Raw genomic sequence first — 72089 nt, 5'->3', positions numbered from 1 at the left:
CAGTTACAAAGAAATCAGCTCTTTGGTGCAGCAACACCCGAACTGATCCTTAGGGCTTTTTACTGCTGCACTTCACAGTAGATTCTTTCTAGAAAGGACTAGAAGGCAGCTGGGGTGCTGGTAGATCTGCCAATGTCATGCAAAATATGCTTCTGCAGAAGGTGATGTGAAACAAAAACATTTGCTCAGAGGAGTTGTATTTCAGTTTTCTGTGTTTCTAGCTCCAAAAGGTGAGCAAACATATTGCAGGCCTTTGATTGGGTCTAATCTCAGGCAGGTGGAGGCTGTGAGATGATTCTCTGGTTGAGTCACAGCATTCTTCCATATGAGCAAGATATTGCAGTGCCAGGAGGCTGGCTACAGTATGCCAATGTTTGAGATTTCATTTTCTTTAAAGACTGAATTAAGGGAAATACAAGCTCTTTCATTCTCTCAGTGACTCACCTGTTGGTTTTTTTAAGAATATAAAAAAATAGAAGCATTGCAATGTCATAGTGTTAAAATATTTGCCTTTTTCTCTCATTTTCTTGAAACTTTCCCTTTGCCATATCTGTGCCGTTTTATTAACGTCCCCTTTACTTCCTAATTTTGTTTCATGAGTTCTTCCTCTTTTCTTTCTCCCTTTGTTTCTTGTCCCTGACAGATAACCTTTCTATCTTCCTTTTCCTTGTAATTTATGAAATTCTAATTTTCCATAAGATTTCTCATATTATGGGAGTACTATCTAAAAGCAAACAAATATTTACAGGCAAACACAAGAAGTGATGTACTTCATCATTGAAGTGTGTATTCAGCTGCAAGATAGCTTCAACATTAAGACAATAGCAGATAACAAAACGCCTAATAATAATCCTTGGTAACTTTTTTTATTTTTTAATTTTAATCCGAAAAAAAGTTTTCCTTTGAATATTTCTTATGAGTTGTCTTTTTTCTTATTGATTATGGGCATATACTTGGAAATGACATCATATGTATTCAAAAAGTGTCCAATGATATAACAGTAAAATACAAATCGTGCACCTGGAAAACCTCACTCTGTCAGTACATTTAGAGTGCTAAAACTACCACTGTCTACTCCTCTACACAACCTTTGGGTCAGGGATTTATTCATATCACGTGTTTGTGAAACATATTCAAAACAATAACATCATCGTTAGGCCTTTATACCAGAATTCAAAGAGAATTAAAATTAAACTCTTCCCTATAATTTTAATTTGGCTAAAATCAGAGGTAATTGCAGAGCTGAAGGAGGTTTTTTGGTTTAGATGAACTGTTTGATAATATCATATGAGATAAGTTGATACAAAGATATTTCCAGCACAGAACTGCTAGTGACAGTGATAGGCACCTGGAATTACCTATGATAGATGGACAGATAGGTAGGATAAGCAGTTTTAAGTCAGTTTTTCTTGAAAATGAGATTTTCTACTCCTAAGATCTCCAGAGTAGTTTAATTTAGTTTCCACCAGGACAGCAACTCATCTATAACAGCACCCTTTTATCCATTGGGCAGCCAGAATTTTCAGGGGAAGGAGTGACTCCCTTACCACTTGCGTTTGCAGAAACCCTCTGACACCCAGCTCTGCTCCCTTCGGCTCTCACTCCATGCCCACCCGGCAGCCAGGACCACTGAGGCTCAGAAGCACACTGCTCCTGCTGCCCCATGGTACCTTCCCACCTTGCTGTCACCTGATGACAAACTGTGTACAGTTCCCTTCAGGCAGAGTCATCCCTTTCGGGTATTCGCAGGTGCTGCTGAGTGGCTTCCCAGGCTGAGGTGGGACTACAGGAGTGTCTGTGCCAGTGCAAACACCAGTCTGTGCCAGAAAAGGCACAACCTGACCCAAGGGCTTTCTGCACTATAACTATAGCAGGGCTCCAAAATTTCAGTGGGTAAATTAGCGATGATTGTTCCTAAAGGGACAAATCTCCCGTTTTTCACTCCACCTTTGTCTGATGGACTTACTTTCTTTCACATGAGTACTTCACACTGTTTCTATTCGCACATTCCTGTGAGTCTGGAAAGTGTGATGATTCCGTTTCAAAGATAATGATACCAAGGCAAAGGTGCACCTTCTCAAAGACAGCTGTGCTAAAGTTAGCTATCTTGTCCGATGGTCCCTTGGCCATAGGCTAAGTGACAGACTGATTGTACATTTCATAGTGCTCATGTTTAGCTCCCTCTAAAACAGACTGGTTGCATCCACATTGACTAACCAATGACCCTGTGTACCCTTTTGGCTCCAAGTGGTGGCCTTAATGCATACATCTTTTCTTATTGTGTTTTACACTTAAAAATGCCTAAATCTGAGAACTGTCACAGCTAAGTAGTGATGTTTCTGGCATGACCCCAAGGGTTCTGTTCCAGACATGAAATAAAAGTTAATTATGGCCTTAGATTTATTGCCTTGAGTATTTTATACAGATATATTTGAAGGGTCTTATAAAAAAGGATGAGCCAAGTGTGATAGTGTTGTCTACACTGCCTGCAGTTAACTGCCACTTGAGGGAAGCTCCCCTACATTTCACCCAAATTAGATCTTGGAGAGAGCAAATTGAGTTAGTCCCAAGGAGTAATCCAAGGGCAAAATAACACACACATGCAGTATTGATGATCAGTGGACCAGGACCTGCGAGTGAACTGGAAAGTCAAGTCATTTGAAAGTGTAGCTGCACTGCAGGTATTAAGACACTTTATTTCCATCATTCTCAATGGAGACCTAAATCCACGTAAGGGCATTGATCTAACTTGTCTGAAACTGTGGACAAGTTAACACACTCTCAGTCTCAGAATATGACTTAAAGTCACTAGTTAGCTGAAAATCAGTTTTATGCTTGTACTCTATTTCATTGGAAATACTGAATCAAAGCTCAAGTTCAAAGTCCTGGTGTTCTGCATGATGCTTTGCTACCTTAAAGCTAGATAAAACTGAAGGTGAGCCAAAACATCATTGGAGTACACTGTACTCACATGAAAGATGAAAATAACAGTCTCACTTCCATTTCTCATGGACAACAAGTGCTTGCAAGGGACTTTTTCTTTGCCCTTCCTCTTTTTCTCTTCTTACTCTGTCTATGAAGAGGAGATAGGCCAGGGCAAAGACAGCAAGTTAACACTGGAGTACTGCCTGTCATCTTCCTAGACAGACTATTGGGAGTATTGTCTTGGACCTTCCACTTGTGATGCTTTGTCCCACACCAAGGTAGGCTTTAAGTTAATTCTCTGAAAGAAATGTTCTCAGAAAACTAAATTTTAGTTCAGTTGAAACAGGGAGCCTGTGGTGCACTTAAACATTTGCCCTGTGTAACCCACCCTACCATTACAGTTCCTACAGATTTAAAGTGTATTGGAGGGAAAAACAAACTTCCAGTCTAGTCTTACTTTGCCAGTTTGTCACTCTAAGAATATATCATCAATATATGTGCTTGAATTATGGTCACAAAGTGTTGGAGCACTTTACCCAGCTATGGACAGGGTGGAAGTTAACACTTTTGTATTTTTAGCAGATTCTAAGTCAATAAAAAGTAGTAGAAAAAGTACATGCATAAGTGAAAAACCAAACATAAGTGGGCTGGCCTCAGGATATCGTTATTTATTGAAACATATTGTTCTTAAATGGCAGGTGCAAACAAAGAATAAAATTAGCCATAATTAGTTATGCAGACTATTTTGAATCACACAGCTGAGATCTAGATAAATAATTCAGATTTTATTCAGCAAATCTATAACCAAAGTCCATTTATAAAGTGAGAATGCTCATTAATCTGTAGCACTCCGGTTAGCAGTTTGTGTCGATTACCCAAGTACTCTTTGAAGGTAACCTTACTCATAGGCCGTGTTTCCGTTCTTCAGTACAACAGTAGAGGTAAGAATTCACAATTTCTCTGTTTCATGCTGGTCATCTTCTTTATTAGAATATTTGTGAAAAGGAGAAGCTGAGAAGTTGACACAAATTTCCTCTTAAGGTCAGCATATTTTCAGAATTGGTCACCTGATGCCTGTGCTGCTTTTGTGGCTAACCAGCGCCTTCCCAAATGCTGCCTCAGACTCAGTTCTCATCATTTCAGCAAACTTCTAGCTTAATTTTTGGCAAGTTCTCAGGGTTTAAATCCCTAAAATGCTTAGAGGTGTGGGGTCTCTGTTGTCTCTGCTGAGTCAACCTGAAGGTCTTTGGAGACCATTGTGAGCATCTAATACAGGTATTCTGGACTGGAGAGGCATACTTTAACAGTGAAATGATATATTAGGGGTGGGAAGTCCTGTGCTGGGCTCAGCAGCTTTTTCCACCTCATTGTAATACATTCCTCCTTCAGAGGTGGTGAGATTATGGGATGGGGATATATACAGGTCAAGTAGAATAAACTATGGGAGCAGAGACACAGACATATCCAAAGCTGCTCATGATCCTTCCTGCACAGGTTTAGAGAGGACCACAGCTTTGGAGCAGGATACTTGGTCCCACTATCTACTCTCAGCACTTGAAAACTTCTCCTCTTCCCAGCTGCATATCCAGGGACTTTCCCCAGCTTCTGATGCCTTGACATAGATCAGGTTAAGCCTCACAGACAGGTTGCATTTTCTCAGCAAAACACATCTCTTCAGTCATCTTGCAGACTCAGTATACAAGCCGCATTGTCCCCATGCACCTTAACAAACCAGCTCTTTGTTCTTCCACTGCCACTCAGTATATAGCCAGAAGTTCCCAATTGACCTAACTACTTTCTTACCCTGCTGGGAAGGTAATGGGAATTATCCTATTAAGCCATGCCTCACAAAAAAATATGGACTGGAGAAAGCATTGTTTAAGGTTACTCAGAATATTATATTTTCATCTAAAAGCATAGTTACTCATGTTGGTTTACCTGAGTAATTACAATTACAATACCTGAGTACAATTAGGTGATTTGCTAAGCTATTTAAAGTACCAAAATGAGTTGCTGAGCTTAGAAAAAGCAAGTCAGTTACAGCTTAGGCTGCTGGCATAACCAGACAGCTGTATGCTACATACAGTAAGCAGTAACTAATAATAATTTGTGAAAATAGATTTATATGTGAACAATTTTTCTTGGTAACTTCTGTGTGGAACCTGTAACTTCTTTTTCAATATATCTTTTACCAAGAATTTTGCTTTTGGCTCTAAGACTTCAAGTGAGTGAAATTCCAACAACTGGAAAATTATTTCACAGCCCAATAAGCCTTGTGGCTAAAAAAGCATGCAGCACCTCTGAATCCCTCTCACTGCCTGTTGTAATCAGTGCCCCTTTGCACGACATTTTCTGCTCCATATCAGAAAAACTCTTCTCATTGTAAGTATTTGTGGAACACAATTAAGTCACCTGTTCACCTGAATGTAGCAAATGAACCAAGCTTTCGTGGTTCTTTTTTTTTCTTTGGTTTCTTGGTGCTTTTTTTTTAACCTTGTGTAATGTATCAGTCTCTGTCTCAGCCTCTTTGTTCTCTTTCAAGTCTGGGTCTTGATACCAAAATATTCACAGTAACAGGATGAGTAAGGAAGGATACATTCACTAGCAATAGCACTTCATATTATGAGCTGCTTTTACCCTGCTCATCTACCTAAAACCCACATTCACATTCCCATACCTTCACCATCAAACCATCACCTGGAAATTTCACCGCTAAAGATATACTACCAACTGCAGGTAATTGATAAACATAAAAAAGAGCACTAGGACAAATATGGGAATGGTCTTTAAATGTGTGTGTCTTTAAATTCGTATATATCTAAAGATGTTCTGGGTGTTTGGGGGAATAATAGGCTAGAAAGCCTTATGGGTGAACGTAATGAATTAGTTGAAATAATAATTTAAAACAAAGTAGCAAACCATTTGGGAGACCATGGCCAAATAGGGGCCAATCAGCACAGTTCCTGAAGAGGGAAATATTGTTGTGTTAATCTCCTAGAACTCCTTGAATATGTTAATAAAGAAGAGCAGCTGCCGTAATTTATTCTAACCTCTCTGGGCCACTGACAAAATTCTTTGCAAGAAGCTACAGAGGAAGCTAAGTAGTGAAGGATCAAGAAGTGGTAGAGGGGAAGGAGGTGAAGGGCAGGATTAAATGGTCAACTTCATCATGTCAAAGGATAACAGCGGTGAGCCCCAAGGTTTCTGCTCATCTACTTACTTATTAATCATCTAGGAAACACGAAATGCTGTGAGGCAGCAAAATTTCCAAGGGGTAAAAAATAGTTCATCTTAAGTTCATGGGTGATTGTGTGCAACTTCTGAAACAAACAAAGCTGTGTGACCTACTCACTCTGACAAATGAATTATCAACAAAAGCAAAGTAAGGTACACCGGGTGGAAAAAATATGAATTACTCAACACCTCACAGAGCTCTAAATTAGCGTACTGACTTTAGAAAGGGACCTAGTTATCCTTGTAAATTACTTCAGTAAAGACTTCTGCTTAATGTGCAGCTGAACCAGATAAGCAAACATATTAAGATGCATAAAGAATGGGAACTAATAGAGAAAGGATTAAACTGCCAATGCTATAGTCTGATCTGAAATACTGTGTGCAGTACCAGTGACTCCATCTTATAAACAATAATGCTGATTTAGAGAGGGTTCAGCGAAGGACAATGGGAATGATCAAGAGCATTAAAGAATTCTCTCATGAAAAAAGATCGAAGACACTGGGGCTGTTGACCATAAACAAAGGGATGTCAAATTTACCAACTATAATGAGGGCTAAAGTGAAGGTATGTCTTATAACACACACACACAAACAGAGAAGCAAAGCAATTAGAGTAAAATGGAAAAAGAGATGTTTTTATCATATAATTTGCAGATACATTCTGAAACTGAGGAAATCACTGGGGCCAAGAGTTGAAGAGGATTCACAGAGACTTCTAGACAGGCATAGGGGTAACCAGAATTTCCAGAGGGAACAACTGATAGAAACAGCTCTTATTTGAACCAAACTGAGTTAGAAAGTGTACTGTGTCACAAATTATCCCACATCCCTACCCTTAGGTTTCTCTGAGCACCTTCCCCTGAATCATCTTAAATGCTGTAGAAGACAAAGTATTAGATAAGACCGATTTGAGACAATTCCTACAGTTTCTATGAATCCATTACAAATGCCTTCATTTTATATTGGATCCCACAATTCCTAATTGTGCTTTATTCGTTAGCAGATTTTTAACCTATTTCATTAATTTTCTACACTGTACAGTGCTATTTTTTAAAACTGTAATGTAAAAGTGGTAGAATTAATCACAGAAATCTATATTATGTCAACACTTTATCACACAGACTTGATAATCTCACAAAAAATGATAGCAAATCTTCCTGATAAGATCTATTTTCCATAAAACCACATTAACCACATTATTTATGCTAAAATCTCAACTTTTTCATTGATTGTGTCCCATACAAGTCTTTCCATGGTTTTAAAAGAAGCTGATATCAGACTGAATAGCCTGGAACTATTTGTATCATCTCATTTCACTCTTTTTAAAATAGTAACACTCTTTAATAGTTCTCTGGAACTTTCTTTTTTCCCCACAAATCAAGATGTGTTCAAAATCAACATTAATATTCAGAGAGCTCCTAAGCCAGCTCTGTAATGCTACTGGGTGCGAGTTATTGGGCAGAGTACATTCTAAAATGTTTAATGGTTTTTGTTTCACACCCTCCCCAGTTACTAATGGAATAGAAAGTATTTAATTAATCACTCTAAGAGACGAATACATTGTGCTAATGATGAATTCTTCTGTTTTTCCTGCATAGTGATTGACAATTTTGCAATCCTGGTCAAGTTCTGGATCTATGCCATTTGAAAGATTTCATTTGTTTCTGATTTAGTTAAAACATTATTTCTCAACCCCATCAGTCAGAAATTCCTCTTGCATGCCTTTTAGCTTTCCTTGTTGTTTGCCTGCTTTTTCTGACTACTGGCTTGGGCTCACTGTAAGGAGCTTCCCTGTGTTTTCCTCCTTCTGCATGTGTTACTGTTCTTGTGGCAGCTGCTTTCATCTTTTCTGAAATTAAATGCACTCTTTCATTATATCCACAGAGTTCTGTCATCTTCTGGCTATATCAAGGGGACAAGTAGACTGATGCAACTAGAGCAGACCTATGAAGAGAAGCTACAGACACTTGAGTATCTGGGTTCACACTGCATTTCTCAAGGGTCTTTCCTTAGGACTAACACCAGCCAGGGCTCCTTGACTGAATGGGACATAGCTGGGTTTGGTGCATGGGGACCAACAAAAGGTTCATTCCACGAGCCCTGCTGACCTGAGCTGACATACTGATAAAGATGCACCTTGTAATTAATAAAATCTTGACTGGATTTTTACAGGATCTATCTGATTTTCAGTTATCAAATAACCATTAAAAAGAGAAATCATTTTTTCCTAATTGCCTGACTCATCAAATAACCACATACGATATAAGTATTTTACTATTTCTTCTTAAGAAAGAAGAAATATTCGGTCAATTGCTGAGGTGAGCAGCTCGAGAGAGGACGCCTTCAACACCGGAGCGAGGGGAGATCAGCGTCCAGGAGCCCCAACTCAGAGCGGCCAGAGCTACCGAGGGAGCCTCAAGTCCTCGACAGGACCAGCCCAGGAGCCGGCAGCTCCGCGGACGCGAGCAGGGACTCACAGGGGGCGGAGCCAGGAGCAGCGGCACCAGCCCTGAGTGGTTAAAACCGTGACCCAGGGAGCGCGGCGAGGCAGTTTGTGTGGGCAGGTGAGCCCCCGTCGTATGCCCAGGGCCCGGTCTGGGAGCTCTGCTCTGGCTGCCCGGCGGTGGCCAGCGTAGGCACCCAGACAGAGCCGATGAGAGGGGAGGCTGCAGTGCAGAGCTCGGAGTGTAGAGGGTGCCTGCACTGGTCTTGTGAGGGAAAGGAGCACGACGGGCAGGGCTGTGCCCGGTGCTACCTGGTGGAGGTCCTGCTGCAGCAGGTGGCTGAGCTGTGGGGTGCTAGCAATCGGCTGCAAGATGTCAGGGTAGCTGAGAGGAGGCAGGGCTGCTTGCTCCAGGCCCAAACTGTGCAGGGGCCTCAAGCTTCCCCTCCAGCTCATGAAGGAAAGAAGGAGGCCGTTACCCCGGGAAGCTGGGAATTAGTGACACAAAAAAAAAAAAAAAAAAAAAAGGAGGAAAGGGACAACTAAAGGCAAGGGGCTTCCTCCTAAGTCTGTTGTCCCCACGCAGAACCGCTTTGCTGTCCTGCAGGAGGCTAATGAGGAAACGCACCTGCACCACAAACAGCCGGCTGATGCATAGGTAAAAATCTCTACTGGCGCCGCCAAGAAAAAGCGGCAGGTTGTAGTAGTAGGGGACTGTACTGTGAAAGGGATAGAAGCACTCGTCTGTCAGCCTGACCCCGTCTCAAGGGAGGTGTGTTGCCTACCAGGGCCACAGATCAGGGGTGTTACAGAGAGGCTGCCTGCTCTAGTAAGTCCCACGGACTATTACCCACTCCTAGTGATCCATGTGGGTGCTAGGGATATAGATAGTAGTAGCCCGGGGAACATTAAGAAGGACTACAGAGCCCTGGGAGAGGTGGTTAGGGGCTCTGGAGCTCAGATTGTCTTTTCATCAATTCTCCAGGACACAGGGGAGGACCTAAAAAAAGCTAGGAGGATTGTCCAGGTTAATAAATGGTTAAAAGGGTGGTGTCATAGTCAGGGGTTTGGGTGTCTAGAACATGGGACTCAGTTTAGTAGGCCAGGTCAGCTGGGGCTGGTGGAGCTGGTCTAACAAAGAAGGGGAAGAGCAGTTTTGGTAGGAGGCTTGCCAGACTGGTCAAGGAGGCTTTAAACTAGATGTGCTGGGGGAGGGGGGCATCATTCCATTCCAACACACCCAGTCAGTTGCCAACACCTATAATAAATGCTCAGAGCAATGTACATACATTCCAGCCGCACCAGCCAACGAGCCGGCTTCAATTGGAGCTCGGCTCTGATGCCTCTATACAAACGCCCGTAGCATGGGGAACAAAAAAGAGGAATTAGAAATATATGCACGTCTATGGGGGTGTGATATAATAGGCATCACAGTAACATGGTGGGATGGCTGCTATGACTGGGGTGTTGGAATGGAAGGTTACAGACTCTTTAGAAAAGACAGGCCCGGCAGGTGGGAAGGAGGAGTTGCTATTTATGTTAGGGATAGGCTGGAGAGTATGAAACTCTGTCTGGGGACAGGTGAGCAGTTAACAGAGAGTTTGTGGGTCAGGGTTAAAGGGAAAACAGCAATGGGAGACATTACTGTGGGGATCTGCTACAGACCGGCTGATCAAGGAGAACCTGTGGATGAAGCAGTCTATAGACAGACAGGAAAAGTCTCACGCTCACAGGCCCTTGTTCTCATGGGTGACTTCAGCTAACCTTATATCTGTTGGAGGGAGGGTATGGCCCAGCACAAGCAATCCAGGAGGTTCCTCGGTTGTGTGGAAGACAACTTCCTTCTGCAGGTAATAGAGGAGCTGACAAGGAGAGGTGCCATGCTTGACCTTGTGCTCACCAACAGGGAAGGGCTCGTTGAGAATCTGATGCTCCAGGGCAACCTTGGATGCAGTGATCACGAGATGGTCGAGTATGAGATCCTCAGGACAGTGAGAAGAGCGTGCAGCAAGATCACTGCCCTGGACTTCAAAAGAGCAGACTTTGGCCTCTTCAGGAACCTGCTCAGTAAGGTTCCATGGGATATAGCCCTAGAGGGCAGGGGGGCCCAAGACTCTTGGTTGATATTCAAGGATCACCTGCTACAAGCTCAGGAGTGCTGCATCTCAACTAGAAGAAAGCACAGCAGGAGGGCCAGGAGACCTCCTTGGATGGATAAGGAGCTGCTGAGGAAAATTCAAATGAAAAAAGAGGCTTATAAAAGGTGGAAGGAAGGACAGGTGGCCTGGGTAGAGTACAGGGAAGTTGTCCGGGAAGCTAGGGTCCAGGTTAGGAAAGCTAAGGCCCAGTTAGAATTAAATTTGGCCAGGGATGTTAAGGACTGGAGCACCTCCCAGATGAAGATAGGCTGAGGAAGTTAGAATAGTTAGGGTTGGAAAGGACCTCAAGATCATCTAGTTCCAACCCCCCTGCCATGGACAGGGACACCTCACACTAAACCATCCCACACAAGGCTTCATCCAACCTGGCCTTAAACACCGCCATTGATGGAGCACTCACAACCTCCCTGGGCAACCCATTCCAGTGCCTCACCACCCTAACAGGTGAGGTCTCACCTGTTTCCAATTTAAACTTCCCCTGTTTAAGTTTGAACCCATTACCCCTTGTCCTGTCACTACAGTCCCTGACTAAGAGTCCCTCCCCAGCATCCCTATAGGCCCCCTTCAGGTACTTGGAAGGCTGCTATTAGGTCCCCACGCAGCCTTCTCTTCCTCAGCCTGTCTTCATACGGGAGGTGCTCCAGTCCCCTGATCATCCTTGTGGCCCTCCTCTGGACTTGTTCCAGCAGTTCCATGTCCTTTTTATGTTGAGGACACCAGAACTGCACACAATACTCCAGGTGAGGTCTCACAAGAGCAGAGTAGAGGGGCAGGATCACCTCCTTTGACCTGCTGGTCACGCTCCTTTTGATGCAGCCCAGGATACGGTTGGCTTTCTGGGCTGTGAGCACACACTGCCGGCTCATGTTCATTTTCTCATCGACCAGCACCCCCAAGTCCTTCTCTACAGGGCCGCTCTGAATCTCTTCTTTGCCCAACCTGTAGCTGTGCCTGGGATTGCTCCGACCCAGGTGTAGGACCTTGCACTTGTCGTGGTTGAACTTCATAAGGTTGGCATCAGCCCACCTCACAAGTGTGTCAAGGTCCCTCTGGATGGCATCCCTTCCCTCCAGCATATCAACCAGACCACACAGCTTGGTGTCATCGGCAAACTTGCTGAGGGCGCACTCAATCACACTGTCCTTGTCAGCGACGAAGATGTTAAACAAGACCGGTCCCAACACCGATCCCTGAGGGACACCACTCGTTACTGGTCTCCAGCCAGACATCGAGCCATTGACCACAAGTCTTTGTGTGCAGCCAACCAGCCAGTTCTTTATCCACCGAGTGGTCCATCCATCAAATTGATATCTCTCCAATTTAGAGAGAAGGATGTCGTGTGGGACAGTGGCAAACACTTTGCACAAGTCCAGCCTGGAGAAGAAAAGGCTGTGTGGAGACCTCATAGCAGCCTTTCAGTATCTGAAGCGGGGCTATAGGGATGCTGGGGAGGGACTATTCATTAGGGACAGTAGTGACACGACAAGGGATAACGGGTTACAACTTAAACAGGGGAAGTTTAGACTGGATATAAGGAGGAAGTTCTTTCCTGTTAGGGTGGTGAGGCCCTGGAATGGGTTTCCCAAGGTAGTTGTTAATGCTCCATCCCTGGTGGCGCTCAAGGCCAGGTTGGACAGAGCTTTGTGTGACATGGTTTAGTGTGAGGTGTCCCTGCCCATGCAGGGGTGTTGGAACTTAAGGTCCTTTCGAACCCTATATATTCTATGATTCTATTCTATGATTCTAAGAATCATGTCTTGCAGAATGGGCCTCTTAACCACCTCTTCTTCTACTGAATCCAACAGAACACAAAAGCATTTTCAGAAATAAATGGACAAGAATATGCCCGACAACAGTCTGCAGGAAAAATGTAATATTCTTTCAAAATTGCAGGTTTGGGTTTGTTTTTTTGTGGGTTTTTGTTTGTTTTTTTTTTTTATTATTTGATTTCCAGTTAAAAAGCTGAGAATTATCAAATGAATCTAAGTACATAAAAAGTCTTAAGAGGTTATAATAAGCAGCTTTTGAGTTAGAGGTAGCAAAACATTAAACAAGTAAATTTCTGATCAGGGTAATTTTTAGATGACCTCTAAATCAAAAATAGTTTGATTATACTCTGTTTGAAGAAATTAATTATCCTTCTTTTCCTTCAAAGTATGGAAATTTTTAGGCCAAACCAATTTCCAAGCCAAAGTTAAAGAAGGGCAAAAATAGGACTTTAAAAGCTAGTTGCAACCTTAACAACAGGGAGAGTACTGCTTTTCCATAATAAAGAGAAGATAGACGTGACAAAACTGCCTGAGAGGGTTACAGATTTGATAATAAGAGGGGGTGAACCAAATCTTAAAAAAAGAAAACCCAGCACTTACAGTTTAGCTGAAATTTCCTTCATGTGTAGTGTTGAATAGAGTTTGAAGTGGGGCTAGCACAGGGAACAGAGAACTGCTTCTGGGATGCAATTTGTCCACAGAAGGAAACTGCAGTATGCAAATATTAGCTAGGAAAATGGACACCCCAAAACAGGGCATTGTATTTCTTCCTGAGATAATACTCTGTAAGTAGAATGGAAAACTGAATGTTTTCTATTCTTATAAATTCAGCAATGCAGAGCCTGTTTCACACACTGAGAAACTGCTTCTCAGTCCAGCATCAGATTCTTCTGTCAGTTGGTGGTGGACCTGTTAGATAAAGATAAGATGATAAAGATTCATTCAAGGTGAAATAGCATGTTACAGCTTAACTCAGACTTGCTGATACCATCAGGGCTGAACTTGACTGTTGGTTGCACTTTGCTTTCTGGGTGTAGCGATGAAATGCAGTCATTGAATTATCTTGAGTCACCCATTTGCTAGGCAGTTCAGGTTTCTAAAAAACTTGATTATATAGCTGATACTGGAGAAAGTCATATGTCAGCAACACAGTTGAATGAATGATAATTCATTTGTGATGAGGGGCCTTCTGCTGCATTTTCTATTTGTCATTTTCACATGCAATTATTTGATTTTTTTGTTGTTGTTGTTAAGTAATTTCTATAAATATTTTTCAAATGCAGGTTATTGTAAGGCAGTTTAACCAAAGTATCTGATATTAGAAATTCAAAAGGGACTCCTTCAATTGGACATGCTAGTCACATGTTTATTTTCTAATTGGTTGAGGATATCTCTCAAAATCTGCCTGCTAGTAAAAATAATTACAAAAGCGAAGTCATTGCTGCATTGATCATTCCTGCCAATAAACTGATATGTTGGAATATTTGTGAAAAGCAAACATAAAAAGGATATGAATAGTTAATTACAGCTCATTCATTTGAGCAACTGTCTGCAAAAAATGCTTGGGAATATTCCACCAAACAGTAGCCACTGTTGTCTTCTTCCCTCTCCTGTCTTTGAGCCTCTGCATTGAAGGACAGATGCTGGCAGTTGTCTTTTCAGGACTTGTCAAAAAGCCATATGCAGTGTGAAAGCTCAGGTTATAATATCTAAATAGCAGCCTTTAATTTAGGATTCCTTGTCCCCAGTACCATCCAGTGTAGAGTACAGAATAATGGTTTGCATTGCCCTGCATATAGTATCTGCTTATAAAAAAATATTTTAAAAGAATGTAAAATATCTCTTAGCTAACTTTTACAAGCTATAGATATTTAACTCTGGATGGATTTCCCCAAAGTACATCCCTGGTGACTCCTTATATGAATCATAAAAATTGAAGTGTGATTTATAGCAACTGTCTCATAGTTTGGAATTCCCAGCAGAAGACATGTATCGCTTTATTTCAATGCATAGAAATATGGTTCCTCTGATCCTCTTTACAGATGACTTCCAGTTAGCACATGGCCTGATTCAGAGAGTTATTCACTCTGCTTCAGTCATAAAAGTAGAAGTGGAAGAAAAACTAGATCTCCATCTATAGCCAAATGCTTCTGCCTCACCAGCAAGAATTCACTGATTCCTTCCGGATAACTATATTATAGACCTGACTACATTGGGCATCAAAAAAGCTGAAGATACAATCTGCATAAAATTTAAATATATTTGCATATGTATGCCTGTCCAGAAAATATAGCTATTCACATTTCCACATCATAAGAGGGCTAATGGAAGTATTCTGTTCCTTTGGTGTGCCTTTCACCTTTTTCTTTTCTTTTTCAGGCATCTGTTTTACTCACAAACTTTCCAAGCTATCCCCATGCCCCAGCTTTGTTTTTGCTCAACCAAGTTCAGACATGACTCTCTTTCAGTTTTTGTCCTTACCCTGACTCTACCTACTCTACACAACTTTCTCATCCCAGCAGGATTCCTTTAAAACATATTGCTTCACCATTATTAATCTACTTGAAGCTTTTCCACTGATAGCTTGTCTCCTAACTTTGTCTTTCGCCATCGTAGATCTCCTAGGATATCTCCTAGATCTCATAGCACAGAGGTGTGCTTTAAGTTAGGCCAACAACAGCAATATTCTTCAAGGGAATCTGTTTTCTTATTCAGACTTTTAGCTGAGCCTAACTGCCAAAGCTAATCATGTTGTTTTTCCCCTAGAGCCCTGATTCAGTCAATTCAGGGGCAGAGATTTTGTATAGAATTTCTTCCCCAATTAGAGAGATCCACAGAGTGGTTTCAAATAGCTAAAGAGAATGTACAGGGATTATAAAGACACTTTCTTCTGGGTATTTTGGGTTTGATTAATCCTGTTTCCTGACTTCAAAACACTAATATGTATATAATGAAAACTTTCTACTGTTGTCTACATTTTCTTCGGGCTTCAGGTATGAAAAAAGGGGTATAAGAGGAAGTTGATTAGAGCTGGTTTTTACTTTAAACAATTGGGTCGGAGTTAGGAAAATGCTTTTGAAGGGATTTTTCTGCCACTGTTCCCAAACTGCTTGAACTTACAAAATAGCCAATGAAGGGTTAAGAATCTTGTGGCAAATTCTCTGCTAAAAACAGGTTTATATATTCCATTTCTCATTCTGTCACCAAAAGTAAATGTATGTATTCTTGCATTAACAGCTTAAAGGTAGATTGAAGCACAGCTGCAGGATACGCACTTACCAAGGTTGTAGTTAAGTAGTTCATTGCTGCTAGCTGTAGAAACAAGGTTGTGCCTAATGTTTGTTGTGTTTTTATTTAAAAAGCATTTCTTAATGAACTTAGAATATGGACTGTCCTGGGGAAATCTAACAAAAGAATCCTTCATATAACCTTCGTCTAAAGGAGTCAAAACTTGTAAACTTGTTACTATTACTAGAGCAGAACTTCTGAGGGAAAAATTATTGTGAAATAACTGAACGTCTATAATGAGTTAACGGAGTGAACAGAACTATTGAATGACTATCGTATATTATGCTACTGTATCACCAAAGCTTATATCAGTCTAGGAAAAGATTAAAAGATAGATTTTGAGTTCCTATATAAAGGTAGCTCCTTCTTGGGGGTGATTGGCTTCCTTATGGATAATGTAGGAGGAAGTGTGTAGTATTAAAAAAGATGTTTTCTTTTCAGTACATGCATTGGATCCTTCTTTGTATTCTTTTTGCTTTGGAAAAAAAAACACATTATTTATTTGTATGGATATGCTGCTTATGAAGCCAAAATAAGAGAAGGTTTTCTGCCATCTATTCTGCCTGAATTTTTTTCCCACCCAGACCTATACTAATATCAGTTAGTATGTTCTCCCAGTCTCTAGTCAGGACTTTATGAAGGAGGAAAAGGTTGTAAAATGACTAACTAGGTATAGCTGTTAACTTTTGTTCAAGGCTACTGGTTTAGCAGATCTAAGCCTTCAAGAACAACTGTTCTGTTTCTCTGCACATATGCTTCTATTTTTCTCTGTATATTCAGTGCTACAATTATGATCCTCAATTACTGTCATGTTAAAAAATTAGACTGAATCCATGGATTTGCTCCAATTTCTCCAAGTCTGAAACTGTCATCCAGTGCTTAAATTGTAAGCTCTACCTTCAATGAGTGTGCTGTTTTATGAGTTACATTACACAGTGGTTCACATCCACCTTCAGAGAAACAGAATGAGAGACTTTAACTGATTGCAGAGGTTAATTTGGTCCATATACTTTGTCAGTAGCAGGTCTGAGGAAAATCAGCACCAATAGTTATAACACTGGTGTAAGTCATGAATCTTACTAGAGTGGTTTTTAGCAAGTTAAGGACTGAAGGATCATGAATGTCAGGATTTCAGTAATATCCTTGGCTTTTAATAAATGACAGACATTGTTAGAATTTAGGCTGCTTTTCTTGCAAGCTTAATCATGATCTAAGAACATAATGATAATTTTAAAACCAGTGTTACAAAATAAAGAGATTCAAACGAAACTGGACATGGATATTATTAGACTGTATTTGTTATAAAAGGCAAACACTTACTGATTTTCTCTGTTGCATCAATCAAAAATAATTTTCATTTATTTTCCTTTTGAATGTACTGGGTCTGCCTAAGATGGAGTTAATTTTCCCCATAGCAGACCTCATAGTGCTGTGCTTTGTATTGGTAGCTAGAAAGGTGTTGATAACACACCAGTGTGTTGACTACTGCTGAGTAATGATCACACAGCATCAAGGATGTATCTCCAAAATTCCCCCCTCACAAGGAAGCTGGGGGTGGGCAAGGTCTTGGGAGGGGACACAGCCGGGACAGCTGACTCAAAATAACTAAAGGGATATTCCATATAACATCTGCTCAGCAACAAAAGCTAAGAGGAAGAGAAAGAGCATTTATTATTACAACGTTTGTCTTCTGGAGAAACCATTGCATATACTGAAGCCCTGCTTCCTGGGAAGTGGCTGCACGTCACCTGCTGATACGAAGTAGAGAATAAATCTTTTGTTTTCCTTTGTTTCCATGCACAGCCTTTGCTTTTGCTTTCTTAAAGTGCCTTTATCTTCACACTCAATGTTTTTTCCCATTTTATTTTCTCCCCCTGCTGTCCTGCTGATGAAGGGAGTCATAGAGTAGCTTGGTGGGCACCTGGTGTCCAGCCAAGGTCAACCCACAACAATATGCTACCAAGGCACAGTGATTGCTGCTTCTCATAGAAACATAGACATAAGAGTTCTGGATTATTATACCATAACATACAAGTGATAAGTGATTTAACTACCCAAGTTTCTATTGCAAAAGTAGCATGCCAGAACACAAGCTATCCAACAAGTCCATGAATGCATTGGTGAGACAATTTTTTACATGGAAGAATAGGAAAATAAGGGGAAGGATGAGCTTTCTGAAAATGGTTCTAACCAGTAGAGAATTAAGAAAGGACCATTAACATGGAATGGTAGAGTTCAAAATATGTGGGATGGCATAGCACAAATAAAACCAATAGATTTCAAAAAACCCACCATGATGTGTCCAGTGATGCTGGTCTCATTGAATGATGTTCAAGAAGAACCAGCAGATGCTTCAGACATACTGTTACAGCACAAGCATAGAGAAAAGCTAGCAAAACAACAATTTGAAATATAAGTTTGAACATGAGATTTCAAACCTAATCTACAGAAAAATAATTTATTTAGAAAGTAAGCATAAGCATAAAAGTGTGGCACAAGTTTTACGGTAAAAAAAAGAAAAGCACAGAAACAGACTGAAAGGCACTTAATAAGGGACTTGTGTAGAATTCTTCAAGGACCTGAGTATTCAAAGGCAAACCAGGAAAAAAACCAGTCTCCCAATAAGCTTAATATAAAAGCTACTTGTTGGAGATGCCAAGAAGACTGAATGCAGTGTTTCAGCTTTCTTAAGTGGCTCTTCTACTTATTTCCAGTGATAAAGATATTCACAAAATCTAGATAAGATGGATGTTTTCAAGGAAATCTCAATGGCTTATTGCTATATTTGTGTTATATTTCCACAAGAGTTAGTCCTCAGTCCACTACTAGTCAATATTTCTATTACTAGTGACTGGAAGACTAGTAAAATGATTATTATATTTATATTACACCAAGTGGGGAAGGACTTGCAGAATGCTGATGATCTGTTTAGAATCCAGAATAGACTAGTCTAGTCTGAATAGAATGGAAATATTCTAAAATTAATTATTATAATAAATAAAATGTTCTAGATAAATTTGAAACTTCTTTATTAAACAAATTTTCATAAAATTGAGGGGTTGGAGTTGCCAGAACTGTAAATTCTCATTAACAGATTAGACTAACATCTGCCCAAAACAACATACAGGTACCACTGATTCTCCCATCCAGTGGCAAAATAGGCTCATGAAGTATTTTTCAGGTGTGTAATTTGTTTTAGTGCCAATCAAGGATTTATGAATGCATGAATGGAGTAAAGATGTTGAGGTACTCTTCCTGTGCCAGCGGAATCCTTACAGGCTTTGTAGAGCTCTGCTAAACATAACAAACAACTTTAACTTTTCCAGCATCAGTCCTTCAGGCACAAATGGTTCATTAGTATACTCGCGTTTACCTTCATCAGATATCTGTGGAGCCTGCCTCAGCCTCACAGCAGGGCCCTTGCATTTCTTCTACCCTGCCAGGATTTCAATCTGTTAGAGGCTAACAAAACTAATTTATTCTTATTCTGAGTTTCAGGCCTCTATTTCACTGGCTTCTTAGCTTACTGATCCAATTTTTACATGAATTTGCTGCTTCTAAATACACAAGCAACACTATAGTAGACACATATGACTAAAATTTACAGCTACATGTGATGTCAAACACTGGTTTTGATTTGTCCATAACAGATGTATTTCCTAGTTTCATTTTCACAGACAAGATTTACAGTAGTACCTTGCCCTACATATAATTTCGATATTCCTACTATTGTAAGTTTGATTTATTGTTACTCTTGAATTTCTTCTTTCTTTTCTTTTTTAAATATATCAAGTATTTGGCTACACACTGAAGTCAAGAGTTTCTGTCTAATGTTGTCTCATGTGTGATTATGATATATTATAGAATACTTTTCTGGTATACCAAACCTTAAATTTTGGCTCTTGCCTTTAAACACTGCTTGCATTTTCTTAGTCTTATAGGATTTGTGCTTACCCAATCTACACCTGCCCTCCAAGAATTTGTATTTCTTTTATTTCCTAATACAGATTTGATGTTATCTCTAATTTGATCTTGGGCTGACATCATCTTTTCTGAACAGCTGTAGAATATATATACAGTCTTTACAGTTCAGAGCTATTTCTTAGAGGTAAGACATGGAAGTAAGTAAGAAAGTAAGAACATAAAGACATGATCCTCTGACAGTATAAGGTTGCTGTTCTGGATTATTCTGCCAATGACACTGCCATTTAAATTTCCAAAGCTACTTGTTAACGTCTCATACCATGACATCTTAAAAGGCATCATTACAGTTTATCATGTTGTGATTTGTAGAAAAATAGTAGAGACAGACATTTCTATAGAGATCATCATGACCTTAATGTCAATGGGAAAATCACAGACCTTTCATGTGTCTTTCCTCTGGCATAAAAAATCCTTAAGGACAAAATAAAATAGGGAAATCTAAATGATTTAGTGGACTAAGATATAAACCTTCATTCAGATTGATATTTTTTAAATAATATCCTTCTTAGTAGAGAACTCTTTCACATGTGTGTGTGTGTTTTGAAACATCTCGGAGGAACACAGCAAAATGGATCACTTAAATCGGGGTTGAACCAGACCAAATGGATCACTGAACTTGTGCTGTTCCCCTGTCAAGTCACTTGGAAATTCTCTTTATTCTTATTTCATATTCATGCAACCTAAAAGTTGTTTAAGGGCAATTTGACAAGTAACTGGCTTCAGTATTCCCTCTTTTTCAGTTTTAACTCCTGGAGAAGGCTCCTGTACACAGCGCCATCTATGACTTGTGCTGTTGCTCCTGAAGAGGTGCTACAGTAGCATGCCCCCCAACAGGATTGTAGGCATTTGGGGGTAAATACTGAATTAATTGGTTATTTTATGGTTTTATAAATCTATAAAAATTAAGCATTCTGTGGTCCTCTGATGCTTCCAGCTTCACCATGTCCTGCTCTGAGTTCAGTACAGGGAAACACAAAATCTTGTTCACAAACTGCATGTTATAAGCCTGAGACAGCCACTTTAATGAGCATTGACTGCCTTCATTTTGTGTTTTCTGGAGCACTAAACTGGCTTTAGTACCATCTCTTTGGGAATAATTTGTTACACCTAAGCTTTGTCATAAAAATAGATTCACTGCCCTCTTTTGACAGATCTAATATACTTTAAAAATATGTTATGGTCTTTAAGGAGCACCAATAGAACTAAGAAGCATGAATGTCTGATCAAGATGTGCTCTTCAGCCAGCCAACAAAACTGCCTTGGAAACCTATGGACTATTTTACCAGTCAGGTAAAACAAGGCTTTGCGTCTGGAGAAAGATGTGTGTGCCTGTGTTGATACAGGTTTCTCTGGTGTGAGCGAAGTTATCTTCTCTTTTTTGACCTTTTACCTTTCTAGCTAGTGCTGCTAGTGTCTCTAGTTTTACCAAATGCCAAGGAAGATGCTGCAAGACAGAATGAAAAGCATGAGGCAGCAGTTCAAACGCTGAAGGATGTGGGCAAAGCCAGTGGTGGCAGAAAAACAATGGAGGAGTTCCAGGAAGGAACCGCATAAAAGAGCTTTCTGAAAAATAGGCAAGGGGTGTGTGTGCTCTGTGCATAGTTTGCACTTACTTCATTCTGTTCATTTTTATATTTTCTATTTTTCCTATGGAAAAAGTACTCAATGTGTTGCCTCAGACAATAACCTTTGTAAAATAATTAATGCAAAATTCTCCTTTATTATTAAATTCCATTAAATACTTTTTCATTATCTTCCAGTCATTAACTATATGAATCAAAACAATGTACGTAGTAAAATGTAAAGAGGGGATTTTCAGCTCACAGACTGGTTCTAAGGGGCTCAGAAGAACTAACTAAAAAAGGAAAGCTTGTTGCCAAAGGGCTTGAATTTGTCATACAGCAACCCGAACTTGAAAATATTTAGGGATCTGCATGTACAAAAAAAGATGAAAATCATTGATCTAAATGATAACACAAGAAGCATTAGTCTTTTTGCATGGTTAGGGGCATATCCTTTTTACTTATTATTCTAGGTTCTTTTGAAGTGTCAATAGCTGTACTTGGCATTGTATAATATTCATACAGCCTCTAGAGAAAAGAACATGCATTGAAAAGGAGGCAGTTGCAAAATAGACACTGTGCCTTGAGAAGCACAAAGGAAGTTATAAGTAGGAAGGTTGACACTTTTAATCTTATTTTTTCTGGACATCATCAAAAAAGGAGGCCTCTATTTTGAAGATTTACAATAGGGAATTTTAGAATCACTCCATGTCGTGACACTGTGCAAGACAGTCACTAAATTATGGGCCTTTCAGAAAAAACCCGTAGCTCAATTTGCATTGCTAATTATAAATAAACAAACACACAATTGCAGTACATTGTTGATTCCACTAGAGGGGTCAATTGTTCCTGCATGATAAATACTTAGCCAGAGGACTGGTAAATTCGCACCCTTTACAGGATAGGTGCCACTTTTTCCCTATGTCCTTAAACAAACAAACAGTTATTTGCCTTAGTAGCAAATGAACAGACGTCTACGGGACTTGCATACACTGCTTGTTTTACAAAGCCCATAGGAAGTTTCAAAGTCTAATGGCCATTTGGAGGTGGCAACTACAGCTTGTCTTCAGGTTATGCTATAAGCTTAGAGTCGCTTCCTCTTTTGGAGCTGAATTACTTATTACTGGGGTAAACTGGAAGACCTGTGATGTTAAAGGCAGGATTTGGAGGATGCTAATGTAAAGCAGATTTATGTGGGTCTAGAAGCAGCCTTGCAGAAAGCAGAGCAAATGAAGTGAACACAGCCTGGCTGAATATCTGTATGTGCATAGCTACCTGGGACATTGCATTTGGAAACCACTTCTGATCAGTTTTATCTTACACGGTTTTAAGCAGTGTTATTTGCCTTGAGAAAGCTATCAAATAACTCTTAGTTTATAATTAAAGCTTTGCTTTGAGAAGCAGTCAGTAATAAAGCAGTCTGTTAGACAGAGACATGCTAAGACTCCTTGTCTTTGAATTTGGGGAAGAAGTGGATTATGGGCCCAAATTTCCTCTGTTCCCTCTGCATTTCCCAATCTGTTCTTAACTGGGCACCTGCTGCAGAAAAAGAGAAAGCATTGGAGGAAGAGGAAATGGAAAGGCTGCAGTACAAAGTATGGTTAATAATATTTATTAATGCATGCAGAGAACTATTAAATTAAAGAAATTAATGGAGGTCAAAAGCCAGCTTCTAATTCTCTTCAGGCAAAAGAAAGAATTTATTAAAAAGTAGAAAAGGTGTCCACAGAGAAACTTTCCCCATTCACTTTGTGTGCATGAAATATAGACATCATCTTGACATTCAGTTGATGAAAGAGAAGAAAAGAAACTGAAATTAACACTCACACAGTTAACATTAGCCACATTATGTGAGTGGGGGACAAAAACTCAGCACACTGTGTTTGACTCAGGCTGTTCTAGAGAACTGTTAAAAGTTTGCAGAGCTCCATTTCCAAGAAATCTTTTTTACAGAACCAGCTTTCATCATACCATATCTACAGTAGAGATAATCTTGGCATGGCATTATTTTACACACTGCAGCTAGCTGAAAATCTGAAGAAAGGATAGCCAGATCTTCTAGCTGTGTGGATCTGACACAAAAAATTGGAGCATAGAGGAAAAGAGTCAGAAGCATGCATCAAACATGCCTTTTGTCACTGGAGGCATTCTTCTCTGCTGACAAAAATATTTGTTTGAATTTTCACATCACGACAGGATCCAGGTGTAGTTGATCAAATAACCTAAAGCTGCCTGATAGCAAAAATAAATTCCCAGAAAGCACCTCAAGTATTTTTTAATTTTCTGTGTGCTGGAAACACGATTCTCAGTATGGTTCCCCTGCACAATCTGTATGAGGACAGAAAAAGGAAGATGATTTGAACTGGTTGCTACGTTTTGCAGAAAGAGTTTGAGGGGGGAGGATGTTCAAAAAGTGTCACTGTTCTGCTGTCACGGAAGCCAATGGCAAACCTCCATAGTTTTCTCACAGAGACATGCATAAGGAAAAAATAAAGGCTGGGCACTGCTTGGATCTTCCATAAGCTTTTGAAAGAAGGGATTTGTAGAGGCTTTGGGCATGACCCTCTGCACAGAGGTGAATTTCACACTGGCAACAAATAAGGACTCTTACCTCAAACACAGGATTTTTATTATTTTTATTTATGTTTCATTTTTGCATGTAGCCTTCCTGGATTAAACTGTTTGTACTTCAGCAGACTTGTTAAAATCTGACATTATTTCCCCTGATATTAACCCCCAATTTATCATTTAGTCAAGACTGCACAAGGTTTCATCCTGGGAATAGGTTTTTTCCTTTATCCATTTCCTTAAAAACATAATTATCTTTTCGTAGCAGTTTGCTGTGATCAGAGGTATTCCTGGCTTCATGAACACACAGGAAGATGAGGATCTTATATTCTAATCATAATTACAAACAATTAAAAGTGAGACCTGAGAATAGGAGCAGACCTTTAAGAGGCAAGAAACAACACTGGCAAGAAATAGAACGAACTGCAAGGACTGCTCCAAGTTCAGTCATGCATAGAATTTACAACACATCTGAAGGGCAGGTCTCTCATTTTCACTTTCTACTTTGCCTTGTATTATTTAAAAAGTTATGTTTTAAATCCAGAAGGATAAAGTCTGCATTCATTACCTTACAACATCCTTAGTAGGACCTTTTGTTTCAAACTCAGCACTGTGCTAGCACAGTTATGCAATCCCTGCCCTGGAGCTGGCTTCTGCCTTGGCGCTTTGGAGAGTAGAAGGAATATTCCACCACATAGGCATCTCGTATAGATATATGAATTCCCTCCACCTTTTCAGTCTCTGAATAACCTCAGCCAAAAATTCTGAACTGAAGGCTATTATTTAGCTAATCAGCAAATAAAAAGTTTTTCCACAAAAATTATCTGAAGAGGTATTCATAACATGCTCCCTGCAAATATTCTAATCCAATCTGTTGTGTAAATATTACAGCTGGGGCTGAGAGGGAATGTGTGTGCATTGTACGCAATGATAAAGCCAGAGCGTCAGCATGAATGTGCGCAGTTGTACACGCAATGGAAGCCTTGGACAAGGGCAATGGAAAAATGCTAGTGTCACCAATGATGTAATGGGCATTTTAGTGTGTGAGGAAATGATCTAAAATCATGCCTCTATGGCATTCATTAGAAAATGAGTAACCCCTGGGGCTTTTCTGCTCCTCTGGCACTGTGCATCACAACACCTCTAGATTATACTTGATTTTTATGAACCAAGTTCTGTTTCACAAACTAGACCTTTTTGCACCCCCATATTTTATCAGTATTTGGAGATGTAACATCAGGGGATTAACCATGCCAGTCAAGCTGTCTTTATTTCATGTCTGTTTTCCAGTCCCTCATGGTGGCCTGTGTCAAACAGTGAGATGAGTACCATATAACCAAACAGCACAATTCATCAATATGCTGTGAATATTTTGCTTGGATTTCATGCAGTTTCAGAAAGCAATGGCAAAGTCCTGCAACCTGCTTTCCGGGTACACCTTCTTTGCAGGCAGCTCTAGGCTGCAGGAAAAACTAACCCTGCAAGAAGTCAGGCAGCAGAAAACACTATAGCAGAGGAATATACTTTGTAAAGGGACTACTTTTGACCTGCATCCCAGTGAAGAGATACTCTTCCTGACTGCAGCCCACAGACAGGATGCTCCTGCTCCAAAATATTAAGTGTATTTGACCTTCTGTATATGGCACTGGGAGCAAGAGGGGCAGCTGTGTTGTACTCTCAGTGATACACAGAAATATATGAGAAAGGAGCAACCAAATGGGTCACACTGGGGCCTGATGGTGCTGTTGACTTCAGGAGTCCCAGTTCTTTCAATAGGCACATGTGCACAGAGTTAGTGACAAAAGCAAAAATCACATTCTAGCTTTGGGACCTATGAGAATATGAAACCAGAGTTTCACTTCTGAAGGAGGCAAGGATGTCCCTGGTTTGGACAATGTGATACTGAAAATACAGAGAGGAGAGAGACAGAGTAAAATATAGTTGCAAACTAATTATGATTGCATGTATATTGATCTTATACATGTGTGAGTGTGTGTACAAGCTTCTGTGTTAAACTGTAGGCTCCTAAACAACCTCATTTCATTACACTGGGATTTTAAAACACTGTCTTGCTCCAATCTTAAATTGTATAACTCTACTAACCAAAGAAAAGAAAGGCATTAGCTGATAGAAAGTATAAATATAAGAAGGAAACATATTTTGCCATCAAACCCAAGATCTGCAAAAACTATATTATTGTGGAGTTGTTGTTACTGATCCTTCCCTTTCTATTTGTGTGTGGGTTTTCTATTACTGCAGAGGAAAACACATATGGGACATTGTGTCTGCCCTCAGAGCTACCACCACAGTTCATCACCTCCCGCTTTGGCTCTGCACTCTCTCAGCTGGGGCAGGGTGGGAAGAGGGGACTGTTTCTTTGACAGTCTTTTAGCAAGGATCCAAAAGGAATTAGTATGGGAACAATCCTTTAGGTCAGTACTGCACATAAACAGGGATTACTCCAGTGCAAAGCAGCATGTGATAAAACAGAGGACATATTTCAAACCTTTTAATGTGCAAATGCATTAACAGGTCACAGAAAACCCCACACCAAAACTGTAGGTTTAACTATTTGCTTTGTATTCAAGTTTTACAGAAGATTAAAATACCGTAGCAGAGCTGCAGAGTAGGAAGTTGTTGCTGGTTTGGTTTGGGTTTTTTTTAATACAGACTGCTTTAGATCTTTGCCATTCCCCCCATGCTAAAACTGCATTCCTATTAAGGTAAGATGTAAGTCACGTAATTTTAAAAATATTTTTCATTATATTATTATTGTGGTTTAACCCAGCCGGCAACTAAGGCACACACAGCTTCTTGCTCACCACTCCCCTGCTGGGATGGGGGAGAGAACCAGAAGAGTAAAAGTGAGAGAACTCATGGGCTGAGATAAAGACAGATTAACAGGTAAAGCAAAAGCCACAGACACAGGCAAAGCAACACAAGGAATTCGTTCACCACTTCCCATCAGCAGCCAGGTGTTCAGCCATCTACCGGAAAGCAGGGCTGCATCACGTATAACGGTTACTTGGGAAGAAAAACACCATCAGTCCCACATTTTCTGCTTTCTTCCTCCCCAGCTTTCTAAGCTGAGCATGACACCATATGGCCTGGGATATCCCTTGGGTCACCTGGGGTCAGCTGTCCCAGCTGTGTCCCCTCGCAGCTTCTTGCGCAGCCCCAGCCAACTCACTGGTGGGGTGGGGTGAGGAGCAGAAAAGCCCTTGACTGTGTAAGCACTGCTCAGCAACAACTAAAGCATTCTTTTATTATCAACACTGTTTGCAGCACAAACCCAAAATATAGCCCCATACCACCTACTATGGAAAAAATTAACTATATCCCACTCAAAACTAGAACAATTCCCAAGTAATACACATCTAAACCATTGAGTGTTCTAATAATGCTAACGTTTTTCCTCTGTAAAACTGTGTGAAGAAAAAAACTTATTCCTCGTTTTATGTAAGGTGTCAAAAGTGTTTCCCGTTTCATAAATATCTTCCTTTAGTTTTGAGGTTATTCTTGTGAAATATTCTGAGTTACCTCTCAGGAAATTCACTTATTTTGTTTCCAAAGCCCCCAGACTGTAGTTCCATTCTTTCCTCAGCTGAAGCAGCTGCCCATAACATTTCCTTGGCAGTCCCTTCCATCCCAGAGGGCAGGTTCCTCCTGGAGGCACATATTAACAGCCCACAGTCATGAGAGGTCACATTATCAGCCCTCTTCCAGGCTTCAAACACCTTTAAACCACCTATGCTCACTCCACTCTGTCCCTGTTGACCTTTTTTAAATCTGTCTAGTGCTGGCCAGACATGGAAGAGTCTCCCAGTCAGACTAAAAAGTCCTTAATTCTCTACTTCCCACGTAGTTTCTCATTTGATGATACTTTTAGCATAGATATTATATAGTTTTGTAGTCTGACATTCTTAAATATTATGCTTACCACATAATACACACAAGGAATTCCAGTGGTTTTTAATTAGTTCCAAATTAATTATTCTTCCCTGGCTTTCTTTGGGATAGCCATTTATGTGGGGTTCTAAGCTATGCTCAGTTTTTGACTCTATGTCTTTTCACTTCATAATTAATCCCATGTCTCTGAACTCACTGCCCTCACATGCAGACAAACACACTCCCTTTGCTTCAACCATTTCTTCATGTCTTGATTTCCTAGATGGTCTGTTTGGCTTTGTTGATCTTTTTTTTCCCCCACGAGCTACTGGTAAATGAATGTTATTAATGTCAGATCAAATACCTTCCTCTCCCTTTCTAAATTGGATTGCCTATGACAACAGGCTTGTGGAAATTTCATCTGTTTCATTTCTTTTTCATGGTAGAGTCCTTTATTGCATTAGCACCTCTCCATATAGAAGGAATGAGTTACAGGTTAATTAGATATTTTTGCTGCGACAGTTTAGTTGTCTGCATCTGGATTTTGAAATTGCCTAATAAGTGATATGAATTTCCCCCTTTTGTTCCCCCACATTAGACTTCCATGTTATTTACATGTGTCAATTTGTTTTTCATGAACTTGGCAGGTAGGCAGCACCTGAAAAGTGTCCAGAAATAAAGTGGTTTTGTGATATTCTTTAAATCCCTTTGTAAAAATTACTGCCTAGCATTAGTTTACAGCTCTGCGCCCTACTACTTATATAAATGGCCTAATTTTAAAATAGTAATTATTGTTGACTATCTAATATCTCCCAGTAAATGGAATGAACTTAAATTCTCAGATCAAAAAGAATTACGTATAAACTCCAAGGCAAACTCTAGAATATAAACTGAATCTAAGTAGGAATCTCAGATATACCTATAAACTAACATCAGCATAATTGAGTTGTGCTATTTTTACTTCATGTAAAATCCTATTTAGTGAGTAAATTTAAATACATACACCTCAGCGATATGTTAAACTATTGCTAAATAACAGTTAGCAAAATATACGTGTCCATCCCAAATGAATTATAAGATGATGTAGCTTCAACCATGGTCCGTATCCTTTTGCACTGATTTGTAATCGTACTCAGCACATTAAGATTTGTTAAACCAAATTGAAATTATTTCCATTTATAAGAAATAACAAGAGTGTTTCAGCGTGCTTTGTTTTTATTTATTAGGACTGTCTTTAAAGGATAATTTTTCAATTATATTCCTAGCTCTGATTCAGATTTGAAAAAATGCTCAATCAGGAGCACAACTTACCTGATGCACTATAGCAAAAGCAGCAGATACTTCAATATGAGAATACAAATGATGGTGAAAAATAAATGCTAGGATGTTTTCCCTATATACCTGCTTGATGAAGCATTTGTTGAATTATGTTTATTTAGCCTGTTGGATTTGTTTATACATTTTTCCTTCATAGAAAATGGCTAAAATTTCAGTAGAAAAAGTAAGAACAGGGATTTTAATAAATTGCATTGTTCAAATGTAATCTTACAGGCAAAGTCCTCTAAGGTATTTAATAAAGTAGGCCAGAGAACTCTCCTTTGTGGATAAAACTGTTGCAAGTTCCAAGTTGTTGGTGAGATAGATCTATTACATTATTAGCTCTGGGGTAAGGTTTCCCAGTGCTGCTAAAATATGCTCAATTTAAATTCTATATTATATCACCCCTTCTGAATAATTTTATATCTATATTTTACTTTTAAATGCTTCGCTGACTCATGTATTTTAAAGAATTATAAACATCTTTAAAAAAAAGAATATACATCTCTATGTTACCTTTCTTTTTTATTACATTTAACTACAAGAAAAGGAGGATCAAGGCCAAGGTTAAAACCAGAGGTTGCACTATATTTACATATTGTTCAATACCAGCACTTAAGAACATAGGCCAAGCATTTAAAAATAGGCTGAAGGGGATGAAAAGATTTAGAGGGGAATGCCTGGCTGTCTCAGAAACTACCAGGTGAGTCATAGCTCTGCCACTGCAAAGAGCTCTGGGCAGGGAAATCGGTACAATACAGCTCAGGAAAAGGAGGTAGCAAAATACAACAGGCAAAGCAGGGCTGTATTTTGATTGTGTTAAGAAATCCTCCCTGCTCTGAGCTGCAACTATAGAGCCTCCCAGGACCTCTGCAGATCAATACAGGATGCTGGCACCAGCATGCAGATTTCTTTGACAGTACTAGGACTGTCAAGGGCAGAACTGGTCAGTAGCTCAGGACACTGCCTCCAGGTCACCCATCTTCACCTCTTCTGTACCAGAGGGTAGGGACAAGGCAAACTGTTCTGTCCAGCCATGTTCCTATACTCATGCAGACCACTTCATGCTAGTATGTACTCTGAGAAACCACCCAGTAAGCTGTTTATGCTGCTTCTTCCCAAAAAGGTAAGAGGGGAAAACACACATGGTAGTTGTGTCAGAGCCCTGAATCTAAGGCAATCCCGTAAATTCTTACGGTTGGATTTAGTAAATTTTAAAAAATTGAATCTTTTTCTTTGCTTTTCAATAAAGATGGATTTGATGTTGATGGAAGTAGCATTGGTTCTGACAGGGGAAGGTTTTTTCCTTCAGCAGTTTCAGTTTGAAGTATTCCCATGGAGACTATTTTCTTCAGGTAAAATGCCAATCTGTGTAGAGTAAACTAAGCAAACCATGGTACTTCTCATAAGAAAAGGTTATATATAAATTTAGCATCCTGGCCAAGGCTGAGCTCAGGTAAGAGCATTGCTTCCTTACCCAAGCTAACTCTCAGTCTCAAAGAATACACTTCATCTCTTGTTCTGTACTGAATTACCCAAAGATGGCTATGATTCTGCTTAAAGCAATCGAACTAGGAGCTAACAGCTAAAATACCTGTTCAGACTGGGCCAGATAAACAGCATTTGAAACAAAACAAAACAAAACAAAACAAAAAAAAAAAACAGAAAACAAACCCACAAAAAAAAACCCAAGAAAAACCAAAACCAACCCCTCCCAAACTCCACTCCCAAAATCTCAGCATCGTGTTCTATATCTCAGCACCTTGTTAAACAGCCACCTACATCCAGGCTCTTGATGAATGTGAGTTCCTTCAGGATTGGCACTAACCTTCAAGTCCAAAATGCCCCCTGCTTTCTAAGTCTATATCAAATGGAACAAAGGGCATCTTATTCTTAAGTAGAAATGGTATAAGCTCTCTCTGTGCCTTATACTTCATGTTGTTATCACATAATAGTTTTTCACTTCCTGGGGCTGCTAGTGGCTAATTCTAAATGTTTTTCCATCTCTCTGTCTTTTTTCTGCCTTTGTTTCAAGGGGCTCATTCCTCACAGGCAATGCCAGTATTGAGTGAAAGTGTCAATCAAGTCCACAAAGTAAGACATATACAGCTAGGAGGTGGGTCTGATTATCTAATTACCTTTTGACACTTCCATCATCTCCTTTGGCACCTAGGTACAATAAGTTGGGTATTTCAATATCTGCTCATCCTCAATTTAGTTCTGTTTTGAAAATACAAAAGAACCTTAAGTGATCTGTCCACAGCATTGAAATACCAACTTTAGTGGATACTTTGAAAACTCAAAGGCTTTACAAGATGAATAGCAAACTGTGGATGACAGCTCCTGTGGAGCTATTATTGAATTGCTGTGGTGATGGCTGCATTGCTTTGGATTTAGATAAAAGACTCTATACAAGACAAATGGTAGGAGGACATCAAACAAGACTGTGTCCATGCAGTGACAGAAGCAATCCAATTGAAGAAGCTGTTGATTTCCCCAAGGTAACTTACTATTTCTTCGTGAGTAATTTATATTAAGGAACTAAAGATTGTATATTCATCTTCTATTTACACTCTTCTCTAAAAGTATTGCTTCTAGTTGTCAAATATAAGACTTGCTTAAGCTATTTGCAGGAAAGGAAACACCAGTGTCGGAACTTGTTAATTATTTTGCATCTGTGTTTTATTTAGCCACACCATCACTATGTCTAAAGGTTATAGACTCAGAGTTACAATCAATACTGATCAGATAAAGAGATTAGTCAGCAAATCAATAACATACATACCAACAGGAAGCACTGTGCACTCAAAACAACAATGAATACAAAGGGTACAGATAAACATCATCACCTTTATTTAGATGAAAGCTGATTCTAGAGCACTTCCACAATGTCATTAATAATGCACAAACCTTTTGGAGTCTTAGTTTGTTATACAAGCACAATGTAGATCTTGAATAAGTTTCAAGATGTGATATAAAGTAGCTCTGTACAAAACCTTCGGTTTGGGGGTTTACTGACAGATATACAGGCTGTCCATGGAAAGGATACAGAATGTTTAACTTCTTCAGGAAGTCTACATAAGCATTTGAGTCTTACTGTCATTCCCTCTTACAGTGCCTTACTGGTTTACGACATTCAATGGACCTGGTTGCTGAAACCAGCTTTCTTCATAAAAAGCTGAAGAGGGAGAGATATATCCTATAAGCACACATCCCATGTTCCAGCTGGGAATGGCCTTCCAGCCCAGAGGGTTGGAATAGAATTTCTCCTGAGCAGAACTGCCTGAAATGCATACAATGTTGTCAATGGGTCTTTAATACACACTGGTTCACTCTACAAATGTACTTTAACTTGTCCATCATAATTGCTAACAGAGGCAAAGACTTACTCTATTAGAACACAAGCATAGATGAAGGTTAACATTTAGGGTGCTTGGTGACAGCCAGCATGGCTTCACTAAGGGGAAATCCTGCCTGACCAATTTGGTGGCCTTCTATAATGGGGATACAGAATTGATGGATAAGGGTAAAGTAGTTGACGTCATCTACCTGGACTTGTGAAAAGCGTTTGACACTGTTCCACATGACATCCTTCTCTCTAAATTGGAGAGATATCAATTTGATGGATGGACCACTCGGTGGATAAAGAACTGGCTGGATGGCCGCACTCAAAAGAGTTGTGGTCAATGGCTCGATGTCCAGCTGGAGACCGGTAACGAGTGGTGTCCCTCAGGGATTGGTGTTGGGACCGGTCTTGTTGTGGAGTCTCCTACACTGGAGATATTCAAGGCCCGCCTGGACAAGTTCCTGTGTGATGTACTGTAGGTTACCCTGCTCTTGCAGGCGGGTTGGACTAGATGATCTTTTTAGGTCCCTTCCAACCCTTGGGATTCTGTGATTCTGTGATCTTCATCGCTGACATGTACAGTGGGATTGAGTGTGCCCTCAGCAAGTTTGGTGATGACACCAAGCTGTGTGGTCCGGTTGATATGCTGGAGGGAAGGGATGCCATCCAGAGGGACCTTGACACGCTTGTGAGGTGGGCTGATGCCAACCTTATGAAGTTCAACCACGACAAGTGCAAGGTCCTACACCTGGGTCGGAGCAATCCCAGGCACAGCTACAGGTTGGGCAAGGAAGAGATTCAGAGCGGCCCTGCAGAGAAGGACTTGGGGGTGCTGGTCGATGAGAAAATGAACATGAGCCAGCAGTGTGTGCTCGCAGCCCAGAAAGGCAACCGTATCCTGGGCTGCATCAAAAGGAGCGTGACCAGCAGGTCGAAGGAGGTGATCCTGCCCCTCTGCTCTGCTCTTGTGAGACCTCACCTGGAGTATTGTGTGCAGTTCCGGTGTCCTCAATATAAAAAGGACATGGAACTGCTAGAACAAGTCCAGAGGAGGGCCACGAGGATGATCAGGGGGCTGGAGCACCTCCCGTATGAAGACAGGCTGAGGAAGTTGGGGCTGTTCAGCCTGGAGAAGAGAAGGCTGCATGGAGACCTCATAGCGGCCTTCCAGTACCTGAAGGGGGACTATAAGGATTCTGGGGAGGGACTCTTCATCAGGGACTGTAGTGACAGGACAAGGGGTAATGGGTTCAGACTTAAACAGGGGAAGTTTAAATTGGATACAAGGAGGAAATTCTTTCCTGTTAGGGTGGTGAGGCACTGGAATGGGTTGCCCAGGGAGGTTGTGAGTGCTCCATCCCTGGCAGTGTTCAAGGGCCGGTTGGATGAAGCCTTGTGTTGGATGGTTTAGTGTGAGGTGTCCCTGCCCATGGCAGGGGGGTTGGAACTAGATGATCTTGAGGTCCTTTCCAACCCTAACTATTCTACTCTATTCTATTCTATTCTATTATATTCTATTCTATTCTATTCTATATTTTCGTTTTTTGGCTAAATGTGGGCCTTTTATGAATGTGAAGAGATTAAACATATACTCATGCAAGAAGAAAAAGTCTGAATTACCAGAAATTTTATGTCTGCCCTCCTTATATCCTATTTTGTACCACCTCACACTTCTTATGCTTGCTTTCTATTTTGGATCAGCTCTAGCTGTCATCCTCATGTTTTCCACTGTTCCCTAACACATCTCAGCCATTTTTCTCTGTGCCTGCCTTTCTTTTCTCCCCTTCTAATATCTTTTCTTTCCCAGGACCTTCTTTTTAACCTAGAGTAGACTAAATTGAGATTAAAACAAATAACCTGCAAAGAATATGGTCATTTTTCTGATCCTTCTGCATTTCCCTCCCACACAAACTGCCTGACCATGGTCAGCTGTCAAGAAAGATTTTACCTGGGATGCCACCTTGCCAAGAGGCACAGTCCAAAAATCCCTCCTCATCCTGATGCAGCATTTGCTGTTCTTGATGAAACTTTAATCTAAATGCCCAGGGATGTAATTTCCTGAAACCATACCCTGTTTCAAATGACATTAGAGCAGAAGGAATCTTTAGCCTGTCATCCTCTCACAGTGAGAAAAGGACTCCCAAACCCAGAGTTTTGGGGAAAAAACCTGAGCAGCAAATTTTTTGCATAATCAAGAAACAGATCCCTTCCACCCCACATTCAAATGCTTGACTAATTTAATGTATGCGTGTGAGTCTCTGAACTCTTTGCAATGATCTTGGTCCCGGGAGGAATTATTTGCATCTGCTCCTTTCGTTTCAGGATACTAAGAGCAATATACCAGAGAATCTAAAAGCTAAGTTTGTTCTTCATTGAAAAGAACAGGTTTCGATAAACTAAACTTAAAAATAGCTTCAATAGTGTCTAATCTGTGATTCCTGCTTGGCACTGATAATTAGGACTAAAAAAAAAGACAGAAAACTAACATGATTGATCTCAGTGAAAACAGTCTTGTTTTGTTCTCTTGAAGTTACCCTCAGAATTCTACTTTGCATGATTACTTGCAGTATTTTTCCATCTTCCTTTTCACTTTTCAGAATTGATGAGTTTGTCCAAGACCCAAGTGCAATTGCCAGCCCAGGGATGAGATCCAAATGAAATTATTCCCACTTTCTCTTTTTCACCCAGTTCCTAATGGGAGCAAGGCTACCTTTGTCATTGCAGAGTTTTTTACTTATAAGCAGCTCCTTCCTATGGCTGACACAGGCAGTAGTTTGCTCCTGGTTGGGAGGGTGGAACACTCTGTGCCTTCACAGCTCTTTCTTTGGTGAGCCTGTTGGAGAATGAAGAACTGAAATACCTCTCTCTCTGAAAACATAGCATTAGAAGGTGTGGCTCCAATGACTTTGTCTGTTTATGGCTGCTCAGCACCTCAAGAAAGCAGACCACAACAGCAACCTTGCAGTCAAAAACTAAAGACCTTTTGGCTCAAGCTGCTTCCTCACGCTTTAGAAAATTATAGATGCAAAATATCATCTATGGGGAGCCACGTGGTTTTCCTAAACATCCGTATGTGTACTGCTCCTTGAACATGAGGAACCATAAAGAGACTAAAACCAGGTATCTTCTGAATCCTTTTTCAAATTATGATCGGGAAACGGAATTATTTTTATTTCCTACTGCAGAGGAATCCACATTTTTGCCTTTCCCTTTTTATTGCTCATATTGTTGATGAAGATTTTTTTCCCCCTAAAGTAAATTTCTGATGTGGCTTTTGTCTTTGGGTCCTTTCTTCCCCCAGACTCTTACAGGATTAAGTCCTTCCAATCCAAAGAAGTGAATAGAAACTCCCTGATGGTGATAAGCTGCAATTCCTCTGCAGCTTCCGGGGGGGGGGGTTCGGGGGGGGGGGGGGGGGGGGGCGGGGAAGGTGTGGGAAGAGAAGAAAGAAAGGAAATAAAAGTAAATAAATAGATAGATAAATAAAGAAAAGACACAAACCACCTCAAAACCAGTGTCAAATTCAGGTCTCAAGAGCATGTGTTGATTCCGTAGTACAAAGTCACTTTAAATCCCGTAGTTTCTCATTTCTACTCCCCAAGAGGAATCAAACCAAGCAGATAACAGCTTACATTGTCAAGACCTGGGAGCTTGTTGTAAGAATAACTAGTTCTTGACACCTGAAATTACTCCGGTTCAAACATTTTTTGATCTTTCTTATTAGCCCTGTGTCTTGAGAAATAAAAATATGGTAATCTGAAAGTATATAATTGGGTTCAGGGTATTCTGTGGTCACCCTCGCTGGCTCTGGAGATAAAGGCACTTTGAAAGATTACTCACGGATATATGGAATTTATTCTTCACAGTCTGAAATGACAGATCTTTTTTCTTAATTATACCAGCTATCAGTCTAACACCTGTAGTTAACTATTCTGTCCTGAGGAATCTCTTCTGATACATTTTATTGTTCTACCAGACATGCAGCAGCAAAAGGGCATGTGGATGCCAAGATGTTTATTACTGCAGACAAGGAGGCTACCTTGAATCCCCATGATGGCTGTTTACACCACCAAATCTCCACTGCCTCCAGGTTTGGAGGGTCAGTTCGCAGAAGGTTCAGCCACACTCACCAACACATTATGGACTGGAAGCTGCAGTTTTACAAGGTGTTTGGACAGAAATGTGTGTGCATTAGGGCAACCCACACAACCTCTAGTTAGATGTTTATGGGAGCAGCGCTTTGTGCCTGGGCCAGCCCTGTGCATCCCCAGGGGAGCGCTGGCACACAGTTGCTAGCATGGTGGGCTGACAGCAGTCCCCACTACCCAGCCCACCACCCGTTCTTCTTTAAACCTCCACCAGGACCCTTGCTGCAGCAATGGATCATGTGCAGAGGGCTTTCCACAAGCTGAGTTTATTGAGCTGTGTTATAGTAAAATATATCTCAGACAGCCCCAGTGCAGCCAAAACAATCTGTCATTTTTAATTCTTTCTGTCACCTTATTAGGTACATAGCTAGAGTGACAGTAAAAAGAAACAACCAACCAACCAACAATAACAAAAAAAACCCAACAGCAAAACCCAGAACGCAATGTTTCTACATCTCCTGCTCAGACTTTTAACATAAATATCAGGGCACCAGAAGATTCATTGACCAAACATATGTGACTTGGTGCTGTATATAACAAAGTGACATACAGAATGGTCTCAATAGGCATATAAAGTAATTAAAAATAACTATGCTTCAAAACATTGTACTATATAGCATAAAAGGTCATCCCTATAAACATGAAAAAGATGACTGTTTTTTCCTATGGGCACGCAAATACTCAGCTAGAGGTTCCATTCCCAAGAGGCGATCTTTAAAAATCTCTGAAATACGCCACGTCCTGTATCCTTTTCCCTCAGACTATAACTTTTCATCAACAGTTAACATTTTAAGTGAAAACAATAGGAAACATTATCAAGGTTAACTATATGTCAGAAGACAATAGTAACTACAAAAAATTCACCCCATGCATACACGATAGTGAAGGGAACCCTGGGTAACCTTCTGTGAAAATGAAAAGGCTATGTCTTTTTCCTCCTAAACTTTGTTTTCACATTAATAATATGCTTGTTTTCACATTAATGCGTTAAAGTTGTATTCCAATGGAATCTGCAGAGACGTTTTGAGGGGTCTGATAATTTTTGCAGTAACACTGAGTTTGTGATAATAATGTTTATGCACAGATGTAAAGAATGTGCTGACAGATTAAAGAGGAGTCAGCTGGTGTTTGCACACTGTTCATTTTTATTTAAGATAAGGAGAAATAAAAGAAACAAAGCCTAAAAATGAGTACTACACCTGGCTATGAACAAACAGCTTTTACAGCAGTGGAAGTAGCTTGGTGTAATTGCAACTCCTTAACCCCTCCAGATTAATTGAAAAATTCAAGTCATGGGCACATAAGAGAATCACAACCTTTTATTTTTATTGTACTCAAAGGGTTCACTTTACATGAAAGTCCTACTGGTGGTACAAGGAGTCTTAGCCCAGCAATAATTTATTGCAGAGAAGATCCTTGCTATGGAGACCCTTCTTCCTTAGGTACTTAGGCTATACTCATGTTCCAAGTGTACTTGGAATGCTGTAATGCCCCCAGGGGTGTCTTGAAGGGTAGTGAAGATACACATGTAGCATATGGCAATAGGTATTTGCTGTTTCTTAATATATAGTTATGGTATTTTAATGCCAAATGAAGTACTAAAACTTAACGTTTTACACCATCGTAGCAGGAGATTACGGGTAACGTCATTTGCTCTCCAACTGATCAGAGATACTGCCCTGATCAATACCTGCAGAATATGAAGCAGCCACAGTTGGAGGAAACATACTGATTCAGCCAGAAAAAAAACCAAAAAAACACCCAAACAAAACCAAACCACTCAAGAGGGCAAAAGAAGCAGCAAAATATTCAGTTAAAATAGCATTAATTTGGAAAGTTGGCGCATGCAGAAACCTGCAACTTCACAACAAACTCCACTTCTGCAATGGGTAACTCAAGCATGCCTTCCTCTTTTGAAGGATTTGCCTTTCAACCTAATTAGAGCAGGGGCAGAGAGATCAGATATTCCTTGCTCCTTTTGAAAAGCGACTGGGAAAACTCCATGTAATCAGGAGGTATTTATGATTTCCATTGACTTTCAATTTTCTTGGTTCATCTGTTCCTTTTCAGAACATTTGAGGCTAGTCTGTTCTAAACTGTATGTTGAATTCACTTTAATCAGGTGTCTTTGTAACAGGCATTAGGTCATTTACTGTTTGATTTTTTTCTGTGAAAATACAGGTTTTCTTAGTTTCAAAAGTCTCCTTTGAAGAAGTCTGTCATATTATAGGCAGAGGAAAAAAAAAAAAAAAGAAAAGAAAGAGGGAAGGAAGCAGGGAGGAATCCTGGGAGCAAGCTTGTAAATCTGTTTTTATGCCACAACAATGGTGGTGAATTGTGCACTCTGTGAGTGGGAACCTTTGTACCCACCATTCCCCCTCCAAGCTCCTTTCTCCTGTGATCTGGGCTCAATCCCTGAAGTCAATTAGCATAAGCAGAGCTTAATAATCAAGTAGACAATTACATATATCGAGGGATACTAGCTCAACCAAATGCTCTTCCTAGTTTTACACCCCTTACTCTAGAGCCTCCTCATACTTTTGCTGCCCTGGGACTCTCAAGTCCCCTTTCTCCTATGCTGTACCTGCTCCTGGGTTTAGAGACCAAATCATAATGACACCTTACTTCCAACCCAAATTTCAGGTTCTCATCCACCCCCTCTTTTCAGCTGGCCATTGCTGCCATCTGAAACTCCCCTCTCTTGAGCTCCCTCCACAAAACCAAAAATCTTGCTTCTCACAAGGATATTCTAAGTGCTACATTTAATGAAAAGCCACTTAATTAAGGCTTTGTGATAAGGAGCAGAGTTCCACCCAGCCAGTGGGTAAAGGTCAGTTCAGGCAGGCTGAATTTCCCTTTGGAGGGGCAAGTCTTTCTCCATTGCCTGTAGAAGGACCCCAGGGTAAATATGCTCCTTAGCTCCTAACCTAGCAAGCCTCAATGAAGTGACTAAAGTTAAGTCTGTTTATTTAGCTTTAAAGTTTAGCTTTAAAGTGTATATTAAGTTAGAAAAGTTAAGTGCTGTACTTGGCAGTGAGAACTTTCCTGGTAAGTCTGTCAAAGAAAATATAGTCACCTCTAACAGGCATATGTCTGCTTTTTAGAGGGAGCTCTCCCATATATTCAAGATTCAACAATAGTAGTAGGTGCTGAACACCATTGAAAAACAAGCCGTAAACCATCTTGAAAATCTATTTTAACTGTTCCTAATATACATTTTTAAGATTAATATCTCCTTACTTGCATTACGAAGGGGGCTCCTAAAATGGTACTGCTTGGGACATGATATGAATAAATTGAGTAATGCCAACAGAAAAGGTGCTGAGGTAGCTGGTAATTGACAGAGTTAATGAAGTATGTTAAGCAGGTACAATATAGATGAAGTTGTTCCCTGCAGGGTGATTGGCCACAGGGGAAATAATGTGACAGTTGTCTTTGTGTTAAAATAACGTGGTGCTCCTTCTTTGCCAGATCCTATCTGCAAAGAGATGAAAGAGGTCTTGCAAGGATACCTAGGTCTTCCTATAGCAAATGTGCTTGAAAATGGCAGCTAAAGGACAAGATAAAGAAAGGGTAAGGAGTGCAATGGCTATCTGTAAAGCAGTTAGGCTATTTCCTACAACCCACACATGAATTACCCACTATTGAATAGTAGTAATTTGACAGTGTTTTCAATAATCCACTCTCATAGACTACAATACACTGGTACTGCCTGGGTATGAATGAGAATTTGGCCTGCCATTTTTTCTGGAAATTGATTGGTTTTAGATATTGTATTAATAATTAGCTAACTAGCTCCCAAGCAGTACAATGGATTTAGATAGCAAAGATGGTTGTGAGAGTAAGTGGATTTTGTATTATTATCTCAGTCTATTGTATCTGAATATTACCATTGAAACAGCAGGGAAAATATCAAATGGAAATAGAGCTCAGCCTCTCAATTATACCAAACTGTGTGGTCAGCATTGGTTCCAGAAGAGGCATGTAGAGTGTGGAGTAATGAAAAATCAGTTTGGTGTCTCAATAGTCTAATGTGCTATTCTAGCATTGTTATTAAAAACATCTCAGAAGAGTAGTTAGCCTTTCTTGGCCATCAGATCTCAAAATATACTGAAGCTTTCTTGACTATTCCAGGTGCTGACAGTATTTTCATGTCACGGACACAATTATATATTTTTTTAATTATTGAAGTTGTGACTGTTGACATTTTCTTGGTTGATATTTATCTGCCCATAATGATAGTGAGTAAGTTGTTATTGGACCTTTGAGATTTTCAGTGTGGTGTTATCCTCATCAACATCTTAGAAATCTCCCCGCCCCCCCAAAAAAGAAATATCCTTTAAAATGTGTCCTTCAAATAGATGCATCAAGAAGATTAAACAAGAGTTCTTCCTAGGGTTCTAAACAGTACTGATATTTAAAGACATGATTCTTAGCAAACATCTGAGCACATAAACTAAGAATATATTTCTAAGCATCACACAGCAGGCAATGTTTTTAATTTTCAAAACACATTGAATGGGAAAGATTAAATGGAAACACTTGTTCATTGTAGGATTTAGGCTTACAATAATTATGATCTTATGGCTGTGAGATTTGTATAGGCATTTGTTATTATATTGTCAAGGAGAACAACCTGGACATGAGAACAATTTCAACAAAGCTTCTTATTATGGGAATTTGAAAATCACTCTCTTACAGTTTATCATGGACCACAGTTCAAAATATTTTTGTGCCCAAAGAATCTTAGGTGATGCCATTAAGACAGCATAAAATACCACAAAATGCCAGGAGATCAAAACAGCTAGCAATTATCTAAAGCATTTTTCTGATATCTACCCAGATTTGCCTTTTGGGAGTGCTAGCTCAGTAAATAATCACTATACATAAACAAAGTATTGGCTATAACTCTCAAAAGAACTTAAAATCGTCTTCAAAGTGTTTTGTTTTGTTAGACAAAATACTCTTTGGGGTTGTGCTAATGGACAAAGCTAAAGATCCGAAGAAAGGGAACTTGATCCATTTGAAAGACAATAGAAGGCTGAAGGAAGCAAATGTAAAAATATGCTGGTACTAACCCAAAAAGCGCTGACTTCCTCCTGTAGGTCATCTCACAGGCCCGCCTTGTACCACAGAACAGTGTAATTAAAAACTGCTGATGATCTGTGCCAGCAAGAGTTTTCTCTTTTCAACCCTTGTTTAGGACTAACCAAAAAGACAGAATATATTATATGTGGGGTTGTGAATTTGTATCTTACAGACTGCCTTAAAAATAAAATGTATCATAAAACCCCACAAAATCAGATCAACCCAAGCATTCCTAACCTATTAGTAATGATTAATAAACTCTGAAATTATATTTTATATCTCAAAGCTTTGTACAAATATCCACACGATATCACTGTAATTAAGCAGAACTGACACAATTGCAAACTGTATGTGCATGAATGAAATACCCACATGCTCAGACTGACAGTGTATCATATACAATGCATAAAATTGTCCAGTATAATGAACACTTTACAAACTCTAGCTAGAAAAAAGACTAGTCATCTCTTCCTCCCTTTCATCTTGCTAAATACACTACCTTTTCTAAATCACTATGTAAGTATTTGACAGGCAGCAAGTCTGGGCCAGTTGTGAGGAATTAATTGAACATATAACTGGATTGTGCTACTTGTTAAATAGGTAATAGCATTTGGCTGTTGTGAAGGAACCTGTTTGTTCCTTCAAATGGATATTGCTACTTATTTAAAGGATATGGTCTAAGGTCTGGCTAAATGAAAACTCCAAAGTGTGCAGAAATCCAGTATAATAGGAGTGGCTAGATGGCAAAAGACTGCCCTTCCTTCTGGTTCAGATACTCTGATCAATTTCACAGTATTTGAATAAGAAGACATATTTGTTCAGATCTGAAGCACTGCTTGCCACAGATATGCAGAGAAGGAGCCAGCTACATTCAGATGAAAATCTACAACTGTGATACCCTACAAAATCTGAGGAAGATTTAATTTGGTCTGCCATCTGTTTGGATGGTTTGAAAGTGGGGTTTTTTGGGTTTCGTTGTGTCCTGGGTTCAGCAGTAGCAGTAATTTTTCTCCTTCTTAGTAGCTGGTGCAGTGCTGTGTTTTTGACACAGCCCGGGAACAGTGCTGATAACACCAATGGTTTTAGTTGTTGCTTCGTAATGCTTTGACTCTTTACTCTGACCAAGGACTTTCTGAGTCTCATGCTCTGCCAGGGAGGAACGGAAGCTGGGAGGAAGCAGAGACAGGACACCTGACCCAAACTAGTCACAGAATCACAGAATCACAGAATCCCAAGGGTTGGAAGGGACCTAAAAAGATCATCTAGTCCAACCCCCCTGCAAGAGCAGGGTAACCTACAGTACATCACACAGGAACTTGTCCAGGCGGGCCTTGAATATCTCCAGTGTAGGAGACTCCACAACCCCCCTGGGCAGCCTGTTCCAGTGCTCTGTCACTCTTACAGTAAAGAAGTTCTTCCTGATGTTAACGTGGAACTTCCTATGTTCCAGTTTACACCCATTGCCCCTTGTCCTATCACTGGATATCACTGAAAAAAGCCTAGCTCCATCATCCTGACACCTACCCTTCACATATTTGTAAGCATTGATGAGGTCACCCCTCAGTCTCCTCTTTTGCAAGCTAAAGAGACCCAGCTCCCTCAGCCTCTCCTCATAAGGGAGATGTTCCACTCCCTTAATCATCTTTGTGGCTCTGCGCTGGACTCCTTCAAGCAATTCCCTGTCCTTCTTGAACAGAGGGGCCCAGAACTGGACGCAATATTCCAGATGCGGCCTCACCAAGGCTGAGTAGAGGGGGAGGAGAACCTCTCTTGACCTACTAACCACTCCCTTTCTAATGCACCCTAAGATGCCATTTGCCTTCTTGGCCACAAGAGCACATTGCTGGCTCATGGTCATCCTCCTATCCACCAGGACCCCCAGGTCCCTTTCCCCTTCACTACTTTCCAGCAGGTCAACCCCCAACAAAGGGGTATTCCATACCACAGCACGTCATGCCCAGGATGTAGAACTGGGGGCAGTTACCTGGAAGTGCTAGATCACTGCTCTGGTCGGTCTGGGTTTCGGTCGGCTGGTGGTGAGCAGTCGTATTCTCTTCCCTTGTTATTTCCGTTATCATTATTATTATTGGTGGTAGCAGCAGTGGTTTGTGTTATACCTTAGTTACTGGACTGCTCTTATCTCAACCCATGGGAGCTACATTCTTTTGATTCTCCTCCCCATCTCTCTGGGAGTAGGGGAGGGGAAAGGGGGAAGTGAGAGACCGACTATGTGGGTCTGAGTTACTGACTGGACTTAAATCACGACACGGTGTTTTTCTTCTTTTCTTCCTTCTCTTTCTTCAGTTAATAATCTTCCAGATCTCTGCAGGCCCAAGAACAGAGCCATCAAATATACTTCTTAAAAGAATCAACAGCTGCATGCTCCACCAAGAAGGTACATTTTTGTTTGCTCTTCTGTTCCAAATTTTTCCCTTACATCAGTAGCTTCCTTAACAACAGCGATAACTGAGCTTGAAAGGGTTTTGCTCTGAAATGTCAATGTTGTTTACTTCCTCTGCTCTTCATTTCAGCATTTTGGCCTGCATTTTCAGATCGTGATCTGTGGGAGTCATAAATCATGGGGAATAAATACATGAAAACAAAATAGTATGGTCCATCTACTTAGTTTTCAAGGAACTTTGAGTCTATAGCTCCCCAGTTGTCAGCTTTGAACTTTTGTCCAATCAATTTTTATTTTTAAAGGAATCTAGATACCTCCACCTCAAAAAATATCACTGCATTATCTGGTTTTCCCAGAGTTTGAAGAGAATATGTTCAGGTCTGGAGTTCTGCTTAAGAACATGTCTGATTTTAATTAAAGCAAACTATTACAGAATGTGAAGGCTGCATCTTTCAGTTTGATTCTCCTTTGGTACAGACCATCTTATGAATACAATGGCATGTCTCTGAAAGTGAGACAGATTTTCTAACCTATTGCAGGGTTCATAAAATCCTGGACATATGTCATGTGGCTGCCACCTTAGCTTTCCATGGGGCAGAAAGTCCTGGCAGCCACTTCAGAACTTTAAAGACTGGTTTTGTTTTGGTTTTTGTTAAGAGGTTTTATAAAACAAAAACAAAGCTTTACATTATTTAAAGCATCATATGAGATTCTTCTTAAAGGATAAATCCTTTCCTTAGTGATTAGCTCATGGAAACTAAGTAGAAGAAAAGAAAGTAACATTTTCTCTGTAGACTGTAAGAAAGACATTGCTCCTTCTTAAGAAACAACATTGGTTTAGTGGCTTCTGCTCACTCTTCATGTGAAAAAGACCAGGGAACAGTTTTGCAAAGTTATTGGGGCAGTTGAAGAGTTTTTTTCAAATGGAACTGGGAAATACCTTTGCAGAAGATGGAGGCCATTTCTAATATTAGCAGGGGGTTTGCATCCCATAGTGCAATTCTGTAAGCGAGGCTGGCCCTTGGCACTGCGCAGATTTCAGTGAAGCCGTCAGAGCTGCACCCAAGGCCAGGAATCCCTTAGAACTGGTTGCAGGACTGGTGGCTACAGTTTGGCTGGTATTTTTTGCAATGGTCCAACATACTTGCCTGTATGGATTATGGTCATCTTTTATACATCTGCATGTTCAATCAACACAAGAGGAATGGAAAACGAAAATATATCTGTCACATGGAAACAGAGGCAAGCATTGCAAACACAGTGCATTTCAATAAGCCATAATTTTGTATACAGATTCATCAACTAAACTTAGGCATGCAATCAGTAGATTAATTATGCTGTAATTGTAACTGAACACCACAACAGATGACCATGTGCCAGCCTCCACCCCACCTATTTGTCATTGTGCTGTAGCTCCTATGCACAGTCGTATGCCTCTGCTCTTGTGTATAGCCTGTTCAAAACAACAAGGTACCAGATGGGTAAATGTCATCAGTTTCTTGCTTAAGCCACTCTTCCAATTCTGTTTTACAATCAGTTTGCCAGTACGATAGCTGTGACCAAGGCCTTGTGTTGCGATAAGTTTTCTCAGGAGATAGTCAGCCACCAGCCCAAGAGCTTATGGTGTAAGAAGACAAGCTTTGGAGAAGTGCTGTTGTCCTTGTTCCACATATAAGAGCCTGAACTATGAATAGGTAAGAGGTGCGCTGATTTCCACAGATCTCAAGGTGTTTAATTCTTACGCTGGCAGGCTTTGCAACAACAGCTACTAATGACAAGTTTCACCAAACTTGAGATACTTTGTTGAAATGGCCACATTGGTTGTAAGCTCCCAGAATAATCAATGCGCAGAAAGTAAACTCTACCAGACCACTGCACAGAGAGCACAACTGAGCAGAGAGGTGCGCCACTTACCTTCCTGCTGTCAGCTGGGAAAGTCCAGACTTAGTCCTCTAAGTACTTTACCCAAGATCAAATGAATAGTTCATAGAAGAGGAAAGAATCAACCCACACCTTTTTCTTTACTTCCAGCAAATTAGCTCCTTGTGTTGCATAGTTTCTTTGTGCAAGTTTGCCTATAGTTTTCTAAATGTAATGATGCCATCAGCAGTGTCTAAATATCAGTATTTTGATTACTGTTAATATGCATATGTTTCAATAAAATGAATTTAGCTAAGAATAAAAATACCTTTTATACAAGATATAGCAATTTTTGGCAAAGTATTGATTTAATGTACTTAGTTCAGTGAAAAAAACTGTTGTTTTAAGCTATCTGCCATTATTTTCAATTAAAATATATTGATCTGAGTAAATGTTGGTTAGATTAAGTGTTGCCTGACTGTAAAAAAATATTTGCTTAAGCAAAAATTGTATGAGTATTTAGACATGTATTTTAGGTTGGGGACTCTTCTAGCATCAGTAGAACTGTTTAGGTATCAATAAATTTCTTTAACAGAAATGAAAATATCCTGTCTGAAATTAAAAAAGCTGATAATAGTAATATTGGGACTAGCATGCATATTAATTCAAGGAAAATTGGTTTTGAAGGAGTAAGCATGCAGGCAGGAATATTGTAACTTGAAAACTCTGGAAATTCAAGCTGTCTGTGAAGAAAACCAGGCTTTGCCATGGAAAGGTTTTCTTCTTTAACACAAAGCTAACACTTCCTGGTGTCCTCTGAAATGAATTTTTATGAACAATAAAATAATATTGTAGCCTTAGGTAGTAGGACAACACAAATGCAGGCTAGGACATGCAGCTATTTTCAAGTACTATATGTGCATTATTCATGGGATTAATTTTAATTCAAAGCATCAAAAATATATATATGGAAATAAAAAGCATGCAAGCAATAAGGCAGATACACCAGTCATTTATTAGTTCTATAAAGACTGGAAGCCCTTGGGACTCTGTTACACAAGCAACAGAGTACCCTCACTTTGTGATAAAAGATGGACTTACCAGCCTGTCTCTGTCCTTAGCTACTTGCACTTGCACCTAGATGAGAACTCCCCAGCACAGCCTCTGTCCTTAGCTACTTGCACTTGCACTTAGATGAGAACTCCCCAGTACAGCCAGCCAGCAAGCAGGCTGAATCTATCCCCCAGTGGTTTGCTTACAGCCATGAAGCAATTCAGCTCTAGGGTTCAGACTAAAGAATTTAGGGCATCTTACATTTATTCTTCAAAGATACAGATGCTGTCCATTTGTACTGTTTATACTAGAGCTGATTACTTTGGATACATGTTGTTTATTTTAATCTCATGTATTCAGTTTAAAAAAAATAAAGATAAAAATCCCTGTATAGAAAGTAGGGGACTTTTATCCTTGTGGGTTTGCCTGGGAGTAACATGCTGGCCAGCATCCTTCTGTTTCTGTGTGTGGATGTGTACAGAGAAGAAATCTTGCATTCATAGGTTTTTATACCTGGCACCTGTCCTGTATTACAATGACACACTTTGTCTGGTAGAACTACATTGGCTGTGACAGTGCATCTGTATACATAGCCCATTCACAGCACCAGGAGACTGGCAATTAAATGCACCAGCACAGCAGCAAAGCAGTTTCTGGGTGGCACGGGGAGTAGCCAGTGCTGCAGCCGCACGAAGTTGTGATGCAGTGTTCAGGGGATCACAGTTCAAGCAGGCATGCACTATGCAACTCTGGGGAGCCCAAGAGGAACAGACATGTTCAAGAGAACATTTGGGGACACATTTTCAGTACAGTATATGGGAAACATTCAACCTGCACTAGCTTAACGAAGATTCACAAAGCCACATCCCTGCATCTTATACTGCAAATGTCCCCCTGACTGCCAAAAATGTACAATTAAACTCTATCAATAGACAGGTATCAAATTCTGAATTAAAGTAGCAACAAGTAATGATTAAAGTTACAAAGTTGTTCGCAAAATAGGAAGGATTACTAAACCCAACTTCTGAAATTCTTGAGAGGAGGGATAAAAACAAAGAACAACAACAAAAAGATGGCTACTTTCTTTTCTATATTTTATGAATCCCAGGTTTTTAAACTAGCCTTTACCATTGTTTTACAGGATTACCCTAGAACTGCTAAGTTTAGAATTATATTGAATTTTGTAATAGAAGCTGAGATTTTAATGTTTCCAAGGTGTGTGTCTCCAAAAAAGAAAAAGAACCAAATCTTGACATTTCATTATTGTTTTGTGAATACAAACAACAATGCATACCTGCAGTAGCTATTTGTCCAATTAATGACTCAGGCAAATATCAATTTTTAATATTTAGCAGCATGTGATTTCCACTAGAGAAGAAATAGAAGAAGGTGCAACATGTTTTGGGGTCTTTTTTAATATGATAAGAGGTGCAGAGAATCTGCAAAATCCTTTCTTTGAACACAGTATATTTTAAACAGCCATGGGTAAGTTATTTGATTACAGCTCTAGTTTCAGACAGGAGTTTATTGGGCAGCTCTTTTAGCCATTACCCATTTCAAGCTGCCACTGGTTCTACCAGTTGTATGCAAATAGTTCCTGGTTTTGTTGTTTCCTTTGCATATAAAGACAAATACAGTTACTGCTCTCCTTTCTTCAGTCTTTCTGATTGTTAATTGAAGACATGAAAAAAAAAAAAAGTCTCTTTAGCTGCATGGGTCACAGTTGTTCTTTTGCCAGAGGTTCCTACAGTTTTAGCTGTTTCCATATAGATGTGGTTTTAGATGTCTTCAAAATGAAGAACTGTTGACAGCCTTCTACAAGGTTTTGTTTAAACCCTGTAATAACAATAGTTAAATCCCACTAATATTCCCTTGCATAGCAGAAATAGAAATTCATACCTGAAAATGCGATGTATATGAACTTTTCACATTGGGATAGACCTCTCAGGCTGTGTGTCACATAGCAATTATAACTGCCAGTATCATCCAAAAAGAAAAACCATGCAAGTGTGAAAATAAGAGATGAAATCCAGGTGCACAGGAACATATGGATCAGTGAGCAAGACTTGGGGCAAGACAGGGCATGAAAACCAGCCACAGCACTGAGCAGTAAGCATCTTACATAGTACTTGATTATCAGCTGTTTAACAAAAGTAAGCTGTGAGCTTCATAAACAAAGAAAAGCACAGATAAAAGCTGATCTGAGACACCCTGCAACCCATCACCTTTCCTAGGTCTGGGGCATTAATACAACTCCTTCCCGATTTCCTTCAGCTCTAATTTGGAGGAATCAGCACAGAGTGGAAAAGAGAAGGAAGAATCATTTCTCTTCCCTGATGTTCATGTTTGCTTTCATTTATTAATGTTCTTACACATTTCAAGTCTCGCTAAACTGGCAATGGGATTTATAGCATCAGAACAAATCTCTCCTGGCTTTTTAATCCCAAAATATTAAGAGATTGCTTCGTTCCCATCCAAAGCAAGTATTTAACCAGAGTCACTTAACACTGCAAAAACCAGAAAACTATTTCTCGAACAGGCATTTCCAATATAAAATATACAGGGACTTTTTCCCCTCCTCCCCTCATTCACCTCAGTGGCAGTTTCTGACTGAATAATTAAAAACAAAGCTATCTTCACAAATTGAAGAATTAAGTCTGCTTTTGAAGCACTGAGATAATGGGTACCAAAGAACTCAGAGAAAGATGTTGCTTACAGCATGATCCCAGTCACTTAGGGGATAATTCTCAGAGAAACAGAAGCTCCCTTAACCAAAGCCAGCCCCAGTAACCAAAATCCCAGCAAAACACAGATTACAGGGAAGAATACAAAGGCAAGAACACTTACATTATAAGACTTACTTTAATCCGTATCATAAAACTAGGTCAGATGACTATCTAAGCAGGTAAGGATTAAATGAAGAACAGTAAATGCAACAAACAAGAAAGAAAGGAATCAATAAAAGATAAAGTGAAAAAGCAAGGCAAACAAAATATTGTACTAGACCTAAACAGCAAAACACGTGCAAATTGCTGCTGGAAGTTCAATATGCTGTATTACACAGTTCAGCATAAACTCAAGGAAAAAAACCTCAGAAGGCAACAGAAATATTTTTAATGTGCAAATTTATTTATTTATTTTTAATCTTAACAATAATAATACTTTGATGCCATCTATACCAGTTTCAGAGCAGGAATACCATATCCCCTGACACTACTCCAAGTATTTCATGGATTGTGTTTCACCTAGCAAGCCAAGGTGATGAAGAGTAACCTAATGTCACACTTGCAGAGTCAAGGTTAGGGCACAGGAGCTCTGCAAGGTGAATCAACTGTGGGATCATCCTGCCTGTGCTCATGAAAGATACGTATTTTACCAGAAAGCCAGACTTTGTTCATTTGCACATGTTCTTTTATCTTTCCTAAAATTCCAAATTTCAGGAAAGTTTTTCCAAAGATGAAGAGCCCAGAGAGTAGACAAACATTCATGAGAAAGGAGAAAAGTTATTTACAGTGAAACTGAACTCAGTCAGATAAGTGACTATTCTAATAAATGTTTGAGTTTTCTCCCCCACATTCTGAGGAGAGATTCAGGCTTAAGAAATAAAGTGACTGAATTAAGAAGCTTAATAATTTCTGCATTTAAGCTGACTCGGTGGCTTTGCAAAAGTGCTTGAGGTTTATGCTAGAAATTCCCTTGCATCCCAGGGATCAGGAGTGGAAGCCAATAAGATAACTTGCGGCACGGGAGCAGCATGTCTCACTCCACTGGCTCTGTCTTCAGAGACCATTATTAGCTGGCATGAGGATGAGCCTAGCTCTCTTTCTAAAGCATAAAAGAAGCAAGTGCAGATAGTTACAGTATACTGCCTATAGTTACTACCACACATTCCCCTAAGAACAGGAACTAATTTTCATTACTTCAAATGCATTTTTCAGATTTCTTCGCTGTGCTAGACTCATTGGCAGGCAAAGGAAAGGGAAGGAAACACTTTGTCTTAATTAGTATCAAGCATCAAACAGGAACATACCTGTAACGGAATCACAGATCCCACACTGAGAACTAGAAAGGACCTGCTAGAGGGGGTGTAAATACATGTGGGTGTAAATACATGTTTGGTCTTCCTGGTCTTCTCTGCTCACTCCCACCAACTAGATGGAAGTGACCAGGAGGCAATAATAATTGCTTCAAAGCAGTCTCACTGTGATGAAAGTAAGGAAGTGGGATTATCCTTTTGCTGTGCAAACCCCAGCCCCAACCTAAGAACCAGCCCTAATGAAAAGACCTTTTCTAAAGCCAAAATTCAACTCTTCTGAGATGATCTCTTGGTATGACACTCTTTCATTTACATAGTATAACAACATTGACTTGCATTATTCTTATAATTCATTATAACCCCTAAATCCTTTCTCAAAAGGTAGACAAACATGGAACTCCCAGAACAGTATTCCATATTTAGGGAGATTTTTGCTGCAGATGGGGAGAAGAGGAACAGGAGATTTCAGAAACTCCTTGTGCATGTTGGGCCACTCCGCATTGCACCTGTGAAGCTTCTTTTCATACAGCCTCTCTGCACACTTGTGGAAGCAATGTGGTTCAGTACAAAACTGCAATGTGTATTGTACACCTCAGTTACTTAGATACTGCATTTAACTAGAAACTCTTAGTCCCACCAATTAAGGGCTAGCCAGTGTGACTGAACACTGCAAAATACTCTCTGTGTTTGTTTCAATTCCTACTCAAATTTGTGTGCAACCACATTCCACCTGCCTACACTTCTCACAAATGGGCTATTCATTAGTTTTATGCTAGTTTTATACTCAAAGGTATCTGAGGCCATCCAGGATGTTCCAGGTTTAAGGCAAATGCTTGAAGTTTTAGGGTGAACCACAGGCATACCAAAAAGGATGGACAGAAATTATGTTTCCTACTGTCTTCCATCCTCCTCTGTCTTCAGACTGTGTTTCACGACATGATTGTACATATGCACATTTCCAGATAAAAGCAGCAGATACAGGCAAAAATTATAATGCGGATGCAAAGAATTGGTCAAAATGATTGAACAAATGGAGTTATGAATGTATTTTTACCTTCAGATTACTCATAAAATGTCTGGGAAGGAGCTCTGAGCATTGTGTCAGGGCGGGTTGTAACCAAAACTTACCTTAATAGTTGGAGGATGTGACAAGAAGAAATGAAGGAGGGTTTGGCAGCAGCCTAAGGGTTGAGGCAGCAGGAAAAAACAGACAGAAAGTCAGTAACAAAGCAAACACCTACTCAGCAGAGTGTTTAATGCCAAAGATCAAGTTATGGCATGTAGGTGGTAATATTGCTGAGGTCAAGAGGCTGCAAACCTTTTTATGATGGTTATCTCTGTCTCCCAGCTTCCCATATTTTGACTTTACACTCCATTTTTCTTTCACATGCCCTCATGGTAAATGCCTGGTTGGTGGCTATTCTGTTCAGCCTTTAAAAAAGAAGGGTAAGCCCCAGCCAACATCTCTATGGTTTCTGTTTCCTGTGTCAGCAAATAACTCTGAGTAACAAGTGCATTCAAGAAAATCAGGGTCTGTTCATGGACAATTTGCAAACGAGAAGATTCAAAAAATCAATTAATAACTGGCTTGTTATAAATTATTATCTCCAGCTCTTCTGTGTGCAGCTAAGTGTCTGTGTGTGGCCAGTCAAAGTAACACACACCCCAAGAACATGAGACAAATCACTTCTGACCTTGTTCTTCCTGTGACCTTCTAGCACTGGCTTGCAGAAAGAACATGAGTATATAGATATCTTGGCATAACTTCAAGAGTGGTTCAGTAAGTAGTTCATAAATGCTGACCATCTGGCTGTTAGATCTAAGAAGGATCTATTAATGTTAGAGATAGAACATTGCCAAACTGCAGCAGAAAACGCATTACAGAAGTGCATACAAGCCTTCTTTAAAACCCTGATAGAAACCATTGCAATTATTTTATACACCCATTTACTCAACTAATGTCATGTTACTTCTGCTGCCATCACATCCAGAGGTACTATCCAGGAAGTAGCTCATTGTTTGATAGTCCGATGATACGCAGTCCCAAACAGTTTTAATCTGAGTTTATGTCTCCATAATATGCTGGAAAAGACAAATTTTGGAGCATCCTCTTGGTCCTTCCTGTCCTTTGAGATGATCAAAATCGGTGGATAACTGTTAACACAGCACCAAACCTCTGTTAGTAGCAATGTAAAATGGGTGTCTGCATTGTAGTATGGTCTTACACTTCTCTTGCTTAGCTCAAAGCCTGATAAGTCAGCATCATCCAGCAGATTACTCCATTGACAGAATACACAGTAAGCAAAGGACAAAGAGGGGAAGATACATGAATGCATACAATTTATGGGTCAATTTATGCAGCACCATGGTGGCTGGTGTACAAAATCTGTACCTGGACATCTCTTCACATTTTTCTTTCTTTGGTGTCATAGAAGAAATGATTCTGAGGGATTTGACAGTATCACCTTGCATGTCAGTTTAGGAAGGTCTTTTTATTCAGTGCAAGCAGCTGTAAAAGTTATGACAATAATAAAAAAATGCATTGTGTTGAAATTGTTACTAATTTTACATCATCATTTTTGAAACAATAAAATGTGATAAATTCTGCATTTTCCCTTTTATTATGGATCATTATAATAATTATATTATTTTCAAAATAATATTTTGAAAACTGTGTGAACACCCATGCTTTCTCTTATAGATTCATTTAAGCTTATCTAGAATATGTATTGACTCTCAGAACCAAAATAAAAATTCATTTCCTAAATATTTTCTTGGGTTTTTTCCCACTGGGCTGATTGGTCTATTTTAAAATACTGCCTCAAAGTACTTTTCCCTCTTATGTATGCTTCCAATGATCAGATCAATCTATGAAATCTAGGGAGTTGAATTGAATTGAACCCAATATAAAAACCTTTTTAGGTGTAAGCCGTCACTGCTTACAATGTTGTTTTGAAAAATAATCTCAAGGTTATTTAATTAATCGTTCATTCTTTTAGTCTCCCAGCCCAGGCAGATTAATACCTACACTGCCCACAGATCAATGAGTTCTGTAGTCTCCTACAGATTAGCACATATGTAGTTTAAATCTATTTTCCATTGGAAGGAGGGAGGAAGGGGAGGGAGGAAGGGAGGGAGGAAGGAAAGAAAGAAGGAACCTTTCAAGGATCAGTTTCTAAGCAAAGGAAAACATTCTATTCTCAGCAACAAAACAGTAATTTTTTTGTCTGCTACAGTGATTAATAACATTCTATAGTTTAAGCCTATTTAAAGGGCTCCATCAATCCGTGTAGGATTGACCCACTTTAAATTCTAAAAATATGGTGAGAATTTCCCCCAGTGTTTGTGGGGTTGGTTTTGGGGTTTTTGTATTTATAGAAGCAAATAGAATCTGTAGAATTTCCACCAACAATTTCCTCCACCAAGAAAACTGAGTATCACTGCACGGAGCACTCAGAAATGGTGCTAGGATTTTTGCAGTACAGCAGCAGTACAGCACTATGAATAAAATCTTAGGGCTTTAAAGAAACCAACTTAAAAATTTCCAAAATGCAGGGTAGATGGGAACAACAAAGTATCATGTTGGGTTTTGTGCATACAACAATTCAGAAGAGGAAGGATCTTTTCTTTCCAGCCAAAATTTCAAAATCCCAAGAGAGGTCTGACTGTTTTCTGGCTTCAAGGACCATAAATACAGACCAAAAGAAAAGTTTTGTCTGGCTGTTTCTGTCTAACAGAGGTAGGTAATAACGTTTTCCTGGAACTGATGAGGTAAGATTGATGTCTATAAGCATTCAGGAGCTCAGAGATTATGTCTTAGATTACAGTTAGTAAAATCAATCCTCAGCCTTGAACCTTCTCTCCTCCACATTAGCAGGAGATGAATATTTGCTGGTCTTCTTGGGCTGTGACTTTGAAAGAGCCAAATCTCTGCAGGTGATGTTTAGTCAGTAGCCCAGACAGTGCTTGTTATCTTTAAAGATCAGACCTTTGAGCTTTTCCCCAGCAAAGCACGTATAGGTACTCAGATGGTAAGTGATCCTGATGATATTCGTAGGTCTACTCAGATACATAAAGTCACACAGGGATATTAGTGTGCAGGGAGCCTTCTAAATAAATAAATTCATAAATTCTCAAAGCACTAGAGGCTGAAAAAATAAATTTTTAAAAATCATCAAAATCCTCAGTCAAAATAGATAAAAATCTCATTTTTCTCATCTAGTGAAAACGCACATTTTATTGAAGACAAAACCTGAATTATTAATATCCAGCCAATAGCCAAACATGAGATAGAGTGTATGCTAATTTCAGAGTTAAAATAGGCATTTATGATCCTAAATTTAGCCTCCCATTATAAAAACTTTGGCCAAGCTGTTTAAAAACACATCAAACCCATTAAGAGTGAAGCACAAAAAGCTAGGGCAGTGCCTTCAGTCTCAGACAATCAGGCAGCAAAAGGGCAGTACCTCACCCATACCAATTACATGGAGAGCATGCAGTAGGAACAGTCAATTGCCAGTCCCATCAGATGTGATTAAAAAAAAGCCCAATAACCTAACCAGTAAAGAGAGCAGGGCTGATGACAAAATTGAATCCTTGATATAATATGGAATGGATAAATGATAACACGAATTACTGGGACCTGAAACTGGAGAAGTAGCTTAAAAATATCCTGACATGAAAAAGGCTGTAAGCTAATGGGTGGGGGAGTACGCCCTAATTCTACAGCATCTGTGCTATAGCTCTTGTTGACAGACTGGGACTGAGGGAGAGCAGCAAGCAAGGCAGCAAACCAAGGTTTCTTCTTTCTGTGCTCCAACATGTCTTGGTCTGGACCCTTTGATTCCTGAGTGTCTCAGATTTGTCTTTTCACAGAATCACAGAATCACAGAATCCCAAGGGTTGGAAGGGACCTCAAAAGATCATCTAGTCCAACCCCCCCGCAAGAGCAGGGTAACCTACAGTACATCACACAGGAACTTGTCCAGGCGGGCCTTGAATATCTCCAGTGTAGGAGACTCCACAACCCCCCTGGGCAACCTGTTCCAGTGCTCTGTCACTCTTACAGTAAAGAAGTTCTTCCTGATGTTAACGTGGAACTTCCTATGCTCCAGTTTACACCCATTGCCCCTTGTCCTATCACTGGATATCACTGAAAAAAGCCTAGCTCCATCATCCTGACACCTACACTTTACATATTTGTAAACATTGATGAGGTCACCCCTCAGTCTCCTCTTCTCCAAGCTAAAGAGACCCAGCTCCCTCAGCCTCTCCTCCTAAGGGAGATGTTCCACTCCCTTAATCATCTTTGTGGCTCTGCGCTGGACTCCTTCAAGCAATTCCCTGTCCTTCTTGAACAGAGGGGCCCAGAACTGGACGCAATATTCCATGCTTTGGCCCCTTTCTCATGGGAAACTCATGCAGTGCTGTAGGATTCTGTCTTCAAAGGATGTGGGGCAGTTTACAGGATCTGTATATCAGCCCCACAGCACTTAAAAATCGGGAAGTTTAGGTTTATATGATCTTAAAGTGCTCCCCAGATCTGGTCCTACACTGGGTTAATGTTATCTGCCTGTAGTATATAATGAAATTCACACTTGAATGGCAAGTACTTTAAGTGCTTTTTTGTAGTATATCACCAATGTATTTTCTCACTCTAGTTATTACTTATTTCTAAAACCATTACAGAAGCAGTTAAAAAATAACTTTCTCCTTTTAAAATGTTGATTTGTTTTTCTTGCAGAGAATGTGCTATGAAATTTTGAGGTGAGCATTAGTTAAAGGGCTACTACCCCAAGCCTGCAGGAGTGATTTACTTCTTACGCATATATTCCTGAGCATTATTTTGCTCCCTTTCTTTTTTGAATGGGAAGCACTTCCTTACAGCAGCCAAGTGCTTTCCTCCCTTGTCTCCAGCCCTTTCTTCATCCGCTCAACAGCAGGGTTGTGCTGGGGGCATGACCAGTAGAGGCACATATAGCAGGTCTCTGCATTAATAGATACAGTTGCCCCAAATAAATACAGACTACAGACATCATTTCAGGCTGAAACCCCTATATTTTCTGTGTGTTAAAACTGTTTTAAGCTGTTCAACTGTTTTGTGACTACCAAAGCACTTACCTTGTGAGGTTGTTAATTATCCAGGCATAAAAAGACCAAGTTTTTCTTAAGGAGAGAGCCATTCTTATTTTAAGTTATTCAAGTTTCTTTTACTCATTCCAGCTAAATACATCTTGCCTGGGAAAGAGGAAAAAAATGGGTCTAAATGCAAATTAACGTTACTGTTTAAATATCACAGACCATTTTCTCTGAGCCCAGTTACAATAACTAGTAATTATAAAAATTGCTTGCCTTGGGCTTCTGGCTAAGCCAATGCTAAACTTGTCCTTTTATTAGATCTGTCAGACTGAGTTAATTATCTTTATGATAATAGATGTGCCTTACCTCAAACAAAACAAATACCCTTATAATTAGCTTTTTAGTTAGAATTTTAATTTATTTATAAAGACTGTTTGTTTTGTTTCTTTTTGTGCTTTACAAAGAAGCTTGGGTTTTAACAGGTTACTAGTCAGCTTAGTCATGTTTAAGAGAAAACAGACTCATTAGCTCAGGCCAAAAGCTTTTGTGGTTAACACTGTATCTCATCTAGACACTGTGAAATCTACTTGGCTCTGTAAATGTGCTGGTGTATGTGCGAAAGACAAGGTAGAGGGAGAGAGGAAGAAATAAGTCATGTTCTTTTATTCCAGAAAGTTCTCTCTGAGCTGACATTTAAAACAGCACATTAACTGAATTTAATAGTGAAGCATGCTAGCGAACACTAATCCTGGCTGCATGTTTTCCTTTGACTCCTTTTTCTGAAATCAGAACTGAACTTCCCTTAGACGACTGAAAATAGAAAGCATAGTCTGGTTTAATATATCTCTGTCCCCACAAAATCCGTTTCAATCTCTCTTTTTGTCTTCTTTTTTTTCCTTCTTGCCTTCCTCACATATTCTCTGAACCGATCCTGCAAGACCATCAACAGAGCTCCCAGTAAGAATTGAGGGCTTGCAGAATAGGATCTGTAGTTTATTCAGGATTTAATATGTGTTTCTTCCACTAAATAATAAGATGTGACTTATGCATCAGGACCATCTCTAATTTTCCAAACAGAAAAAAATAAGAGTTTCAAAATCAGGGCTGGTGGAAAATGCAACCTACAGATTAAAGAATTAAAGAACAGGGTTAGGAATAAAGTGCCTTGTGTATTCTTTTAGTTCTATCACAGTGATAGGATCCAGACTGCATTTGTCAGATGAAGCCTGTTTAAATCAGAGTTATGGTGTAAGTTATCCAGATCTGAGTCTTCAAATGAATAAAGCAGTGCTACCTGAAAATATTGTCAAGGTCTCGGTTCATTAATACTTCTACCAGCATTTGAGATCCAAGGATTAGAAGAGGCTAACGAATACTGTTTTATCACCTTATTCCCTCTCACTGAAGTAGGTGAACAAGCTTGGTATGCAACAGATATAAAGGGAACGTGTATAAAAATGTGATAGCAATTACAGGAGGAGGAGACATTACCAATATTTACAAGTTTTTCAATTAATAAAGTAATTTCGAAAGTAAACAGCTTTGCAACCAAATGAACTCAAATGCAGCTGTTTGGTAATGAAAAAAAAATACACATAGTTATGCACCTTGTGTAAGCAAGCAAAAGGAAAAAAGAACCCAGTTGAAATCAACACAGACGTATCTTTCTACTCTCTATATACACAACAACTAAACTTGCAAGCACCTCAGAAGTATAGGAAATAATACTTAACAATTAAAGTCTACTACTAAATAAAAATAGTAGTGATAGCTAACATTGAAACCAACCCAATACAGACACATTTCTGTTTGCAGTTGAAAATGTCTTCATTTATTTTTCATAACTCAAAGCTCTTTGGTGAAAACAAATATTTCTGTGGCCAACAATTAAAATTAATGTGATAGAAGGTTATATTTTCCTAACTTTGCTGTAAGTCACCGTTAAAGACTGGATGTTTATTCTGTATTTTTGAGAGATGGCAGGAGAAATGGAAAGAGGAGAGAGGAAATCAAAACAGAAATGGAAATGTTTTAAGATGTGAGGAAGAGCAAGTGAAATATAATGGTCCCCCAACACTGCATGTTAGAAGGAATCTTTCACTGCCATCCATATTTGCTTGTAGATTTATAAATGGTGTAAAATCTTTTAATTAGAAAAGACCAAGTTTATAACTTTTGGGGTCCTTCTGTAGTCTTCCTGTAGGACCCTTGTAACTAACATGGCTGTGTCTCTGCTTTATTTTCTGGCTGGGGAGAGAGCTTAGGAGACACCCATGATGCACTCAGCATTTTGTGAAGTTGAAGCCCCTGGAACTGAGTCTGTGCTGAAGCCCCAGGCCAGGTGACAGCCCCCTGGGCAGGGCTTCTGCACACAGGAGGTCCTAGTGATTGCTGATGCAGCAATCCTTCTCAAAACCGAGGATGATTTGTTTGCCGCCACATGTACTGCAGCTAGAAAAAGTTATTTAGAATGATATCCTCTCCCCCGAATCCCCCAAACACACCTCAACTTGGCATTTCGCTCTAGCCCACAGAAGAAAAAGATTCTGAGTTGATGCTTCTGGAGGCTCAGAAAGCCCTTTGCTGCTGAAAACAGAAAGCCAGTCTCAATTTTTCTTAACAAGTCACTGTGCAATACCACAACAGTATTAGCCAAACTAAGGTGATGCATCTTCACTCGTTCAGAGTTTTCTGGTCCTCTGCATCAGCCCTGGTGTCTGTGATGAGCTGCTTCAGGGAGCTAAACTAGCAGAAACTTATTTTGCTGGGCTAATTTCCTGAGAACGTCACTTTCTGACACACCTCACTGTGGTATCTGGTGAATGCTGATGCCGGCACAGAACAGAATATGAGGCTAGAGGAGAGCTTTTCATCACTTTCAATTGCTGTTGCTCACAGGAGTTCATATTCAGGCATTGGTGCTACACAGCTACAAACCACCTGGGTCTTTTTCAGTGACTGCTGAGATTCTCTATACCTAAGCCATTGTTTTAACTTTCCTGAGTAGTTTCTTAAACAAAAGATTTTGGCCTACTCCATCAAGCAACGTAAATAGAAAAAACCCACAAGATACTCTAGACAGATCCTATCTTTCTACTCCAGACACAGACTTGCCCTGTTTAGATAGGTAGGGGTAATGTAATATATACAGATAAGGAATTTGGGGTTGAATCGCGCTGTTGCCATTATCATTTATGCTTGTATTAGAGTAAAATTCTGGATTTGATGAGGCCATATTTATGCTTTCTTTTACAAAAGTGTACAATAAGAGTTCCTGCTCAGGGAACTTATACAGACTCATAGAATAGTTAGGGTTGGAAAGGACCTTAAGATCACCTAGTTCCAACACCCCTCCATGGGCAGGGACACCTACCACTAAACCATGTCACTCAAGGCTCTGTCCAACCTGGCCTTGAGCACCACCAGGGATGGAGCATTCACAACTTCCTTGGGAAACCCATTCCAGTGCCTCACCACCCTAACAGGAAAGAATTTCCTCCTTATATCCAGTCTAAACTTCCCATTTAAGTTTTAACCCGTTACCCCTTGTCCTATCACTACAGTCCCTAATGAAGAGTCCCTCCCCAGCATCCCTATAGGCCCCCTTCAGATACTGGAAGGCTGCTATGAGGTCTCCACGCAGCCTTCTCTTCTCCAGGCTGAACGCCCCTAACATTCCCAGCCTATCTTCATACGAGAGGTGCTCCAGTCCCCTGATCATCCCAGTGGCCCTGCTCTGGACTTGTTCCAACAGTTCCATGTCTTCTTCACGTCAAGGACACCAGAACTGCACACAATAGACCAAGTGAGGTCTCATGAAAGCAGAGTAGAGGGGAAGGATCACCTCCTTTGACCTGCTGGTCACAGTCGTTTTGATGCTCTCCAGGATACGGTTGGCTTTCTGGGCTGCAAACTCACACCGCCGGCTCATATCCAGTTTCTCATCAACCGACGCCCCCAAGTCCTTCTCCACAGGGCTGCTGTGCCTGGGATTGCTCCGACCCAGGTGCAGGACCTTGCACTTGCCTGGTTAAACTTCCTAAGGTTCGCATCAGCCCACCTCACAAGTGTGTCAAGGTCCCTCTGGATGGCATCCCTTCCCTCCAGCGTATTGACCAAACCACACAGCTTGGTGTCATCGGCAAACTTGCTGAGGGCACACTCAATCCCACTATGTCACCGTCAAGATGTTGAACAAGACCGGTGCCAACACCAGTCCCTGAGGGACACCACTCGTTACAGGTCTCCAGATGGACATTGAGCCATTGATCACAACTCTTTGCGTGCGGCCATCCAGCCAGTTCTTTATCCACCGAGTGGTCCATCCATCAAATTGATGTCTCTCCAATTTAGAAACAAGGATGTCGTGCGGGACAGTGTCGAACGCTTTGCACAGGTCCAGGTAGATGACATCAACTGCTTTACCCTTATCCATCAGTTCCGTAGCCCCATCATAGAAGGCCACCAAATTGGTCAGGCAGGATTTCCCCTTAGTGAAGCCTTGCTTGCTGTCACCAAGCACCTTGTTGTTTTTCACGTGCCTTAGCATGCCTCCCAGGAGAATCTGCTCCAAGATTTTGCCAGGCATGGAGGTGAGACTGACTGGTCTGTAGTTCCCTGGGTCATCCATTTTCCCCTTCTGGAAAATGGGGGTTATATTTCCCTTTTTCCAGTCCTCGGGAACTTCACCTGACTGCCATGATTTTTCAATTATGATGGACAGTGGCTTAGCAACTTCATTTGCCAGCTCCTACAGGACCTGCGGATGGATTTCATCAAGTCCCATGGACTTGTGTACGTTCAGGTTCTTAAGATGGTCTCCAACCAGATCCTCTCCTACAGAGGCCTAGGGTCTTCATTCTCACAGTCCCTGTGTCTGCCTTCCAAGACATGGGTGGTGCAGTCAGAGCATTTGAACACTGAGGCAAAGAAGTCATTCAGAACCTCAGCCTTCTCCGAATCCAGGGTAGCCAGTTCTCCTGATAGCTTCTGAAGGGGGCCTACATTGTCCCTTATCTGGCTTTTATTCGCTACATACCTATAGAATCCCTTCCTGTTAACAACCCTAGCCAAATTTAATTCTAACTGGGCCTTAGCCTTCCTAACCTGGTCCCTAGCTTCCTGGACAACATCCCTGTACTCTACCCAGGCCGCCTGTCCTTGCTTCCACTTTTTATAAGTCTCTTTTGTCATTTGAATTTTCCTCAGCAGCTCCTTATCCATCCAAGGAGGTCTCCTGGCCCTTCTGCCGCACTTTCTTCCAGTTGGGATGCAGCACTCCTGAGCTTGTAGCAGGTGATCCTTGAATATCAACCAAGAGTCTTGGGCCCCCCTGCCCTCTAGGGCTATATCCCATGGAACCTTACTAAGCAGGTTCCTGAAGAGGCCAAAGTCTGCTCTCTTGAGGTCCAGGACAGTGAGCTTGCTGCAGACTCTTCTCATTTTCCTGAGGATCTCAAACTCAACCATCTCATGATCGCTGCAACCAAGGCTGCCCTGGAGCATCACATATCCAACCAGCCCTTCCCTGCTGGTGAGCACAAGGTCAAGCATGGCACCTCTCCTTGTTGGCTCCTCTATTACTTGCAGAAGAAAGTTGTCTTCCACACAATCGAGGAATCTCCTGGATTGCTTGTGCCGGGCTGTACCATCACTCCAACAGATACCAGGGTGTTTGAAGTCTCCCATGAGAACAAGGGCCTGTGAGCGTGAGGCTTTTCCTGTCTGTCTATAGACTGCTTCATCCACAGGTTCTCCTTGATCAGCCGGTCTGTAGCAGATCCCCACAATAATGTCTTCCATGGCTGTTTTCCCTTTAACCCTGACCCACAAACTCTCTATTGACTGCCCACCTGACCCCAGACAGAGTTCTGTACTCTCCAGCCTATCCCTAACATAAATAGCAGCTCCCCCTACCAGCCTGCCAGGCCTGTCTTTTCTAAAGAGCCTGTAACCTTCCATTTCAACACTCCAGTCACAGCAACCATCCCGCTGTGTTTCTGTGATGCCTATTATATCATAGCCCCGTAGATGTGCACACATCTCTAATTCCTCTTGTTTGTTCCCCATGCTACGGGTGTTTGTATAGAGGCATCTGAGCCGAGCTCCAAATGAAGCTGGCTCTTTAGCTGGAGCGGCTGGAATATCTTTACATTGCTCCAGGCATTTATTATAGGTGCTGCAACTGACCAGGTGTGTTGGGATGGAATGATGCCCCCCTCCCCAACACATCCAGTTTAAAGCTTCCTTGGTCAGTCTGGCAAGCCTCCTACCAAAACTGCTCTTCCCCTTCCTTGTTAGACCAGCTCCACCAGCCCCAGCTGACCTGGCCTACTAAACTGAGTCCCATGTTCCCAAACCCCTGACTATGACACCACCCTTTTAACCATTTATTAACCTGGCCAATCCTCCTAGCTTTTTTAGGGTCCTCCCCTGTGTCCTGGAGAATTGATGAAAAGACTATCTGAGCTCCAGAGCCCCTAACCACCTCTCCCAGGGCCCTGTAGTCCTTCTTTATGTTCCCCAGTCTACTACTATCTATATCCCTAGCACCCACATGGATCACTAGAAGTCGGTAATAGTCAGTGGGACTTACTAGAGCAGGCAGCCTCTTTCCAACATCCCTGATCTGTGCCCCAGGTAGGCAACACACCTCCCTTGAGACTGGGTCAGGCTGACACATGGGTGATTCTGTGCCTTTCAAAGTACAGTCCCCTACTACTACGACCCCCTGCTTTTTCCTGGCAGCACCAGTAGAGATCTTCTTTAGCAGTGCACCAGCTGATTGTTTCTGGTGCGAGCGTTTCCTCATTAGCTTCCTGCAGGACAGCAAATCAGTTCTGGGTGGGGACAACAGACTTAAGAGGAAGCCCATTGCTTTTGTCATCATCCTCCTTTTTTTTGTTGTTGTTTTTTTTTTTTGTTTTGTTTTTGTTGTTGTTGTTGTTGTTGCTGCTGCTGTTTTCCAGCTTCCGGGGTAACGGCCTCCTTCTTTCCTCCATGAGCTAGAGGGGAAGCTTGAGGCCCCTGCACAGTATGGGCCTGGAGCAAGCAGCCCCGCTTCCTCTCAGCTACCCTGACATCTTGAAGCCCGCTAATAGCATTCCGTAGCTCAGCCACCTGCTGCAGGACCGAGCACAGCCCTGGCCGTCGTGCACCTTTCCCTCACAAACCCAGTGCCGGCATCCTCTACACTCCGAGCTCTGCCCTGCAGCCTCCCCTCTCATCTGCTCTGTCTGGGTGCCTACGCTGGCCACCGCCGGGCAGCCAGAGCGGGGCAGCCAGAGCGGACCCTGGCCATACGACGGGGGCTCACCATCCCGCTCGCCTGTCCCACCCTGGTCGCTCGCGCTCCCTGGGGCAGGTTTTTAACCAGTCAGGGTTGGTGCTTCTGCTCCTGGCTCCACCCCCTGTGAGTCCCTGCTCGCGTCCGCGGAGCTGCCGGCTCCTGGGCAGGTCCTGTGGAGGACTTGGGGCTCCCTCGGTAGCTCTGGCCGCTCTGAGTTGGGGCTACTGGACGCTGATCTCCCCTCGCTCCGGTGTTGAAAGCGTCCTCTCTCGAGCCGCTCACCTCAGCAATTTAACATGGAGATTCAATACTTCAGTACTGTAGAAATACACCTAAAATGAGGGTATTCTATAGATAGTCCATAAGATTAAGAGATTATGATATGCAGTCTGTTTTTAATAGGTGTAGCAGATTCCGTGTAAATAGAAAGCATGTTATGAACTCTATCAAAGAAAGCAATATCTTCTCCCTCTGTAATTTTTTTCCAAAATTCTCATTAGTCATGATCATGAAACATACAGATAGCAACTGGGGAAAAAAAAACATTAATTTCTCTACAAACTAATGCAAAACACCTTAAAAGCATCTATTCTTATAATTACATGGCCAATTATATAAAACCAGAAAGCTTCTCACCATTGAGAAGACATCTTCAGGAAAGGTCAAAGCTCTGCTTGACTCTGTTCTGCTCTATTAGAGCTCATACAGATCCTATGCTCTGTCACTGTCATCCAAGGACAAATAGACCACAACATGGACAAGGCAGTGTTAGCTCTTAAAAAAAAAAAAAAACACTTTAGAGTAACACGTTCATCTTTTACTATTTCAAAGTGAACTTCAAAATGGGATACAGAGATCAGATGCATATTTGCTTTACAAATGATGAACGGATAAATCCAAATATGGATGTTCCACAAACCAAAAAAAGAGCGTTACTAAAGTTGCAAAGTCAGATCTTCCACAGTTAGGAAATGTCACAGTTAAGCTTGTAACTTCGACTCAACCCTCTGCATTATGATAGGAGTTTTAATTAGTTTCCGAGCTCCTTTTATCCTCAAGACTACTGCTTTGCAGGGTGGAAGCACAGTACGCATCACTGCAGGTTACTCATAAGATATGAGATTATGAAAAGCATAGTTACACAGGCTAAACATTGTTTCTGAAACATCTCAGTGAAAGGTAGCTGGTGTATATAAATTCTTTGCATTTGTATGTACTGTACATTATTGTGAAAGTTATTCTTCTCAAGAGATTAAGAATGTCAATTAGGCTGTCAGGGATGAGCGAGCCTGTCATGTGGTCTTTGACAGAATGCTTGGGTTGATTAGCTTCATGCAGATATCATAGCTTAATATTTACATTTGAGTAGCTAATGTTTTACAAGCCCTCTTTGAATTTTTCTGCTTACAGCACTGCATTCATAAATATGGCTTGTCTTGCAGAAAACATCATAGCATACTGCACATCACTTAAATATGTTCATTTACATAGGCTGTAGACATAATTATCAAATCCAGATTAAAACACCATTTTGTATTACTATATGAACAGGCAAAAAAAATAAACAAACCCAAAAAAACAAAAACAAACCCAACCCAAAACCAAAAAACAAATAGTTGAGTGAATTTGTTTAATACTGTTGAAAACAAGACCAACTTTCTGATTCCTGTGTGTGGTTTTTATGACTAGTCAAGGCTGAGTGATATTTACTCTTTATACAGCTGGAGGATGGAAAATCTTCTACCTGTTGAGGAAAAAAGGCAGACAGTGTCCTGTTGGCTAGACCACATGTCAGGCTCAGCAGTTGGTCTAATCCGTACAAGCAAGGGAAGGAGTCACAGGCATACCACTTGGACACCACATCCTTCCTCTTTATCTGTCTTTTCTCAGTGGACTCTCTTTTCTAAATAGAAGCGTCCCAGCTTGGGAAGTGGACAGGAACTGGTCTTCCCCTTTCCTGCAACCATAATGGAATGAGGTAAACGTATGACGAGATGTGTTATTTATGGGAGCTGGCAGCATAGCTCCTGCTTTGCTCTGCAGTACAAATGCAGAGCAGAGACTAGCAGGACCTGGGGTGTGGGTTTTGGTGGGTTTTTTTTCTCAATTCCTAAGAAGTCTCAATTTTTTAAATGATCATACAGTGTGTCAAAGGCAGATTTCCTTCAGAATGTCATATATCGCTCTCAGCAGGGCTTTTAGGTTTCAATGATTTCTGTTATATATGCCATCTGCTTTCAGTTGTGCCCTGACCAAATTTCCTCTTGGTTGCTATTTCAGGGCTGCATATCTTAGACATCGCAAGGTCAGAATTCCAGGCAAGGTACTATGACTGAGCCAAAAGATAAATGCTTTCTCAATTTTTATTTAGTCTGTACTCGAATTAACCTTTCATTGACTTCAAGTCAGGACTCTGGAATTTAGCCCAGACTAAGAGTTCTAATAAAATGAATGAAAATGCAGTGTGAAAATGGTTTCACAAAGAGAACCACAAATGTATGCAATGTTTTAAAACACTGAATAAAACATATCTTACCCTAGGTACCTCCTCCATGGTGGCTAACACATAGACTCGGTTTTCTACTTTGTAGCATGAGTTTTCTCCATTCTGTTTCTGTTTGGGTCATGTGTGTTCTCCAGTGAGACTGCAGGGGAGCTGGATGGAGGCTGAGCACCTGCCAGCTCTCCTAATCTTAGGGTAAACTTTACTCTTTCCTTACCTGTGTCTGTCCATAGCATGAATAAGAATAGCCAATGGGCTAATCTAAATCAAAAAAGTCATAGTCATTCTCTGTCATGCTGTGACATTGAAGAACATGTCACAGGCTCACCAAGTGAGGCAAGGATAAGGCTGGTGGCTCCTGTGTTGGCTTTTCACCACACCAAATCCTGCTGTGTCAGGGATATTAGATCATTGTTATGGGAATTTAGTAACTAAGTGAGAAAAGACAGGAAGAACAGCACGGAGAAGTATTTTAAAAGAGGATTGGAAGAAACACCAAAACAGCAAATGAACAAGACATAACAGAAGCAATAAGAGATGTAAAGGAGACAAAGGGAGCAGTAAAGTGAAAATATTAAGTGAATGGATAGGGAAGAGAAGATGCGTGGAAAGTAAAAATGGAGATGTGGGACAAGATAAGATTGCAAGGGACTTTGCATGTTCAGCTCAATAGCTTGAATTTCTTCATTATATATTTGCATTGCAGTCATGACAGGAGCAAAGAAAGTGAGCAGTAAGATGGCATGCAACAAAAGATAGCATTTGGAATCATGGAATCATGGAATCATAGAATGGCTCGGGTTGGAAGGGACATTGAAGATCATCTTGTTCCACCCCCAGTGCTATGGGCAGGGACACCTTCCACTAGATCAGATTGCTCAAAGGTCTGTCTAATGTGGTCCTGAACACTTCCAGGGATGAGGCAGCTACAACTTCTTTGGCAACCTGTGCCAGTGTCTCCCCACCCTTACAGTAGAGTTTCTTCCCAATATCTAATCTATACCTATCCTCTTTCAGATAGAAGCCATTCCCCTTTATCATGTCACTACCTGCCATTTTAAAAAGTCCCTCTCCATCTGAACTCAATACTTCAAGTGGGGACTTACAAGAGCAGAGTAGAGGGGCAGGATCACCTCCTTTGACCTGCTGGTCACGCTCCTTTTGTTGCAGCTCAGGATATGGCTGGCTTTCTGGGCTGCGAGTGCACACTGAAGCCTGCTCCTGTTCAGTTTCTCATTAACCAACACCCCTTCTGTTCAGGTCCTTCCGTTCAGGGCTGCTCTGAATCCATTCTCCACCCAACCTGTATTTGTGCTTGTGATTGCCCTGACCTAGGTGGGACCTTGCACTTGGCCTTGTTGAACTTCATGAGGTTTGCATGTGAAAGGAAGGATAGATTTGTCTGGCATCTTCAGAAAAAAAATCTAGGAGAGTGCCTCTGTGATAAACTGTTCCTGAATATACTGCCAGAAATGTAAACATGACAGAGATTATGCTTAACTCTTCATATTTCACACAAAACCTCTTTCTACTTCTCATATATTAGGGTTATTAGAGAGATGATAGAGGAGAGAGAGAAAGGTTCACATTAACTACAGATTGACTATGTCAACTCCACTTAATATGAAAGAGCAAAAGACAATGCTGGGAGACAAGTAGGGAGAGCACCTATAAAAAGTGGAAAGTTCTGAGAATGGGCATAATAACCTCCACAACCCTTACTGCTCCCTTTGCAAAATAGTAATCAGGGCAAAGTTCCAGTGAACTGTCAGCTGTAGCTGGGAATAAGAAATTAGGGAATAGTATTCTTTCTTCTCTTATTTCTTACTGTGAACCATACTAAAACAGAAGATAATCAGAAGAGGATCACTGAAAAGAACCATATCTGCATTAAACTCACCCACAGCTTCTTAATTCTGGCAATGTGTGCAACCTGATATAGGTACAAGGGACCTATCAGTGAAACGTATGTAAAGATATTACAATACAAGATCTCCTTGTTCAATTCCCAAGCTGAAGAATTACCTACAATTCACAAATTAGTTCAGCCCATCTTTACAGACTGAGGAAGTTTTCAGGAAAAAAAAAAAAAAAAAAAGGAAGTCACTGGATTCTAGTTATTGCAAAGCAACCAGAGGGGAAAACTGCACAGCAAAGCAGTGCATTTACTACAGAACCACAGAGAGCAAACAAAACAAAATAAAAATGAAATACCCCTAAGCAATCTAAATTGCATTGCAGATAAAGCCTTATATTAAGAGATACATTTGCATACCAGGAAAATTAGATGTGAAACTCACAGTAACCACAGATAAAACCACTAAAAGTAAAAAGTGGCATGTGGAAATCTTGATGGAGTGATGACCGAAAAAAAACTCAGTAAGGACTTCAAAATTTGACCTAATAGTAGGATTTACAAGTCCGGTTTTAAAATAAAACCCCATGGAGGTAATTTTCTCTTGATACATACACATACTTCAGACTAACAGTAAAGAGAGAAACGTGAACACATTAAGGATAGAATATACCATGTAAGTATCCCAGAAGGACTTCACTGAGTTTAATTTAGATTAATAGGATACTATATAAATACTTCTTGCTTGTTAAGCACTTTTTATTAAGATATAACTACTGTCTAATACTTTCCCATCATTCACACTGTAAAAGCATAGAGAGAATAACAATTTCAAAAGTAATGAAATTCCATTTTCAGAAACAGCCAAGGCATTCAAAGCTGGGTTTGTTTTTTAACAGTGTAGAAGTGGTATTCATCTCCTAATTTTAGCTCTTCAAAAAACAGTTTAATCTTGTTATTTAATCTAGACTTAGCTAGATGTCTAGGTTTCCTCTGCAGTCAGTGAAGAGCAATAAATACCTTCAATGAACAGTTCATCCGTTGTAAAAATGGAGACTTGAGTAGGTGGATCGTGTCATTCTCTGACGATGTTTATTAATATCTCTCCATTAAAGTTGAAGTCATGCATATGACAAACTGCATGGCTTCAACTGGGCTCAGAACTTTACACAAATGAAATTAAGTTAAAGGAATCTCAGCTCACGGTGTAGTTTGCCAAATCTCCACACTACCTATTATTTCAATATTACAGATACATTCGGTCCTTGACTGCCTTTGGATGGGACATTAGTTCTTTTAAACAATTCTGACCAACAGTTGAAGGAGGTGATCCTGCCCCTCCAAATCTGCTCTTGTGAGACCCCACTTGGAGTACTGTATGCAGTTCTTCAACATAAGAAGGACATGCAGCTGTCGGAGCAAGTCCAAAAGGGGGACACAGGGATGATAAGGGAGTGGGAGCACCTCCCCTGTGAAGACAGGCTGAGAGAGTTTGGGCTGTTCAGCCTGGAGAAGAGAAGGCTGCATGGAGACCTCATAGCAGCCTTCCAGTATCTGAAGGGGGCCTACAAGAGTGCTGCAGAGGAACTCTTCATCAGGCACTGTAGCAATAGACAAAGGGTAATGGGTTTAAACTTAAACAAGGGAAGTTCAGGTTAGATACAAGGAAGAAATTCTTTACTGTGAGGGTGGTGAAGCACTGGAACAGGTTGCCCAAGGAAGTGGTAAATGCTTCATCCCTGGCGGTGTTCAAGGCCGGGTTTAGATACAGCCTTAGGCAGCATAGTCTAGTGTGAGGTGTTCCTGCTCATGGCAGAGGGGTTGGAACTGGATGATTTTAACGTCCTTTACATCCCACACCATTCTATGATTGTATGATCTAGTTGGCTTAGATTATGTAATTCCTATTGTTTTGAAAAACACAAGCACAAGGACTGGGACATGTTTGGGAAAGAAAACTAGGTACTAAATTTCATTGGTTTTTGTTAAAAGGAAAATATTGGCACATTCATCTTCACCAGTTACAGTGACCAGGTATATGTTATTATTACTCTACAGAACGTATGTTCTGGTTCCTCTACCCTGAGCCATGAGAAGCACTTACCATTTCCCTTTGAAGACCATGAAAATGACACATAGTGGGACCCTAGTTTCAAATGCACATTTCATGAATATTTGAGAAATACCTACTATGAACTGGAGCAAGCACTAGGTGAAAGAAAGAAGGACAAACATAACAGTTTAGTACTGACAGAAGTGTAATTGCTACTGGCAGAAAAATATTTGCATGTGCATATATCCATAACCATTATATCTGAATGTTTTCACCTGAACAGCACTATTCTGAAATAAAGAACTATTATTTGTATGGTGAAAACTGAGGTTCAGAGAGATTAAAGACTTCAGTCAAAAAACATTCACTGATGTGCTAGATTTGACTGTCAGTGGTAACTGTAAGCTTAACACATGCTTGGAGCTTCGCTCAATCCAGACCATAATTCTCTTTTCAATTCTTCTAAGTAGCTAGTAACTAAGATGGATATACATTGCTATTTAATTGTGTATATTTTATAGCATTTCCATAGCACCTGATTTATTTTGTATATAACCCTATTGACTGCATCGTTATTTAACTCCATTTAAATGTTATTGAGAATGAATGAATTCAGAACCAGCTTATTATTTATATAAATAAATAAATATATATATATTTATATAACACCAAGATCCTCACCAAAATAGAATATTTTTTACTCTTGTAAAATGTGAGATAAAGTCTGAATAGACTTTGGGTTAGGCCAATAGATCCATAGTTACTTGTTGTCACCCTGGACAGAAAGTAACAGAAGACAGTCATCGTGGTATTTTGACACAGCAAAAAGTCAGAGAAGCTTCTTGAATGTCCTTTTCTAAAACCTCCGTTCCCAATACATAACATTGAAACTGCTAAAACATCATTCAGATGAAAGTAATTTCCTATGCAGCTGGGATAGCAACCTGGTTTTGTAACTTTGTTGAAAATATATTGTTTCTTCTATTTTTACCCATCTATAAGCAAAGTACCCACTAAAGTGAATCGTGACGGCCCACAGAACTGCTTTCAACCACTGTGCCTCAATAGTCAGCTAGCCAGTTCCAGTCTTACCAAGTGTAAACATTTTCAGAAGAGGGCTCATAGAATAATAGAATAGTTAGGGTTGGAAAGGACCTTAAGATAATCTAGTTCCAACCCCCCCGCCATGGGCAGGGACACCTCACACTAAACCATCTCACCCAAGGCTTTGTCCAACATGGCC

Source organism: Lathamus discolor, chromosome 1 (assembly GCF_037157495.1).
Source record: "Lathamus discolor isolate bLatDis1 chromosome 1, bLatDis1.hap1, whole genome shotgun sequence".
Classification (NCBI taxonomy): Eukaryota; Metazoa; Chordata; class Aves; order Psittaciformes; family Psittacidae; genus Lathamus; species Lathamus discolor.
The sequence above is the reverse complement of the archived record's forward strand: the minus strand, read 5'-3'. Positions refer to the sequence as shown.